Here is a 60,948-nt window from a genome sequence, read left to right as displayed (position 1 = left end):
AAAAGTAAGAAATAGGGCGGCGCCTGTGGCTCAGTGAGTAGGGCGCCGGCCCCATATGCCGAGGGTGGTGGGTTCAAACCCAGCCCCGGCCAAACTGCAACAAAAAAATAGCCGGGCGTTGTGGCGGGCGCCTGTAGTCCCAGCTGCTTGGGCGGCTGAGGCAAGAGAATCGCGTAAGCCCAAGAGTTAGATGTTGCTGTGAGCCATGTGACGCCACGGCACTCTACCCGAGGGTGGTACAGTGAGACTCTGTCTCTACAAAAAAAAAAAAAAAAGTAAGAAAAACAGACACACAAGATATTATAAAAAGAGATATATTTACAAACCAAAAAGTTTCTAAAGTCTAGCTGGAAGGAGAGGAAGGAAGGAGGTAGAAGTGTGAGCAGTTCCCTTCAGAGCCCAACTTCACTCCTGTAGAAACCCAGAGAGCAAGCCCATGAGGTCAGCCTCTGTCCTGTGGCCTATCCCTGTCCCAGTCCAAGAAGCAATCTCTCTACTGGCCACAGCCCTCAGTCTTCTTGCCAGTCATTCTGTGCCCAGGCAGGCATGGGTGAAAAGTACTCAAAGCCTGGCCCTTTGTAGCGCAGGGCATGTAGGAACATCACAAGGTCTTGGGGCAAGGGATCCTGTCGCACCAGCTGGCACTCTGCACAGAGTGGGTCTGTCTCTTGATTCAAAACATCTGTTTTAGCTGCCTTGCCTGGTGCCAAGGTCATTGTGTCCACATCCTGAGGGGCTGTCTCAACTACGCCATCCATCTTCTGGTCAGCTGCAGCTAAATCTTCCAGGCCATCCTTGCCTATCTCTGACGAAGTGGCTGTGGAGTCTGTGAGTCCTGGGGATAGGTCACCCTCACAGAGATCTAGCACATCCAGGCTCTGTTTGGCCTGGTGCTCTGCCACCAGGTCTCGCAGCAGTTCCTCATCTGTCTTAGGAATGTGGCCACCCCGGCCTCGAGAAGGACCCCAGACAACTGAGTTGTAGATGGGGTCGTTGAGAATGGGGTGGCCCAGGAATTGCAGATGGACTCGGATCTGATGGGTGCGTCCGGTGAGTGGCCGGCATCGTACCACACTGGAGTGGCCATTGTAGCTTAGCCTCTGGAACACCGTTTCACAGGGCTTGCCGCAGGGATCTACACGGCATACCCCAACCTTATAAGACATCACTAAGATGGGTTCCTTGCAGGTCACTTCCTCGGTAGGGAACTCCCCTTCCACCCGGCACACGTATTCCTTTTCCAGCTACATAAGAGAGAAGAAGAAAGTTAATACAAAGCCTAAACTCACGAAGTCCTGCTGCACAAAGATAAGGAATGTCTTGGTGTAAGATAGAAGTGGATTTTGCCACCATTTCTCCATTCCAGTTCCACCATTTGCCAGTTTTATGACCCTGGGTACATTACTTAATCTCTTTAAATCTCATTAATTCACTTAGAAAATGTGAGATCAGAAAAGCATTTATCTCAAAGGGCTTTTATAAGCATCCAGTAAGTTGGGGTCCAATATATGTGGTATACATATAACATGCACTCAATAAATGTATCACAATCCAGATCCAGAATTGCAAGTCTCAAGACAACAATCATTATCATTAAACTCTTCTAACCAAGCTTCTTCCAACTTCATTCAGAATCTTTCCACAAAGGAGGTTCTCCCCACAATTATAAAAACCTTATTCAGCCTGGTCAGCACTTTAAAACTTCAAAACAGCTGGGCAGTGCCTGTGGCTCAGCGCCAGCCCCATATACTGAAGGTGGCAGGTTCGAACCTGGCCCCAGGCCAAACTGCAACAAAAAAAAATAGCCAGGCCTTGTGGCAGGCATCTGTAGTCCCAGTTACTCGAGAGGCTGAGGCAAGAGAATCGCCTAAGCCCAGGAGGTGGAGGTTGCTTTTTTTTTTTTTTTTTTTGGTTTTTGGCCGGGACTAGGTTTGAACCCGCCACCTCCAGCATATGGGACCGGTGCCCTACTCCTTGAGCCACACGCGCCACCCAATGTTTTCCAAACAATCTTTTTTTTTTGTGGTTTTTGGCTGGGGCTAGGTTTGAACCTGTCACCTCCAGCATATGGGACCGGCGCCCTACTCCTTGAGCCACAGGCGCCGCCCTGGAGATTGCTATGAGCTGTGATGCCATGGCACTCTACCAAGGGCGACAAAGTGAAACTCTTGTCTCAAAAAACAACAACAACAAAAAAAAACCACTTCAGAACAGCAAATTACCAAAGATAGGCAATGTATGCAATCTCTAAAGATCTTTTGAAATATATTAATATGAGATATAATAACTTGCATTTGGCCCTTTAGGTGTTGATCATCCTGAAAGAATTAAGTGGCTTGGGTGGCGCCTGTGGCTCAGTGAGTAGGGCGCCGGCCCCATATGCCAAGGGTAGCGGGTTCGGACCCAGCCCCGGCCAAGCTGCAACAGAAAAATAGCCGGGCGTTGTGGCGGGCGCCTGTAGTCCCAGCTGCTCAGGAGGCTGAGGCAAGAGAATCGCGTAAGCCCAAGAGTTAGAGGTTGCTGTGAGCCGTGTGACGTCACAGCACTCTACCCGAGGGCCGTACAGTGAGACTCTGTCTCTACAAAAAAAAAAAAGAATTAAGTGGCTTGCAGGAGAAAAAAGCCTGGCTCACCTGCCGATCCCGAACCTGCTCATGAATTCTCTCAGAGACTGCAGCTGTCTTGGCAAACATGAGCACCCCAGAGGTAAGGCGGTCAAGCCGATGCAATGGGTGTAGCTCCTTGAGTTGGTGCTCCTTGCCCAAGATGAATATGACCGTGTTGTGTCGGAAGCGGCCACAGGGGTGGACAGGAATGGAGGAAGGCTTGTCTACAACCACCATATCTTCATTTTCAGCTAGCAGGCGAATAGGCTCTGCTGTGACTGGTGGCTCGTGCCTATGCACTGTGTTCCGCAAAAAGTCATTGTCCTGTCAAAGACACGAGTAACAGCACATCTATAAGTGGGAAAAGCAGTGCGCGTACATTGGGCAAGGTGGCTGATGCCTATAATCCTAGCACTCTGGGAGGCAGAGGCAGGAGGATCACTTGAGCTTAGGAGTTCAAGACCAGCCCGAGTAAGAGGGAGACCATGTCTCTATGAAAAATAGAAAAATTAGTCAGGTTCTGTGGCAGTCTATAGTCCCAGCTACTCAGGAAGTGAGGCAGGATGACCACTTGAACCCATGAGTTTGAGGTTGCTCTGAGCTAGGCTGACAGCACAACACTCTAGCCTGGGTGACATAATTAGACCGTCTCAAAAAAAAAAAAAAAAAAAGTAGTGTATGGTCAGGTGTGGTGGCCTGTAATCCTAGCACTCTGAGAGGCTGAGGTGGATGGATGGCTTGAGCTCAGGAGCTAGAGACCAGCCTCACCAAGAGCAAGATCCCATCTCTACTAAAAACAGAAAAACTAGTTGGGTGTGGTAGCAGGTGCCTGTAGTCCCAGCTACTGGGGAAGCTGAGGCAAGAGGATTGCTCAAGCCCAAGAGTTTGAGGTTGCTGTGAGCTATGATGCCATCTCACTCTACCCAGGGTGACAGTGGCATTCTGTCTCGAAAAAAAAAAGTAATGTACATACTGTGATCTCATTTTGTACATATACAGAAACACAGGCTGATGATAGCTGGCATTGAACAAGTACCGGATGGATAAACACAAAAATGTTAGTGGTGAGGTTACAGCTTTGGTTTTCGTTATTTGTATTTTCTCTACGATAAAGTTACATATATATAAATATATGTATGTATGTATGTATATATATATACACATATATATATACACACACATACTTTTTTTTTTTGAGACAGCACCATGTTTTGTCACCTGGGCTAAAGTGCAGTAAAGTCATCATAGCTCACTGCAACCTCAAACTCCGGGTCTCAAGCAATCCTTCTGCTTCAGCCTCCCAAGTAGCTGGGACTATAGATGAAATTTTTCTGTTTTGTAGAGCCAGAGTCTTGCTCTTTTTCAGGATGGTCTCAAACTCCTGAGCTCAAGTAAGCCTCCTGCCTCAACCTCCCAAGTGTTAGGATTATAGGCATAAGCCACTGTGCCCAGCCATAAGGTTTTATATACAGGGCATCCATAAAGTTTGTGTACAATTTAAATAGTTTAATATTTTGGGGGTCATGGTGTATGGTACACCTCTTAGGGGGCAGGACAAAATTATAAGAGGGACTTTATCTAACAAATGCAATCAGTATAAAGTAATTCTTTGTACTCTCAATGATTTCCAAACAATAAAAAAAGTTTAATATTTTAAATTGCACATGAACTTCACGGACACCTTGTGTGTGTGTGTTTTCTTTTGAGACAGAATCTCACTCTGTTGCTCAGGCTAGAGTGCTATGGCATTAGCCTAGCTCACAGCAACCTCAATCTCCTGGGCTCAACCAATCCTCCTGCCTCAGCCTCCCAATTAGCTGGGACTACAGGCACCCATTACAGCCTGTGTAATTTTTCTATTTTTAGTAAAGATGGGGTTTCACTTTGCTCAGCCTGGTCTCGAACTCCTGAGCTCAAGTGATCCTCTCACTTTGGCCTCCCAGAGTGCTAAGATTACAGATGTGAGCCACCTTGCCTGGACATGAAGTTATATATTTTTTTAAAGTCCATTTTTCTAAGTAGAGGAAAAACCTCCAAAAATCATCACTTATCATGATCTAGAACAAACATCATTAAGCTGTAAGTTCAGAGATCTGGGTTCTAGACCTGGATTTGCCACAGGCTCACCACATGCTCTTAGGCAAGTCACTTAACTTCTCTGGACCTCTGTTTCTTGTAAAATGTGGGGGTTATGTGAATTTCAAAATTAGGGTAGGACAGAGGATTCAAACCACCCATTCCCCAAATGCTGAAATCACCTTGACTCCCCTCACAACCATGGTGAGCCAGTGTTACTGACAGGGGTGTGTAATACCTCTTAGCTGTGATAGAATTTTAAAGGGGTCAAAGCACTGGGTAGACAATTCTAAATCTACATCTGTGACAGATCTCACAATTCTATTACACATGAGGCTCTATGATAGTTTAAGTAGTATTGGTAAGAACCTAGGCTATGTTTAAGTGGTACTGTTGCCTTACTTTTGTGAGATTTTTCCTTAGTTTCCTCAGTTTCCCCACAGATAAAATGGGATGGCAAGACCTACTCCACAAAGTCGTCATTAGAATTAAAGGTTAAAGTACATAAAATGCTTAACTTTGTGCCCAGCACACAGTAGAGACATAAATGATAGTCCCTATTGTTACTGTTTGTTGAGAGATCTAAAATTCAGGGTAACAAGATCTGTCACAGAAGTAGATCAGTGCTCTTGCCATAGTGTATAAAAGGAACTATGAGAATCCCACTTTTGTCCCTTGCGAACAAGGAAGCCGCCTTGCTGGACGGTATAAATAGGATGACTTCTGAGGCATAGAGTGGCTGTCCACTTGTAGAGATGGGAAGCGGGGCCTAATTGTGCTTCAAGTGAAAGTGAGAATGCTTCAGATTTGCCATGATTTCACTTAAGTACCTATGCTCTACTAAGTGTGAAAATAACCCTTCCCTCTTCCTCGCCCGCTTCTGGCCAGCCCCAGCAGAACTCCACCTTGAGCACGATGCTGAGGTCCTGTACCGGCTCCTCGTTGAGACGCAGGCGGCCCGCCCGGACGGAGGCCTCGTAGTATGTCATTGGCTGGGCTCGGAACTCCGTGCTGAAGACGTGCAGCAAGCTGTGGCCCACCCAACGGCCTTTACAGTAGGTTCGGAAGTCAAAGTAATAGGGCCGCACCTTGCGAAGGCCGCCTTCGAAGTAGTAGCTAGTCTCTGCAAAGTGCTCATCACCAAAGCTCACTCCAGCCCTCCGCTTCTTCGGGGGCGGTACGATGCGCTCTCCGGCTGCGCCCCGCCGCTTCTTCCGCTTGCCTGGGCCCAGGATTGTGGCCGAAGCCTGCTCGCCGCCTCCCGGGGCCAGCTCCAACCCCGGGCCCGTCGGCTCGGAATGCCCTGAGAACTGCTCGCCCGTCTCCTCGCGACTAGCTTCTCCGTTTTGCTGAGCCGGAGCTCCCTGTCCGCCTGCTGCCTCAACACAAGTCGAGAGCGTTTCCGCCATCAGGCCCTTAAAGCCACCCCAGGTCCTGCATAAGCCGAAGTGCGGTAGTGGAGAGAACCACTGCCAAAAAACCCCAAGGCACTCTCTGCTGCCCAGCCTCATAACATCGCGGCTCTTACCATCTGAGGACGCGATCTGAGGACGTCACTCCGCAACAACCAATCAGTGAGGTCCATTCCCGAGGCAGGGGCGGGGGTGAGTGGGGCTGGGACGAACGAATGAATGAATGAGTTATTCGAGTTCGACAAGTTGAGTGAATCTGGGTTGAGAGGTTGTGCGGTTGTCTCACCAAAAGTGACTATGCAAACGTTCTACCAGCGAGATGAAAATTTATTTCATAAAGGAAATCTTTGAGATTACTCTGTATAAAAGGCACGAGTTGATCGTGTAGATTCCGTATAGGAATGTTTAAAGTCCCTAGGGTCTGAAGAAATGCTTGAAAGAAAGCTTTATTTAAAAGCGAACAAAAACCTCCAACAATCAGAATAAAGGCTAAACACTGCGAATATACGAAAAACCACTGCGGTGTCTTTTTTTTTTTTTTTCTTGCAGTTTTTGGCCGGGGCTGGGTTTGAACTTGCCACCTCTGGCATATGGGGCTGGCACTCTACTCCATTGAGCCACAGGCACTGTCCTGTGGTGTCTATTTTAAAAGGATGAATATTATGAATGTGGCTTATGTCTCAATGAAGCTGTTATATGTATATGTATTTAACACACACACAAAGAGCCTAGAAGCAATTTTTCACCTCCTCTCCTCCCTATCAGCAGAAGGATTAGAAGTCCCCCATTTGCTTGCCATATGTTCCCATCCTGAAATTAAAACTGCAAGTGGATCAGATAACTATACCTGCCACCGGTTCTTAAATGCAAAATACTGAAACCAACTCTGGTTAACTTCATCACAGAGGGAATTATGGAAAGGATATCAGTATCCTCATAGAATTCACAAGAGATCTAGAGAATAGGCTCAAATGAAGGGCCAAATCAAGGGAAGTCAGGCCTTCTGAGAACCAGCTACTTAATGCCAAAAGAAACCCAATTGGGATGCTATAACTTCAGAAACCATGTTGTGCCAAAGGACAACATCACTGCAGCCCTGCTACCCCTTGGAAATCCCTAAATCTCTACATCTCTGTGTCCCTCCGTCAAGTTCAGAGTCCTGCTGGGGAATCTTTCATCAGCCATCCTGGGTCAGTGGTTTGACCCCTCACTTCCAGGGTGCCTGTAGATAGAGGAATCTTTTTTTTTTAACAGGCCCTGGACAGGTTCAAACCCACCAGCCCTGGTGTATGTGGCCAGTGCCCTAACCACTGAGCTGTGGGCACTGAGCCTAGATAGAGGAATCTACCCTTAAGTTTCCAAAGTGGGACTCCTTCAGATAGTTAGGCATTTAGATGCTAGGCTGCAAAAAAAGGAACAAATAACCAGTCTAATTCGGGACACTGAGCATTAGCCTTCCATGGGCCTTTGTGATTTAAAATGCTTGTGTTGACTTAGTGCTTTCTTGTCACATGTTAGTACTCTGGAGAAGAGAAGGGAAATTTATTTATTAAATTATTTTATTTATTTATTTTTTGAGACAGAGTTTCATTTTGTCACCCTTGGTAGAATGCTGTGGCACCACAGCTCACAGCAGCCTCAAACTCTTGGGCTCAGCCAGATGTGGTAGCTCACACCTGTAATCTTAGCACTCTGGGAGCTAAGGCAGGTGGATTGCTTGAGCTCATGAGTTTGAGAATAACCTGAGCAAGAGTGAAATCCATCTCTATTAAAAATGGAAAAACAAGCGAGTGTCATGGCGGGTGCCTGTAATCTCAGGTACTCCTGAGGCTGAGGCAAGAGGATCTCTTGCACCCAGGAGATAGGTTAGTGTGAGCTATGATGATGCCAGGGCACTCTAGCCTTGAGCAACAGAGTGTGACTCCCTCTCAAAAAAAAAAAAAATCTTGACTTCTGGCAATCCTCTTGCTTCAGCTTCCCAAGTAGCTGGGGACTACAGGTGCCTGCCACAATGTCTGACTATTTTTAGAGATGGGATCTCACTCTTGCTCAGGCTGGTTTGAACTCCTGAGCTCAAGCAATCCACCTGCCTTGGCTTTCCAGAGTGCTAGGATTACATGGATGAGCCACTGTACCTGGCCTCAGGAAATTATTTTTAGCTAAATTCCTTCTGCAAGTCACCAGTCTTACCTAACTGAGGGACTTCAGATGACACCGTTATTCCAGAGCAGTCATAGCTATAGAACTCATTATGCTGAGAACCCTGATTCCTGATTCCTTTCTCAAAGAGCTAGAATTTTCCATTGAATGTGGGGTGCATAAGAATCAAACTCCTTCAAAGGAGAGACACCATCTCTCAATGGTCACCTTATTGAGCTATTCACAATGAGAGTAGCTCCTTATCCAAAAGAAAAGTATGTATTCTTAGCTACCCTCTATGCTTCATAGGATTGGAGTGGGAGAATTAAATGAGTTAATTCAACCAAAACATGTAGAATAGTACCTGGCAAAACTATGGAGATAAAGAACATCAAAATCTTGTTTCTACTCCCCTTCTGACCTACTGAATGGGAATCTGCATTTTAACATTATCCCTAGGTGATTTATCTGCGTATTAAATTTTGAGAAGCACTGGCATAGACCACATAGAGTGGATATTTCTCATACCCTATGGACATCCAGCATTTCTGAACACTCATCTTTTGAGTGGGCAATTGCTCATATTTCATTATTGCCTCCAAGAGGTGGAAGCCAGAGCCTTCCCAATTCTCTTGTAGCTTGGGCATAGGCATTTGAGCTGGACTTCATCTCTCAGACACAGACTGTAGTTCAGAGGCATACGGCAGTGGAAGATGGCACAGTGTGGCGTCTATTTCTGACAAGGTAGCCCTAGAGGCATCTGATTTGGGTGGCTAACAGTAAGGGAGGTTCTTGCATTCAGTGCTCAGTCAAGATGCCAGCTATAGTGGCACTGGCAGTGGGGTGTTCCCTGAGCTGTTCTTCAGTGAGGTTTAGACACTGGTGTAAGGCCTGATTCTTTGCTCATCTTGAGAGTCTATGAACTACTAAATATTCTTCAATCCTGTGGTGTATAGTAGGGTCACCATTAGCTACAGGTGGCCATTTAAGTTTAAATTAATTAAAATAAACAAAGCCACATTTCAAGTGCTTAATAGTTACATGAAGCTAGTGAGACAGGCCAGGTATGGAACATTTTGATCATCACAGAAAGTTCTATTGGACAGAGCTGTTTTAATTAATTTTATTTACTACTTAAACTGATTAGAATAGTTCTGTTGTTTCAACTAAGAAATCCAGGGCAGCGCCTGTGGCTCAGTAAGTAGGGTGCCAGCCCCATACACCGAGGGTGGCGGGTTCAAACCCGGCCCCGGCCAAACTGCAACAAAAAAAATAGCCGGGCGTTGTGGCGGGTGCCTGTAGTCCCAGCTGCTCAGGAGGCTGAGGCAAGAGAATCGCGTAAGCCCAAGAGTTAGAGGTTGCTGTGAGCCGTGTGACGCCAGGGCACTCTACCAAGGGCGGTACAATAAGACTCTGTCTCTACAAAAAAAAAAAAAAAAGAAAGAAATCCAACTACTTTACTATGATGAGGATTTAAGTCTTTATTTTAAGAACAATAGGAAATCAATCATCAAAGAATTTTTAAGGGTGTGTGTTTGGGGGACAGGGAGAGATCTGATTTCTATTCCAAAAGGATCACCCTGGCGTGGAGAAAGGACTGAAAAGAAAATCACAGATTTAGCTCTAGTTCAGTGTGGTACTTGACTATGAGGGTTCTAGTTCAAATATTCTCACACCAAACAAGTTTTGAACATATGCCAGACCTGGTTATGGAGATAGGAACGTAAGAAAGACATGGTTCCTGTTCTCAGTGAAGGCTCAGGCTGTTTGAGGAGAAATTAAAAAACACATTCATGGCCAGGCATAGTGGCTCTTGCCTGTAATCCTAGCATTCTGGGAGGCTGAGGCAGGTGGGTCGCCTGAGCTAAAGAGTTGGAGACTAGCCTGAGCAAGAGCGGGACCCCATCTCTAAAAAAATTAAAAAATAGCTGGGCGTTGTGGCAGGCACCTGTGGTCCTAGCTACTGGGGAGGCTGAGGCAAGGGGATCAGTTGAGCCCAAGAATTTGAGGGTGCTGTGAGCTATGATGCCATATCACTCTATCGAGGGAGGCAAAGTGAGACTCTGTCTTGAAAAATACGTATACATTAGTGCTGATCACACTGCAGTAAAGGAGAAACCTCAAGATAGAGGGCTGTGGACTGCTTACATCTTTTCCCAGTGTTAGCAGTCCTTAAGGAAGGAGCTTATTGTTTCAGCCTTCCAAATCCAGAATCTGGTCCGGATTTATTCAGTTCACACATTAATCAGACTCGAACAATATGGGTGAATTGGTAGGGTGCCAATTTGTTAATTTATAACCTAAGCTTAAATTATAAAATATAATTTTCCTGTGATTGGGGTATTTGTGACCACTGTAAAAGTAATCCTCAGCCAGGTGAGGTGGCTCATGCTTGTAATCCCAGCACTCTGGGAGGCTGGGATGGGTGGATTGCTTGAGCTCCGGAGTTCAACACCAGCCTGAGCAAGAGTGAGACCCCATCTGTAAAAATAGCCGTGTGATGTGGCAGGGGCCTGTAGTCTCAGCTACTGGGAGGCTGACACCAGAGAATCACTTGAGCCCAAGAGTTTGAGGTTGCTGGGGTCTATGATGCCATGGCACTCAACTCCAGAGTCTCACTCAACTGAGTGAGACTCTGTCTCAAAAAAAAAAAAAAAAAAGTAATCCTCGTCTTGGTATGAAGATTCCTGAGAGGCTGAATTTGAAATCCAGAGTTTTGTTTGGTGAGCATGAAATCAAGGGAAAGAGCTTAAGTGAGTGAATCGTGAGTCCATGGAGTACCTTGGTAAACCACTCATAAACCTAGGACAGTGTCCCCTTCTGTGAATCAGAATGGCCAGATCCATGTCTCTCTCCTTATGAATAAGCATTGCCAAAATCTTGCCTATTGTTTGCTCCTTGGATTTCTAACCTTTGTGTTTCCCACTTCCTTAGGTTTGCATATCCTGAGAATGATTATAAATGTGAGCAAATGTGGTTCACACCTATAATCCCAGCACTTTGGGAGGCTGAGGCAAAAGGATCACTTGAACCCAGAAGCTCAAGACCAGCCTGGGCAACAACATAGTGAGAACCTCTCACTACAAAAAAATAAAAACATTATCCTGGCATGGTGGTACATGGCTGAAGTCCCAGCTACTTGGGAGGCAGAGGCAGGAGGATTGCATGAGCTCAGGAGGTGGAGGCTGCAGTGACCTATGATGGGACTTCTGCACTCTAGTCAGCTAGATCCTGTCATAGGGGAAAAAAAAATGTGAGCAACAGAGTATCTTGTGGTATTCTCATGCAGTGGTAGTTATTACCACCACTGCTACATTGATTGGATTTGAACACATCTAGAGACCCTATCCTCAGTCAAGAAGTTACTTCTATGGAGGCGCCTGTGGCTCAGTGAGTAGGGCGCCGGCCCCATATGCCAAGAGTGGCGGGTTCAAACCCAGCCCCTGCCAAACTGCAACAAAAAAATAGCCAGGCATTGTGGCAGGCGCCTGTAGTCCCAGCTGCTCGGGAGGCTGAGGCAAGAGAATTGTGTAAGCCCAAGAGTTAGAGGTTGCTGTGAGCCGTGTGACGCCATGGCACTCTACCCGAGGGCGGTACAGTGAGACTCTGTCTCTACAAAAAAAAAAAAAAAAAAAAAGAAGTTACTTCTACTTGACATGGTTGGCTGATGTCTTTCATCACATGATTCTTGAGAAAAAATAATAGGCCCTGAAATTGGTGGTGGGACTGGGTTGTATCTCAATGAACATATTGATATCCCCTGAAGGATATCAAAGGTTATCTCCTTAAAAAAACAAACACCCCCAAACAGAGGCCAGGCAGTGGCTCATGCCTGTAACCCTAGCACTCTGGGAGGCCTAGGCGGGTGGAGGCAGTGGATCACTTGAGCTAACCAGTTCCAGACCAGCCTGAGAAAGGGCAAGACCCGGTCTCTAAAAATAGTCGGGTATCATAGTAGGGGGGGTTGGGGGGTGTGCCTGTAGTCCCAGCTACTCCAGAGGCTGAAGTAAGAGGATCACTTGAGCCTCAAAGTTTGAGGTTGCTGTGAGTTATGACATCACAGCAGCTGCTGAGGGTGACAAAGTGAGACTCTGTCTCAAAAAAAAAAAAAAGAAAAAAGAAAAAGGTTTCTAATGCAGACTTGTCATGGCTACTCTCTCCTTTTTGTACTCTGGCCACATTTCCATCATATTCTTTATAACTCTTTGATGTTATTTGTTGACTTGTCTGCCACCATAGTGGATGCCCTACTACTCTACTAAGGTGTAAGCATCGCTGGGACCCATACCAAGTCTTCATGTGTTTTGATTTTCACGCTTAACATAATGCCTACAACAAGGAGGAGTTTAGTATCCACTAACTGAATGAAATTAAGTTTTATAACTTGGTGAATGGGACGAGGGTCTCTGGTGAGAGTAAGAAAAGAAGCCATCAAAGTGCTCTAACTTGGATAGTGAAGGGGTGAAATTTTTAGAACACCAGCACAGAGAACTATCCAGGAGGTGAGCTTTCTCTGGAGACGAAGAAAAGCCAAAAGTCTTGGTAACTGGGCTGTCGGATCCAAGAAAAGGGAGCGTGAATGGAGGGCTAGAATCCAGGATCCACAAGGCGCCAACTGGCCCTTGAGAGGGGAGTGGCTGGGGCCAGGACGCGTGACTCCACGGTTTCCCGGCAACAACAGCCCCGCCCACCGCCTCCCAGCTCCTCCCTCCTCACTTCCTCACCCAGCGAGCTACACTCGGCCAATCGGCACACACAGCATAGGTGGGTCTGGCGGTAATTGGAGGACTCCTGGGTTTCGTCACTCGGAGACTCCCGCCCCTGTTTCTTCCTGGCTGCCAGCTGCAGAGCTGAGCCCCAGCGTTTGCGGGCTGTTCGGCAGGCTTTTACGGTAGGTGAGGAAGAGCAGGGGTGCCCAGCGCTTGGAATTCCCCGCTCTGCTCTAACTCCGGAATATCAGAGCGGCCTTGGGACCTGATTCATCCCGCCCAGCCAGTCCTTAAGACCGTAGCGACTGAGGCTTGGGGTCTGGACGAGGGTTTCCTGCACAGTTCTGGACTCCCTTGGGGGCGCAGGGACGCGGGGCTCCGGTGTGACCAAAGTTTTGGTTTGGGTGAGTTCAGACGACTTCGGATGGTATTTCATTTTAGTCTTTGACATCGACTCACTTAGGGCCGCTGTGACATATCTGTCCCTTTTACTTCCGGGCCTTGCGCTGGTGTGTTCTGTCTACTGGAATTATTGACATCTTGCCTCAGGCAGCCCCTCCGGCCCCTCTAGAAAGAAAGAGTCACTGTATACAATAAGCCTAGATAGTTATTAAGGCCCCCCAGGCTCTATGTATAGCCTTCTCACCCATCCCTGCTTGGGCTGTTTTCAGTATTCTGTATTTTCCAAACATGTAGAATGATACTGGGTAAAAGCATGGATTCTGGAGCAGCACAGGTCCGATTTAAAGTGCCCTTGAGTAAGTTGCCTTTCTGATCCTCAGTTTCTTCATCTGAAAAATGGTGAAAATACCTAACCTTCGGTGTTTCTGATTATTAAAATAAGAACATGAGGCCTATAGCCTAGCTTCTACCTACCAATGAGCACGTGATCCTTGCATTATGACAGTATTCTCTGACAGATGCTTTTCACCAAGCCGCGCTTTTACTATCCTCATACATATGGAACTGTGAAAGACCTTTTGTCTATGTCCTACTGAATACCGAGTTTAATTGGCTGAGGATATAAGGCTGTTGCATTTTGGAGATCTTTGGAGAAAAGTGCAGGCTGCCTTGTTTACACACTGGGAACGTCCTAGAAATTCCATTATTCGTGGGGGTTGTGAGGTGGGCTAAATATACATAGCATAAAGTCAACCATTTTAACCATTTTCCTGTGTATAGTTCAGTGGCATTCACAGTGTTGTTTAACAATAGCCACCATCCATCTCCAGAACTTTTTCATCTCTCCACCTGTAACTCTGTACCCATTAAACAATAACTCTCCATTTCCCCTCTCCCCAGTTCTATATTCTATATCTAGGAATTTGACTACTCTATGTACTTCATGTAAGTGAATTCATGCAATGTTTGTACTTTTGTGTCTGGCTTGTAGGAATTCCTTTTTTTTTTTTTTTGTAGAGACAGAGTCTCACTTTACTGCCCTCGGTAGAGTGCAGTGGCGTCACAGGGCTCACAGCCACGTCCAGCTCTTGGACTTATGTGATTCTCTTGCCTCAGCCTCCTGAGCAGCTGGAACTACAGGCGCCCGCCACAACGCCCGGCTATTTTTTTGTTGTTGCAGTTTGGCCGGGGCTGGGTTTGAACCCACCACCCTCGGCATATGGGGCCGGAGCCCTACTCACTGAGCCACAGGTGCCGCCCAGGAATTCCATTTTTAAAGACAAACTTTATTATGAAAACAACTTGAGTGCAGAACCAGAAGAGGAACTCAGTTGTCCTCCTGTCATCTTTTTTCTGTAACATATGAATCTGATAGAAAATATTAAGTTTTAAGAAACTTCTTAAAAGCCTATTACTTTTCTTCAGTAGGTAAATAAATATCTGGGGACTGCATACTTTTTCTGTATCCTTAAAGCTAGTCCTTACTCACTTCAGCTTCTGTTTTCTAGCTCAGATTCCAAATGAAAATGTTTGAGAGTGTTGACTCTACAACCACAAGATCTGGAGGGGATCTCTGGGCTGAAATCTGTGCCTGTCTGCCAAATCCTTACCAGGAAGATGGTGCCAACAATGCCTTCTCGGACTCGTTTGTGGATTCTTACCCTGGTAGTGAAGGCCAGAAGGAAGCAGCAGACTTTACTGTCCAGCCAGCTATAAAGCCCTGGGCTCCCTTGCAGGATTCAGAAATGTATTTAGCATCTCTAGGTAAGTTAGATGGCTCTCTTTCTCACGCCCCCCCTTTTTTTTTAAGTCAGAAGCTAGAGGTTTTAGGAAAGCTTGTTGAAGTATTGAAGTTCTGTTACACCAAACTTTTGATTTCCTATTGGCCTATATTTTTCCCTCATCACATGTGTCCATCAGATATAATTCTTTTCTTTTTTTTTTTTTTTGAGACAGAGTCTCACTATGTCACTCTTGGTAGAGTGCCATGGCGTTACTGCTCACAGCATCCTCAAACACTTGGGCTTAAGTGATTCTCTTGCCTCAGCCTCTTGAGTAGCTGGGACTACAGGTGCCCGCCACAATGCCCGGCTATTTTTTGGTTGCAGTTGTCATTGTTGTTTAGCAGGCATGGGTTGGGCTTGAACCCGCCAGCTTCGGTGTATGTGGCTGATGCCCTACTCACTGAGTTATGGTCATGGAACCTTTTTTTTTTTGTTTGTTTTGAGATAGAGTCTCTCCCTTTCTCTGTTGCTTGGCTAGACTGCCATGACATCAGCCTCAATCACAGCAACCTCAAGCTCCTGGATTCAAAGGATCCTCCTGTCTCAGCCTCTTGAGTAGCTGGAACTACAGGCACCTGCCACCATGCCTAGTTAATATTTTTGTTTTTAGTAATGATGGGGTCTTGTTCTTGCTCAGACTCATTTTGAACTTCTGAGCTCAAGCAATCCTCGTGCCTTAGCTTCCCAGAATGCTAGGAAGTATTACAGGCATGAGCCACCTTGCCCAGCCATCAGATATAATTCTAGGGGTGTTTCAGATTAGTTGTTAGGAAAACGACCCCTCTGTCCTTGAACATCCCTTACATCTAAATTCTGTTTTATTTCTTTGCATTCTATAGAACCATCTGGACTACTACTAGTTGCCTGTATATCCACATAACTTAAGTGATAAACCTATGTCATCCTGCAAGAAAAGGTCATGGCCCTGGCACTGCCTGGGGATTTTGATGCTAGAGTTTGAAAAACTATTATATTAAATAGATTGATTGTCGGGAATGAGCGTATATTGACGTAAGATTCATCTGTCTCTTGTAGCCACTTTATTTATTTATTTAGACACAGGCTTTCACTCTGTTGCCCAGACAATCACAGTTCACTGCAACCTCAAACTGTTGGGGCAGTGTGGGCAAAAAGTAGGCAGGTTTGGTGGCACATGCCTGTAGTCCCAGGTACTTAAGAGGCTGAGGCAGGAAGATCACTTGAACCCAGGAGTTTGAGGTTGCTATAAGCTAGGCTAATGCCACGACACGCAAGCCTGGGCTACAGAGACTTTGTTACAAACAAACAAAGAGAGAGAGAAAATAATTAAGATTTTGTTCTGTGAGGAAGTACGAGCCATTTCTGTTACCTATGGCGGGGATTGGGAGTCAGGTTTAGATATGTGTTAATGCCCATTTCTGCTTGTACCGTGAGATCACATCTGGTCAGGGACTCAGCATGCTCAGAGAGGAAAAGACCTTTTCCAGCCAAAAAGAGTATCTTCAATCTTGACAACCAAGCCAGATAATATGAAGATTGTTTTTATTGCCAAATAAACCTTGATTAAAGGAGAATCCATGATAAGAGCAACAATTAAAAACAGCCAGTAAAATGTGTGATAAGCATAACCCTTTTTGGATTCTCAAGGAGAAAACAAAACCTCACAGATGTTTATCACCTATAGATTTTTTACGTGGTTGAGCTTTTGGTGGTAACTTACAAAAGGTGTTTTGATCAGTGGATGTTAGCTGATATGACTTTTTTAGAAATGAAAGCAAGATTTCAAATCATAGTTTTAATTGGTTCTAAGTTTAATGTTCACCCCCTCCACAAAAGTCATCATTTACTGATGTATTTTTAGTTGAAGGGAAGACTAAATTAAAGCAAAAGGTAAATGGTGATGTCTTTTCTTCTATTCTTCAAAAGGGAAATCTGTTCAACAATTATACTTAAAATGCGAAGAAGAGTAATTAAGCATCTATTATCAAGAAGCCATATGGACCGCTCTCAGGGGATTACAGATGTTTGTTTTTATTAGTCTCCAACATCCAGGTCACAAATTTTGCAACTTTAAAGTATGTTGGGAGATTATTATTTTTTTAATCGAGAATTTAATCACACATAGAGATCTTAAAGGTCTCTTAGTATTGAGTTTTCATCAAGTCAATTTTAGTGTCTAATGAACCTTTAGATCATTTTCTCTAGTTCTTTCTCATGAGGTTTAGAAACTACTTCATGTCACTGTAACAGAAAGAAAAACTGTTTACTCCTCAGAGAGATTATTTTCAAGAAGTTGACAAAAGGCAATAGTGTACACATGTCAAGCTAGAGAAAACAAGCATTCCTTAGAGAGATACCTGCTGGGCTTATGTGATTTGAAAGAAAACATGCCATTGATTTATTTATGAGAACCTATGGCTTTTCCCTTTTCTGGGGTTCAACATTTATTTGATACAATTCAAGACATTGTGAAGAAGAAAGAAGAATGTTCAATCTTCTTTTATCTGTACTTTAAAAATGAGTTCTTCTGCAGGGAATGTGGATACACTCATCAGTGAGAGAATTTTTAAGTGGCATTTTGCATTTTAGATTTAAAATTTTGTATCATGCTTTTCTTGTTAAGTTTCACTTCTCTCTCTGTAGAGAAGAAACTGAGAAGAATCAGAGGTTTAAATCAGGAAGTGACTTCCAAGGACATGCTTCAAACCCTGGCCCAAGCTAAGAAGGAATGCTGGGATCGCTTCCTTCAGGAGAAGTTAGCCTCAGAGTTCTTTGTGGATGGACTTGATTCTGATGAGAGGTAATTGATTCCCAGTTCCAGCTGACAGTCTATTTCATGGACAGCACTTCTCTTTCTTTTTTTTTGAGACAGAGTCTCACATTGTCACCCTCGGTAGAGTGCCATGGCATCATAGCTCACATCAACCTCAAACTCTGGGGCACAAGCAATTCTCTTGCCTCAGCCTCCCAAGTAGCTGGGACTATAGGTGCTTGCCACAACACCTGACTATTTTTAGAGACAGTGTCTCGCTCTTGCTCAGGCTGATCTTGAACCTGTGAGCTCAGGGTAATCCACCCACCTCGGCCTCCCAGAGTACTAGGATTACAGGCATAAGCCCCCACACCTGGCCTGAGAACATTTCTCTTTCTCTAAAGAATTTAGGAATAGTGACATCTGAGTCTTGATATTAGTTGACACTAGCATCAGCTCTTCTGAGCGGAAATCAGCCTTTATAAGGTTGTTCTTTTTGTCCTTAGTCCAGCAGCAGACTTTTGAGAATGAGTTTTTTTTTTTTTTTTAGATAGAGTCTTGCTCTATTGCCCAGGCTAGAGTATAGTAGAATGATCATAGCTCACTGCAACCTCAAATTATTGGGTTTCAGTGATCCTTCTGCCTCAGCCTCCTAAGTAGCTGGGACTACAGGCATGTGCCACCACATTTAGCTGATTTTTTAATTTTTTATAGTGATGGAGTCTCACTATGTTGCCTAGGATGTTCTTGAACTGTTGACCTCAAGTGATCCTTCCACTTCAGCCTCCCAAAGTACTAGTATTACAGGTGTGAGCTATCTTGAGTTTTTTTTTTTTTTTATTTGTTTGTTTGTTTATTTGTTTGCCAAAAGGCAAATAGCCCAGCTATATCTTGATCTCAGATTGAATAGAGTTGAGGATGAACCATTGCCTTCATTTTTAAGTGTTCAGTACACTTGAGAAAGTAGTAATCAATCAACAACTGCAAGTATGTCTTTTTACCTCTGAATTTCCACTGCATTACAGAGTTTCTGTCACATTTTTGCCTCTCAATAAGATTATGTAGACTAAATGAATGAATTTATTAAGCATCTGCTGTGTGATAGCAATGTGCTGGGTGACATGAGGAGGAAGTAAGTATTAGATCCATTTTTTTTGTCTTTGGAACTAGCTGGGGACAGATGACAAATATATAAAGACATACCTAGCAATATCAGGTAGTAGAAGAGCCAGGGCGGCGCCTGTGGCTCAAAGGAGTAGGCCACCGGCCCCATATGCTGAAGGTGGCAGGTTCAAGCCCAGCCCCTGCCAAAAACTGTGAAATAAAATAAAATAAAATAAGAGAAGACCCAGCTGAGTGGAAATGACTGAATATGCTTTGGGACCGAAGAGACCGTTGAGCTCCCTGCTGGCTCTGGTGTTTTGCCAGGGAAGGAGGCAGGACTTGAATAGAACTTGAAGGTGGTTTGGATGCAGAAAGTGGAGAGAGCATTTTGCCACAATGACGATGGTGCTCAATTCTTGGGAGATTGACTCTTCTACTTAGCGGTTGTTTGTTCCTGGGTGAGTAACCTGTAGGTGGCTCAGTTTCCCTTTTTGTGAAATGGGAGTAGTAGTTTTACTCTAAGTTATCAAGAAATTAAATGAGTTACTATTTGTAACAGGTATAGAATAGTTATCTGGTATTATGTATGTTAGCTATTATTAATTTTCTTCTTCCTAACAGAATTTTAAAGTTTAGGAAGAAATTGTTCAAAACTGTCTGAGCAAAGTGGCTCACACCTGTAATCTTAGCACTCTGGGATGCCAAGGTGGGAGGATTGCTTGAGGCCAGGAGTTTAAGAACTGAGCAAGAGAGAGACCCCCTCTCTAGAAAAAAAAAAATGGGAAAATTACCCAGGCATGTTAGGCACCTATAGTCCCAGCTACTCAGGAGGCTGAGGCAGGAAGATCACTTAAGTCTAAGAGTTTGAGGTGAAGTATGATGGCATCACTGCTCTTCAGCCTGGGTGACAGATCAAGACTTGGTCTAAAAAAAAAGAGAGAAGAAATTATTCAAAATAAAACTTGGGGAATAAAAAGCTGAATTTTATAACAAAAGGTCTTAGGGAAACAAGGGGGAATAAAAAGCTGAATTTTATAACAAAAGGTCTTAGGGAAACAAGATTTAACCTAAGTTTGCAACATATCATTAACATTGGTTTTGAGAGTCCCATCATATCAGATGAAGATGCTGTTGCTGAAATCACAGACAGCAAGTGAATAAAACATCATACCTACATTTTGCTTTTTAATTTGCAAAGTACTTTCACTTACATTATCTAAAATACTGGATCAGTATGACCCTGATCCTTTAGAAATCAGTGTAGCATCTAAGGTCAAGCCAACTGCTCTCCGGAGGAGTCAGAAAATAATGTAAATTTTGCTGTTTTCTTTTTCTAAAGGGCTCAACCTAATTGAGCCTTTTTGCACATTTTATTTTTTTTTTGTTTTGCAGTTTTTTGGGGTTTTTTTTGGCTGTGGACGGGTTTGAACTTGCCACCTCCAGTATATGGGGCTGGCGCCATACTTCTTTGAGCCACAGGCGCCGCCCTAATTTTATTTTTTAATTTTTATTTTTTTAAAGAGAGACAAGGGTCTCATTTGGTTCCCCAGGCTGAAGTGCAGTAGACAATCACAGTTTAACTGATCCTTTTGAAGCCTCAGCCTCTAGAGTAGCCATGAGTATAAGTGCACGCCACCATCTCCAGCTAATTTTTCTATTTTTTGTAGAGGTGAGGTCTCTCTCTGTTGCCCAGGCTGGCCTCGAACTCCTGGCCTCAAGTGATCCTCTGCCTTGGCCTCAGAAAGTGCTGGGAATACAGGTGTGAGCCACTGCACCCAGCCAGTGATTTGATACTTATGTATATTCTCTTTCCCCTTGAATGTTTCCTTCCTCTTCAGTTCTGAGAAAGAAAATTTCTCTTGTGTAATTCTCAAGTAGAAATTTTCTGTCTCTGAATGCCACGGCACTCTACCAGGGCAATAAAGTGAGGCTCTGTCTCTACAAAAGAAAAAGAAAAAAAAGAAAAGTGTGGTAGATGAAGATTAAATGGCAGGTCACACCTGGTTCCCCTGTGCTGTGGGTACTGGGACCAATCAGATGCTTCTGCTGCCCTTTGATGTTTGAGTTTTTTTCCCGGTCCTACATCTGTGGGAACACTTCTAACATTGTTTAGAGCCTCACAAGGAAATAGTAGCTATGTGTTTGTTTTCAAACGTCCAAGTTTATGTTTTACACAGAGGCCATTTTGCAGTGGATTTATGTGGGTTTTCACACATGTGAGGGCCAGACAGGTGGTCCTCCTTGTGGTATGCTTATGGCAAGAGAGTGACGCTCTGAGAAATCCAACTGTCCAAAACATAATTCCTCCATACGTTGACATGTGTCTGAAATCTGGTGTTCTGGCTTTATTTCTTAGATTAAGACTTCGTGCTATTGAAGAACATGGAATGGAGTTTACATTATCTCTAGTCATTTATATTTCTGTGAATGTCTAACAGCTTTAGGGTAGAGGACCTTGGATACTTTTTATTTTAATACCAATCAAATAATTTAAAATGGTTGCCAAGGACTTGGGAAGGACACAAGTTGAAATCACTTTTGCCCAAAGGCATAATGGCCAGAAAAATGACAATTTACTAAAAAAAAAATACATGTATGATATAGTATATTGTACAAAATAGGATTCTTTTTTTTTTTTTGAGACAGAGTCTCACTATGTTGCCCTTGGTAGAGTGCTCTGGTGTCATAGCTCACAGAAACCTCAAACTCTTGGGCTTAAGCAATTCTCTTGCCCCAGCCTCCCATGTAACTGGGACTACAGGCACCTGCCACAACACCTGGCTTTTTTTTTTTTTTTTTGTAGAGTCTCACTTTATGGCCCTTGGTAGAGTGCCGTGGCATCACACAGCTCACAGCAACCTCCAACTCCTGGGCTTAAGCGATTCTCTTGCCTCAGCCTCCCGAGTAGCTGGGACTATAGGCACCGGCCACAACGCCCTGCTATCACCTGGCTTTTTTTTTTGTTGTTGCAGTTGTCATCGTCTAGCAGGCCCAGGCTGGGTTCCAACCCACCAGTCCCGGTGTATGTGGCCCATGCCCTAACCAGTAAGCTATGGGCGCCGAGTCAAAATAGGATTTTTTTATTTTTTTTTTTTGAGACAGAGACTCAAGCTGTTGCCCTGCATAGAGTGCCGTGGCATCATAGCTCATAGCAACCTCTTACTTGGGCTCAAGTAGTTTTCTTGCCTCAGCTTTTCTATTTTTAGTAGAGATGGGGTCTCACTTTTTGCTCAGGCTGGTCTTGAACTCATGAGCTCGAGCAATCCACCCACCTCAGCCTCCCAGGATTACAGGCATGAGTCACCGCATCCAGCCCAAAATAGGATTTTCATTAAGCTATCACAGGAATAATTTAAGCTCCTGGCTTCCTAGGATTAATTGTCTATTTTGTCTTTCAATCAAACCTCAAAACACATATCTACTTTATAATTAGAAGTTTTAATTTTACTTAGATTTTGAATCATGAGGAATAAACAATGGTTTAAATAGATTAGATTTCCCTAAATTGTAGATATGAAATAGTATTTTTGAATTAACAGCATTTTTTTTCCAGATTTATATGAGGGTATATATGATTAGATTTACATTATTTGTATTTGTGAGGTAAAGTATGAATAGTAGTTGAGTCCTAAACCCAGAAGGATACTGGATGTTTAAGGAAGGTGGGAGAGGGACTATGAGCTTGACACCTCCCCCATCCCTATCCATCCAAACAAAAAGAGAGCCCTCTGGTATTGTGACTATTCTCATGTGGGGAACATTTGCTGCTGGGATGTTTTTATGTGGGGGACTTGCTATAGGATGAAATAAACAAATCCACAAAAAATAAAAAAAAATCACACTGGGCGGTGCCTGTGGCTCAAGGAGTAGGGCTCCGGTCCCATATGCCGGAGGTGGCGGGTTCAAACCCAGCCCCGGCCAAAAAACCACAACAAAAAAAAAAAAAAAAAAAAAATCACACTGAGTACAAGTAAGTGCTGCAAGTATAATTGAGCCCCACACTGCCTCAGGTATAGGAGGCTTAAGATGTTCACATTTTTGCCTTTCTAATAATTTGGCATTTATTTGAGTGTCTCCTCCGTATAATAATATCTCTCCTCTCCAGTTTTGAGGAAAATAGATAGGACTGAGGCATAAAATCTTCAGCTATTTTTATTAAGCCTTCAGAAGCTCTGCATTTGAAGGGAGCCTGGTTCTGCTCTGAGCCAAAGTACCCACTAGGGGGTAAATTATGCCTCCAAGCTGCCAGGATGCACAGCTGTCAGAGGAGTATCCTTGTACTCCCCATGTTAGCAGTGAAAAACAACTGTAGGAAGAAATTGGTGGTGGGCGGGAAGGCAGTATTTGAGTAACTGAGACAACCATTAAGTAATTAATCAGTGAGGTCTGATATAGCCACCCTTTTCTTCTGCTCTCTTTTAGCACCTTGGAACATTTCAAGAGGTGGCTCCAGCCAGATAAAGTAGCCATCAGCACAGAGGAGGTCCAGTATCTGATTCCTCCAGAGTCACAGGTTGAGAAGCTAGACACCCGGGACAAGCCTGCTGCCCAGGATGAGCCAGCAGCAGCAGAACAATAAATATGCATACTTTGAGCAGCTGTCTCAGGTCCAGAGGAAACAGCGGAGAGCTCCTCAGAGCAGAAATCTAGGGAGGGGAAAAGCCCAAACTTTCACTCCACAAAGAAAACAGCTGGAAGCAGCTGAGGACTGACTTGGGGCTGGGATGTGTCACTGTCTTGGATGAAGTACTGACCCAGCATGTGCAGGGTCAAAATACTGCTTTCCTCTGTGTATAACATCTTCACTGAGCTCTGTTGCTGCAAGGTAGGAGTCTCCTAAAGAGCTAGCGAAGGACCATGTATGAAAGTACCTAGAGAAACTGAGGCCCCTGACATGTAATGTATAAGTTAGGTAAGCCATATTTTTCCTTGTCCCACCATTCCCATGGTAAATTGTCAGGGGTGAGTGGTGCCAAGAAGAGTGAAGTCTGCTTTCTTGAATCCAAGTCCCATGAGGAGCTTCTCTAATGTATCTATAGTAAACATAGGGACTCTAGGGAAAGAGGCTGGGCTTCTCCTTTCTCACATTTATTCCTTGAGGAGAAAATGGGTAAAAGAAGTACGAAAATGTGGGTGTTTATGTCTGTGTGTGTGTGTATATATATATATATATATATATATTTTTTTTTTTTTTTTTTTTGTAGAGACAGAGTCTCACTTTATCGCCCTCGGTAGAGTGCCATGGCATCTCACAGCTCACAGCAACCTCCAACTCCTGGGCTGAAGCGATTCTCTTGCCTCAGCCTCCCGAGTAGCTAGGACTACAGGTGCCCGCCACAACGCCCAGCTATTTTTTGGTTGCAGTTCAGCCGGGGCCGGGTTTGAACCCGCCACGCTCGGTATATGGTGCTGGCACCTTACCGACTGAGCCACAGGCGCCGCCCTTTTTTTTTTTTAATTTCATGCATGGCTTCTCCCCCAACTTCCTCATATACTCAAAAGGGGCCAGGTTCCAAGTCAGACTTGTAAATATTGTGTTAGTGTTTGACACTACTCCTGAATAGTTCCAAGCTTGTTCCTTGTGGGAGCTTTCCTGGCTGAGTCTGACTTTTGGTCCTTGTTTATTGCGTTATTGTTCAGAGTGTGTTGTGTATAAAACTTCTCATCAGAAATGCTGGGTGTGTGGTGCTGTTGATCTGATTTCTCCCTGATGGATGCACTTAGGCAGTGGGGAGGTAAACACAAATGCACGCTGACACATGGGAGCTAGTAACCATTACTCAATGGTAAACAGCTTCCTAGGTTTTTTTTTTTTTTTTTTTTTGAGACAGAGTATCATTTTGTCACCTTCAGTAGAGTGCTGTGGTGTCATAGCTCACAGCAACCTCAAACTCTTGGGCTTAAGTGATTTTCTTGCTTCAGCCTCCCAAGTAGCTGGGACTACAGGCGCCCACCACAATACCTGGTTATTTTTTGTTGTTATTGTAGTTGTCATTGTTGCTTTAGCAGGCCGGGGCTGGGTTCGAATCCACCATCCCCGGTGTATGTGGCCGGTGCCCTAACCATTGGGCTACAGGCACCAAGCCCAACTTCCTGTTTTTAACATGTGCCCTTTGACAGTCCAAACCTTGGTGTTCGGAGGGTAGGATTCTGAGGCCACATCTCCATAGAACTCCTTCCTGGGTAATAGCTTCCAAACTCCTAATCATGGGCAGAATGGCTATAAAAATCTCCAGAGAACATTTGTTCATTTCTAAATTAAGTGTTTGCCCTGCCCACAAGGGTAGGAACCAACTAGGGGATTCCATATACTTGCTTAATGTTATGAAGATTTTTGTTGTAATCTTTAGTACCTTTCCTCTTTTTTCTTTGACTAGTGGTGTTAGCTTTATTCTCACTGCCTTTTTTTTTTTTTTTTTTTTTTGTAGAGACAGAGTCTCACTTTATCGCCCTCGGTAGAGTGCCGTGGCCTCACACAGCTCACAGCAACCTCCAACTCCTGGGCTTAGGCGATTCTCCTGCCTCAGCCTCCCGAGTAGCTGGGACTACAGGCGCCCACCACAATGCCTGGCTATTTTTTTTGTTGTTGCAGTTTGGCTGGGGCTGGGTTTGAACCCGCCACCCTCGGTATATGGGGCCGGTGCCCTGCTCACTGAGCCACAGGCGCCGCCCCTATTCTCACTGCTTTTTATGAGTAGGCTACCTTTGACACAGAGAGTGGTCCTTGATGGCCCCTGATCACTTTGAGAAAGCTGGAACACTGATGGTGATCTGGCCCCTGGACCAAGCCTGGGAGCTGCCCTCTCTGCTTGGACTTCAGATGTCATCTGATGGCTTTCAGCTGAATGGATAAGTTGTATTTAAAAAAAAAAAGACTAAGAGTTTTCTTCTCCCTGCATGATAAACAAAAAATTATTCTCCAGGGGCGGTGCCTGTGGCTCAGTGAGCAGGGCGCCGGCCCCATATGCCGAGGGTGGCGGGTTCAAACCCAGCCCCGGCCAAACTGCAACAAAAAAATAGCTGGGCGTTGTGACAGGCACCTTTAGTCCCAGCTACTCGGGAGGCTGAGGCAGGAGAATCGCCTAAACCCAGGAGTTGGAGGTTGCTGTGAGCTGTGTGATGCCACGGCACTCTACCGAGGGCAATAAAGTGAAACTCTGTCTCTACAAAAAAAAAAAAAAAAAAAGAAGAAGAAAAAAAAATTATTCTATAGTAATAACAATTTAAGGAAAAAAGCAATGAGGTTTTAGAACTCAAAGAGCAGCTGGTCACAGGACAGTTGTTTCTATACCAGAAGATAGTGTTCTGTCATTCAAGCAAGATGCCAGCTTGTCTTTTACCTACCTCCTATTTTCTGCTTCAGAAACAAAAATTGCATTATGAGAGGGTAGAGAGTTGATTTAGAAGAACCAAAAAGAAGTTGTCGGACTGAAGGGCTTCTAGCCTCATATGAAAACCTGGATGAGATGTGAGAGGAAGGCCCCAGATCTTTAGTCACTTTCTCAATGAACCCTGCAATAGAGACGGGTCACCCTAGAGGGGAACCCAGTGAGTTGTAATTATCGTTCCTTAATTGGTATAGTGGTGGCAACTTAAGCAATGGCTCTAAAAAGGCGAAAATCTACTAAAACCAAATTTGATATTGTCTCCCAAAGCTAACTTAATATAGATCTATCTTAGTTATTGAAATGATGGTAAATTTGAAACCAAGAGTCTTGGGTGCTATCTTTGTCTTGTGGCTTACTAAGTAGTCATAAATAAGTCAATGACCTCTTTGTGTTCCAGTTCCCTTTTAGTAACTGGACTAACTAACCATAGAGAAATTAATACTGGCCCCAAATGCTGATCTGTTTCCTTTAACCCTGAAAACTCCAAGGAACTCCATTTATGACTCCTCGAAGCAGTACAATTTATGAGTTGGCAGATCCCTACTTATCACCCCTAACTTTCTTTCTCCCTAGGCCTTAATGAAATAGACAGAAAGAACAAATGGAGCAGTATCTGGTGCTAGGACTTAGAGCAAAGGGAGTGTAAAATAGTCATGACTCAGCACACCCAGAGAAGTTGGAAAGCTGAAGCCAGGGAGATAAGCAGTGACTGCTACTATTCCTTCCTGGCACTCGGGCTTGTCACCCAGGGCCTGCTGAGGTCATTGCTGGAATGGCACAGGCTTCTGTCCAGTACCTGCTCCAGAAATAGGCCTTGGATGAAGGCACAGCAAGTAAACATCCCACCAGCTGTTGCTGAGTTGCATCCCTCCCAGGCAGACCTACCCGCTAGGACCAATGCTGGAAAAGGAAGGAGGCCCCGTAGCTGCTCCCTGGCCCAGCCTTGGCGTGAATCCCCAAAGGCTGAGAATAGCTCTAGTCACATTAAACAGCCAATATTTTATTGAAAATCCTAAACTATCCCAACAAGCTTTGGCCCTACTTCAGTCATAAGAGCTAAGACAGGGCCCTGCCGTAGGGAGGGAGGGCTGTTTACTTGAGCCCAGGAGTACGTTATTTTAGGGACAGATTCATTCAGCTAACCATTATTTGTTGAGCTCCTGCCATGCTCCAGGCACTGTGTATGGTGTCAAATAAAGCCAAACCACACTTCCCACTGATGGAGGGGGAGATAGGGCCTACCTGATGAATGCTGTAGGGAGTGTAAGCATAGGGTGCTTTAAGAGTGCGTGGGAAAGAGATATGAGAGCCCTAGGCCAGTCAGGGTGGAGGTAGGAGAGAGGCTGTGCTGGAGTCAAGAAAAATGAGTAGGAGGGAAAAGAAATTGAGCAACAAGAGCATGGGGGCTAAGAAGAGTCCTAGAAGAGGAAAACAGTGGGTACAAAGGCTTAAAGGCAAAAGAAAATTTGGAAGATGGAAAGTGGTTGCAGTGTAGCTAAAACACAAAGAACAAAAGAGGAAGTGACCAGGTGCAGGTGGAAATTGATAAGGCCAGATGTGAAAGGCTTTATAAACCATGTTAAGGCATTTGGAATTGGGCGGTGCCTGTGGCTCAGTGAGTAGGGTGCCAGCCCCATATGCCAAGGGTGGCGGGTTCAAACCCAGCCCCGGCCAAACTGCAACAAAAAATAGCCGGGTGCCTGTAGTCCGAGCTGTTCGGGAGGCTGAGGCAAAAGAATCGCGTAAGCCCAAGAGTTAGAGGTTGCTGTGAGCCGTGTGACGCCACGGCACTCTACCCGGGGGCGGTACAGTGAGACTCTTGTCTCTACAAAAAAAAAAAAAAAAAAAATAGAATTTGGAATTTATTGTGGGGGAACAGGGAGCTAACAGGTGATTGTAAGAGGGCAAAACAAGATCAGATTTACATCTAGAAAAATGGTTATGGCTGCCATGGGCTTGACATGATTAAATTGATTGGAGGCAGACAAATTATTCAACACTTGGCAATGATATATCTGCATGAAATGATGCAAATGAAGGGCTCATGGCTTTTGTTTTTCTTTTTTACTTTTATTTATTTATTTTTTTTTGAGACAGAGTCTCACTTTGTTGCTCTTGGAGAGTGCTATGGCATCATAGCTCACAGCAGCCTCAAACTCTTGGGCTCAAGCAATCCTCTTGCCTCAGCCTCCCCAGTAGCTGGGATTACAGGTGCCTGCCATGACCCCAAGCCATTTTTAGAGACAGGGTCTAGCTCTTGCTTAGGCTGGTCTTGAAGTCATAAGCTCAAGCAATCTGTTTGCCTCCGCCTCCCAGAGTGCTAGGATTACAGGTGTAAGTCACTGCTCCCACCTGATTTTTTGTTATTTTTTCACTGTTATAGAAGAAATAGAATCATGTATGGCAGATTGAGTTGTTCAAAGATTGTATCACATCCCACACATTCATGTTACAGTGAGATATGGACATTCCTCCACTGAGATGTTGGGTTAATATTCTCCTTTTGAGCCTGAACAGACCTATGTAACTCCCTTGCTGATAGAGTACAGGGCAAATAAAGTGATAAAGTGACTTCTAAGCCAAGTCATTCCATCTGGCCTCTCTCTCCCTTTCTCTCAACATGTTCCTTGGCAGTTCTGAGTTAGCATGTTAAGAAGTCAGGCAGAGGGAGAAAGTGAGGCTCAGGGTGTCTCACCCCAGGCTCCAGATATATCAGTGCTTCAAATGATAACAGCCTCCAGCCTTCAAGCCACCCCGATACACCATGATCTAGGTTTCAGATTTTATGTTGATAATTTTAAGCATTTAATTTTGGAGTCCTCTCTCATTTGTGACAGTTTCTTTTTTTTTGAGACAGAGTCTCACTATGTCACCCTCAGTAGAGTACTGTGGCATCACAGCTCACAGCAACCTCAAATTCTTGGGCTTAAGCGATTCTTTTGCCACAGCTTCCCAAGTAGCTGGGGCTACAGGTGCCTGTCACAATGCCTGGCTATTTTTTTGTTGTTGCATATGTTGCTGTTGTTTAGTTGGCCTGGGCCGGGTTCTTTGAAACCCCCAGCCTGGGTGTATGTGGCTGGCGCTGTAACCACTGTGCAATGGGCGTTGAGCCCAGTTTTAATACTTATGCCTGCTACAGTATGGAGGGGACCAGCTGTGAGATAGTTCCAGTTGTCTAAGAAAGCTTTCCATCTTAGGCCGGACAGAAAGGTTTCTGCAAAGAAGGGTGGTAAGAAGAAGGGCCATTCTGCCATCAACGAGATGGTGACTTGAGAATACACCATCAACATTCACAAGTGCATCCATGGAGTGGGCTTCAAGAAGCGTGCCCCTGGGCACTCAACAAGATCCGGAAATTTTTCATGAAAGAGATGGGGACTCCAGATTTGCACATTGATACCAGGCTCAACAAAGCTGTCTGGGCCAAAGGCAAAAGGAATGTCCCATACCATATCCCTGTGGGTTGTCCAGAAAATGTAATGAGGATGAAGATACACCAAACAAGCTCTGTACTTTGGTTACCTATGTACCGGTTACCACTTTTAAAAGTCTACAGTCAACATGGATGAGAACTGGTGACTGTTAGATACATCAAATAAAAGTTATAAAACCACAAAAACAAAATAGAGAAATGATGATAACGAGGACTTTTTCCACTTAAGATGTAGAATGATGCAAGAAAATGTCCCTTCACGATAACAGTGTGAAAAGGCCAGATAACATACAAAATTGTAACTTTACTTGAGCCCTTCAGAAAGCCCTTCACAAGGCAAGTAAGTAAAGCCCTTCCACGGAGAGATAGCAACATAAGAACTGTTTCAACTTTGGTAAAGATGTGACCCTTATTACCATCCGGTAAGAAGAAACCAAGAAAAATGTTAACAAAATTTTAAAGGTTATATGTAGGCTAGTGTGTCAGTTTAGAATTGCTGAGCACTATTCCAGACACAAGGGAGTTTGCACTCAAAGACAACCTTTTCTCCCTGCAGGCTTCCCGTAGGGCTCATGAGAAAAAGTGGGAACAGGGCAGGAGACAGAGGGAGCTTTCCTCCTTGGCGACACAGGCATGCAGGAATTGATTAGGTGGCTGCTGGTGGAAGGCAAAAAGCCTCAACTCTTCCACAATCTTCTCCTTTAAGCGAAAGCTTCAGACCTCTGGGGCAGGGACAATAAATTCTTGCTGTGGGGGAGGAATAAATGCAAAACTCATCTGTCTCTGATGAAGGATAAAACTTTCTTGCCCTTCCTGAGGCCAAAGATCCACCGCTTCTAGAACAGAAGCAGAATCTCTCTACCTCAGGGGCAAAAGCAGGAAACTACCTCAGGCTGAAGATTCAAGCAAAGGTCTGCCCTGTTTGGGGAGAGGGCAAGAAACTCTGGCTCACCCCAAACAAACCACAGATATAATGCAGAGTTTGGCTACCATGGGGCGAAAAGGAGCAGAAACTGAGAAAGCCCCACTCTTGTAGCTCAGGAATAGGACTTGCTTAAGATTGAAGCTGGGGGGTGTGACTCATAATCCCAGTATTTTGGGAGGCCCAGGTGGGTGGTTTGCTTGAGGCCATGCATTCAAGACTAGCCTGGGCTATATAACTAGATAGCCCCCTCCCCTACCCTCTATCTGTACAAAAAAGTAAAAAATTAGCAGGGCGTGGTGATATGCACCTGTAGTCCCCCAGCACTTCTCAGGAAAGCTGAGGTGGGAGATTGCTTTAGCCTGGAGTTGGAGGTCACAGTGAGCTATAATTGCTCCCCTGCACCACTCCCCCACCTCCCCAGGAGACAGAGTGAGATTTTTGTCTCTAAAAGAAATAAAAAATAAAAGACAAACATGCTATCAGAGATGAACTGTTTCAACAAGCTGTTTGGTAGCTAGGAATAGCTAAAGAAAGAACCGGTGAACCTGAAGATAGATCAATAAAAATCATCTGAACTGAAAACGGAGTGGGGTAAAAAGAAAACAAAGCAAAACCAAGTTCCCAGGAGCTGTGGGACAATAAAAAAAAGCCGCAATACATGTAATTCCAGTCTCAAAAGGTGAAGAGAGAACAGAGCAGAAGAAATGTTGAAGAGATGGTGGTTATGTGATTGAAGTTTGGCAATGAAGCGAGAGAGAAGTGGATATGAGGAGCATTTGCTAGAAGAACCACTGGGAATTGGTAATAGGGTGGAAGGAAACGTGGCATCTGAGTGCCATCTTGGGATCTGCAGGAGCTCACACAAGGTAGTACTATGTGGTGAGCAAGTGACAGTGCTAGAGAGCCAGGTCTAGCTCTCTCCCCAGTGTGGCTGTGGATACAGCCCTGTTGCTATTCCACACTGCCTCCTACAGGCCAAGTGGAGCAACAGTGAGCCCCTGCTCCTTGATTCCCCCACCCTCCCGCCCCTAGACTTTCCTGAATCCTCAATGTACTGGCCCCTTGGGGTCCACAAATGACCTTCTGGATCCTTGAGTGCAGCATTTGGACTGAATCCAAAATTTGTTTCAAGGGGCGGCGCCTGTGGCTCAAAGAAATAGGGCACCGGCCCCATACGCTGGAGGTGGTGGGTTCAAACCCAGCCTCGGCCAAAAACTGCAAAATTTGTTTCATAAGTTTAGATTTAGGCTGGGCAAGTTGGCTCACACCTGTTATCCTAGCACTCTGGGAGGCTGAGGTGGGTGGATCACTTAAGCTCAGGAGTTTGAGACCAGCTTGAGCAAGTGTGAAAATGAAAAAATGAAAAACTGAGGCAAAGGGATCACTTGAGCCCAGGAATTTGAGGTTGCTGTGAGCTATGCCATGGCGCTCTACTGAGGGCAACAAAATGAGACTTTGTCTCAGAAAAAAAAGAAAAAGTAGATAATCTCTAGGACCAATTATTTTTTTTTTGCAGTTTTTGGCCGGGGCCAGGTTTGAACCCACCACCTCCAGTATATAAAGCTAGCGCCAACCTCCTTTGAGCCACAGGTACCGCCTGACCAATTTTGATTCTTCAATTTGATGTCCTTTTTTGGATGAGATTATCAACTATTAGTTCAGCATGCCAAGGTGCAGCATGGTCTTTGACACGGTGCCTGAGCAAGGGAGACAGGATGGAGAGTGTAGGTTGGATAAAAGTAGACTCAGGTGTCTGAACAATCATTTCAAAGGTTAAACTCGTTTATTGATAAACTTGACATGCTGCTGTTTTTTTTTTTTTTCTTTTCAGCTAACATTTTTACAATGATTTGGATGGGTGCAGAGAAGTCATCTTTATCAAAAATGAGAGAGATTGCTAATTGAATAACAGAATCCCTATTCTAAAATTTTTCTATAGATAGGAGTGATAGGATGAAGTATGAAACCTAATATGGATAAATTTGAGATCTTTCATGTAGGGTCAGAAATTAAGTACACAAGTAGAGAACAAAGTAGAATTATGTAATAATTTGTTCTAGTGACAGAAGTCAGACAGTCTAGGCTAAGCCATAAAGGGACATTGATTGAGGACAGAAATGGAGTTGGCCTCAAGTGCAGCAGAACCCAAGGACTCCTTCAGCCTCTTTTTCCTTCTATTCTTGACTCTTCTCTGTATATTGGTATAGCACAGAGAGCTCAGGGCTTACATCATTCCAGCTGAGTAACTCTGGAGGAAAGATAGCAGTTTCTAACTTCATATAATAAATCCCAGGGAAGCCTGGGCGCAGTGGCTCACACCTATAATCCTAGCACTCTGGGAGGCCAAGGTGGGTGGATTGCTTGACCTCAGGAGTCCAGAGACCAGCCTGAGCAAGGGCGAGAACCCCATCTCTACTAAAAACAGAAAAACTATCAAGGTATAGTGGTGAGTGCCTGTAGTCCCAGCTACTTGGGAGGCTGAGGCAAGAGGATTGCTCAAGTCCAGGAGTTTGAGGTTGCTGTGAGCTATGATGCCACGCACTCTACCCAGGGCAACAAAGTGGGACTCTGTCTCAAAAAAAAAAAGGTAAATAAATTTATTTATTTATAAACATGTTCACTGCTGGACTAATGACCATGGCTGGAGTAAGACCCATGGCTAGGGGTACACGATAATGTGGTTAACAATCCCACCAGAACCATGTAAAAATGGAAAGTGGAGGAAGGTTGTTGTTACCTGAAGAAAGGGAAAAAGGTCACTGAGAACCCAAAACAACAGATGTTCAGTGTCTTAACAGTTCAATTGAATCAGTGGTGTTATGTAGCTGCTAAAAGAAGATAAAATTCTAGGAATCAATGGTGGTAATATACTTGGGGCCATAGTAATGTAAAAATACACTCTGGTCTGGTAATCCCACCCTGAAAGCATCATCTGGGTCCTACACTGTAAGGGGAATATTGACAAATGGCAATGTTCCTTGGAGGAGAGATCCAGGGTAAGGAGGTTCAGAAGATTGCATCATTTGAAGGAAGGACAAGTAGATTGTTTTGCCTGGAAAAGGGAAAGTGTAATAGAGACCCAGTTGGTTTTTAAATATTTGGAGGAGTCTTGGGTAGAAAGCCGAGACACCAAAGTATAAGGAGAAACTAGGACTAGTGAGGAGAAGTTTCAGGGAGACCAATTACCTTTTAGTGTAAGGAGAACTTTCTAATAGCTGTTCAATAATGAACCAGCCCCATATACTGAGGGTGGCAGGTTCAAACCCGGCTCTGGCCAAAACTGCAACAAAAAAATAGCTGGATGCTGAGGCAAGAGAATCACCTAAGTCCAAGAACTGGAGGTTGCTGTGAGCTGTGATGCTATGGCACTCTACCGAGGGTAACAAAGTGACTCTGTCTCTAAAAAAATAAGATAATGAGCTCCCTGTCACTAGAGATGTTTAGGTAGATGTCAGGTTATAAAGGGGATTCCCGTGTTGAATAGAAAGTTGGATCAGGTCACCCCTAAGATCCCTTCCGGTTATGAAAGTCTGTGGTGGTCCACTGGACACCTCTGGGGGCTTGCTGCTAGTGAAGTCAGCCCTGGCCTCCTGCGTCTGGAAGGAAAAGCCGGTGAGTTCTCCTTTCCCCTGCCTCCCCTCCCTAGCTGATAACTCCTTCCCACAAACACATGATCACCTACCAACCAGCAGTCAGAGGCAGAGCCCTCTAACACTTATCTTAGCCCAGCCCTGTGAGACAGACTCTTGGGCTGGGAAGATCACCTAAAGGAAGCTCTTGTGCTATTTTGTCTCTTGTCTCTGAACACAGCCATGAGATAAAAGGCTGGACATAGGCAGTTTATTTTAGAGGGTAAGCAGGAGTGAGGGAGCAAGGAGGAATGTGACAGTGTCCTGTGTTGAGTAGGTCCACTGTGCGCCGTTAGGGCTTGGTCCCTGGGATCACTCTGAGGAGCCATAGAGTTTTCCCACTGAGTAATGGGGGAAAACTCATGTTGGATATAATCCACTGATGCCCATTCCTCATTGGTGAAGGTTTGCTCCTTGGAATTGTTAAGCCCCTGCCACGTCAAGGCTGCTCTGCAGGGTCTGAAAAAATCTCAGGCAGGGCAGCACCTGTGGCTCAAAGGAGTCGGGCACCAGCCCCATATACCAGAGGTGGCAGGTTCAATCCCAGCCCCAGCCGAAAACTGCAAAAAAAAAAAAAAAAAAAACTCAGGCAGAGAAGCAGAGAGGTGGAAAGCTCTGTGAGTACACAAGAATTGTCCACCATAGCTCCGAGTGCTCACAGAGGTGGGCCAGAACTGGCCTCATCCCTTGTCTACCCAGTCCAAGGTCCATCTTCCAGGGCAGTATAGGACCTTTGATTTTTCACATTCCAGCCTCTGTGGCCTAGTGTGGGGAGTGGTTCTCCCAGGTTGGCTAGTTCAGCCCAATGTCTGCTCACAGTTGTCTCGGGCTCAAGTATCCCTTCTGAGCCCAGCTTCCTCATCAGGCCCTCTGGCCTGAGGGCACTAGGGTTGTGGGCACTCCAGCCTGGCACCTCTTCAACTTTATAACCACGACCACCTGCAACATGTTGACATTAGAGACACTGATTGTACTGTCCCTTCTACATATGGTCAAAGTCAGGATAGGTCAAAGACTGGATGGACCCCAGTTTCATCTGCTGATAGCTGAATTATTTTCTAAAAAGAACATGCTAAAGAAGGACTAAGAATTCAAAGACCCTGAGAAACCTCACTCAAAGCCTTGAAGACGCTTGAAAGATGAGAAATAATGGCACAAATGTTGGAGGCAGGGTTCCTGGCCAGGCCCTGAAGACTGATCAAACGGGCCCAGCAGTCCTGATAGGTCTCCTCTGGTTGCCTTGGTCAGAGATCTGAATCCATCTTGTGCTTCCTCCCTCCCCTCTTAGCCTCTTACCCCCACATTCCTCTCTGGTACTCACTGTCCAGCCTGTTTCTTCTCTCCTCCATGTTAATTACCTCCAGGAGCTTTGTCATCTCTGATGTGCACACTCACTACTCCCTAAATTTTGCTTTTTTTTTTTTTTTTTTTAAATCATCCCTGTTCAGTGTTCTCTTGCTCATTTAACTCCTGGGAGAGGTGAAGCCGAGAGTATATATTTATGATGAATTTGGAGTAAAATGGAATCAAGAGCCTTCTAGGACAGGAGGAGTGTATGTGTGTGTGTGTGTAAGTTTAGGGCAAGACCCCCTCCTTAAGGTGGCAAATGTCACCATCCACAGAAAGAATCTGGGCAACAAATCAACTCAGACCCCACCTGGGACCTCAGAGAGGATGAGAAAAACAGCAACTTAACTGCACAGGGAAGTGTTCTGGAATGGAAGCAGGGGCAGTGGAGAGCTGACTTCTCTCACACCTCTCTGGTTCCTGCCTCGCTGGCCCTGTTCCTTACTCTCAGTCTGGCGTCTTGGTGCCTCCCTTTGTCTCTTATTTCTATTCCAGCCTCTGTTTTGCTTTATTCATCCCTCAGTCCTCCGTGGCCAAGGCTCTGTCCCCACCTCACTTTCCAGCATCTTTGTGTTCCTGGTGGCAGCCCTCAGTATGCCTGTTCTTTGGCTCTGCAAGGGTACACACCTCTAACTTTGTCAGATTTTCTGGGTGTCTGTCTCTCTGTATTCCCAGAGGTCCTGTAACTCCAAAACCCTGGGAGTGGCTTTTCTGCGAATGAAGCCTGGGACAGCCACCCAATGTGCTGAGGAGGTGGCTAAAGACATTTCCAGCCAAGCAGTTGTCATGGCAACAGCCAGGGCGGGCCAGGCGGTGGGGCTGGGGTGGGGGGGGGATGCGTAAAACCACGTGGGCCTGACCTTTCCATGGGTGTCAGGTTTGAGCGGGAGGTGGGGAAAATAGCCACAACTGCTTCCCTCTGGCCCAGCCCTCAGGGCTTGTGGGCTGGGCTGAAGGAGAGAGGGAGAAACTGAGAACTGGTACAGTTGGCAAGAGTGAAGAAGAGAGACAGGGCGTTAGCTGCAGCCACCTAGAGAAACCATGGAACAAGGACAGGAGCACAGGTCTGCACACACGTACACACGTTCCCAGGGTGGTCCCCCGCAGACTGGCATTGTGAACTGACCTGTGGAGAGCACTAGACGTCAGCCCCCCCATCCCCACCCCGGGCTCAGCTCGTGCTTCTCCAACCAGCAGCTTTGAGGGGAGGTTATTAAAGGTCAGCTCCCCACACTCAGAGCTCCCCTGGACTCCTTCGGATCAAATGTCACTTTTTCCATATTATAAAAGCCTTTATTGCTCTAAGGAAAATATGCTAAAATAAAATGAACCAAATGATTCTTTTAAAAATAGAAATATTATAAATGCAAAAGTCCAAAGGAAAACACTCAAAGTGAAAAGCATCTCAGTCCTCCCTCTGCTTCTGCCAGGTCTGAAAATTCTTCCACTGTTGCTTCCCATGCTACTAGCTGAGGGGACAGAGACGGGCCTGGGCTCCAGGGCCCCCTCTCTGGCAAGGGTTCAGGAAGGGAAGTCCGATTACTTGTTGCCCAAGTGTGAAGAGGACTTGGATCCACTGGTAAGGAGATTCCATTTCTCTCCATTGCTTCTCTCTCTTCTACTGGGACATACATTCAGGCAACAGCCAGAGATGCCACAGGTGCCCTGTGACCCCTTTAGGGAAGGGTGAGGGGTTCAGGGCAGCCTCAGCTTAGCTCTGTGGTGAACACAGCTCACCTGTGAATCCCATTTCCAGACTTTCAAATCATGGCCATGCAAGAGATCTCAATTTTTCTGAGGCACACTGCTATGGAAAATAAGATCACAGATTCACGATGAAAAATAAGGTCTTCTTTATTGCAGCTCAATTTACAATTGCCAAAATGTGGAAACAGCCTAAATGCCCACCAACCCAGGAATGGATTAACAAGCTGTGATATATGTATACCATGGAATACTATTCAGCCATTAAAAAAAATGGAGACTTTACATCCTTCGTATTAACCTGGATGGAAGTGGAAGACATTATTCTTAGTAAAGCATCACAAGAATGGAGAAGCATGAATCCTATGTACTCAATTTTGATATGAGGACAATTAATGACAATTAAGGTTATGGGGGAGAAACAGAAAGAGGGACGGAGGGAGGAGGGTGGGGCCTTGGTGTGTGTCACACTTTATGGGGGCAAGACATGATTGCAAGAGGGACTTTACCTAACAATTGCAATCAGTGTAACCTGGCTTATTGTACCCTCAATGAATCCCCAACAATAAAAAAAAAGAAAAAAAAAGAAAAATAAGGTCTTCTGTTTATTGGAGATCTACATTCAGGAAAGACATGACATGAAGGGTCGCTCACTAGTCAAGGTGTGGGTGACCTGACACATCAGCATTACAGACTTTTTTTTGTGAGGAGTCTCAGTTGCCCTCAGTAGAGTGCTGTGGCATCGTAGCTCACACAATCTCAAACTCTCTGGGCTCAAGCAATCCTCTTGCCTCAGCCTCCCTAGTTTTTGGGACTACAGGTGTCCACCACAATGCCCAGCTATTTTTAGAGACGGGGTCTTGCTGTTGCTCAGGTTGGTCTTGAACTCCTGAGCTCAGGCAATCCACCTGCCTTGGCCTCCCAGAGTGCTGGGATTACAGGCATGAGCCATTGTGCCTAGCAGTATTGCAGGGTTTTTGCTACATGGGAGCATCCCCTTCGTGCTGCTCAGGAAAAGAGGACACTGGCAAGACAGGGGTCAGCACACTCTGTGATCCTAGTTATAATGGCACGCTACAAAAAGGAAAGTTGGAATGAGTGTCGTTTATATATATTTAAAATGGTCACAGTATTACTGAACAGTGAGGATTTTTGAGACTAATCTTTCTCCAATTCATAGGTTACTGATATGTGTTATGCCGAGGGAGCTGGGCATCCTCACTCCTTAGTTCTGCCCCTACAGAACTATCAGTGAACCCCTCCTGCCTCTTCCCTGTGTTCTGGAAACCTTCATGTACCTGTGCCCTCCGGAGCAGTGGGCAGAGGACAAGGCAGCTATCAGTGCTCTGACACCCACACGTAGGGTCAGGCTCCCCACCTAGCCCTCAGGACACATGTGCTGTACCGTTTACTGCGTGGGACTCAGGAGTGGACTACAGCCTAGTGCTAAGCCCCTTCCTTTTTACTTCTGCCTAAACCTCTTCCCTCCAGCTCTGCCTTTTCTGTCAGTTTCTCAGCTCATCTCTGATCCCCTCCAGCTCAGCATCTGGGGCTGGAAAAGTTGCCCAAGGATTCTGATAAAGTCACAGAACATCTGCCTCACACCTGCAGTGGTGTAACCTGGACAATTGATCCTGGCAGGCTGTGACCCCTAGTGCTTCATTAGAATCCATCCCTTCTCTCTCCACGCATGCTCAGGGGCAGGCCTGCCATGTCTCCTGGATGTTCACTGGGCTAGGACAGGCCACCACTATTTCGTGTCTTCTTCCTCTGCTCACTCTATGCCCTTTGCCAAAAGCATCTTTTCTGGCTCAGTTCAAATGCTACTGTACAAGTGAAGCTTTCCTCAATCACCCTAGGTGATTCTGTGGCCCCACAGAACTTTTTTCTTATCATACTGTAACAGTTGTGTCTCTTCTTTCACATCTGCGTCTCCTGGGAGTTGCTCTGTGGAATGGACTGGGTCATATTGACCTGTGGGCCTCCACAGCCTGGCTTGGAGCTGCTCATTAAGTATCTGTTATTGCTGTTGGCCTTCACCGAGAGGCTTTTTGGTCTGAGATGGGAACTGGAGAAGGTCCCAGACTTCCCAGAGACAACAGGCATACCTGCATGACAATGAGTCGGGGGTATAATGTGTCACATATGCCCTCCTTGCCAGGTCAGAGCACCCTCCTGCTGCAGGTTCTATAGAGCCAGGCTAGTTGCAAGACAGGGGACTCCTCCCCTCTGAGAAAACCCTGGTACCTCACCTGGGATGGGGGATGGAAGAGCAACACCTGGCTGGTGCCTGAACCCTCATTCTCCAGCCCGGGGCAGCCAACCCCTGTAGCTGTTCCCTCATCCAGTGGCTTCACCAAGCCCCCCTTGCTGCGCCAGAGAGAGCTTGAAGAGCAGGCGGGCTCAGAGTGGGAGGAGAGGGCCAAGGACATCCTTCCTGCCTTCTCTCCTGCCCTTTCCTCCTGGCAGCTGCAGCTGTGCTGCGTGATGTGGAACTGAGCACAGTCTTAATTACCACTCAGCCCTGCTCATTAATGTCTCTGGAAGCCAGAGAAGCCCCGAGTTAGGAAGCCTCAGTCACAGCAGAGACCCAGGCCGCAGGCCTCTTGGGTGATCACTAGTCCCGCAGCTCCTGGATTGTGTCTATGCAACTTGGGTTCCCTTTTGGGGCCCCCAGAGGGAGATGCCCCTCCCTAGGATGGGGGAAGGGCTGAAGCTGGAGGTTGCCACTGCTGAGTTAATCTTCCTGATGCACAGCTCTGATCAAAAAAGCTGTAATGTTTCTCTTGCTGACTGCATAAAGCCTGGAGTCCTTGGCTTAGCAGTCAAGACCTTTTATGATCTGGTCCCACAGGACTTTCCTAATCTAATTTCTCCTTCCATTCTGGCACACATGGAGGGAAGGCTCGGCCTCCTCATGGGCTCTCACTTGTGTGTGCAGAGCACTGTAGGGACAGCATATGGTGAAACATGTGACACTCCACTGTGATCAGAGAAAGACGAACGAATGATTAAATAAACTACATGCACTCAAATCCAGCACACTTACCTGATGACTTACCTGCCTTCGGAGGAACTTAACCAAGGCGCCTGGTATGTTGTTCAGCCTGCATCATTATTATTACTATTTTCTGGTAGTGAAATGGAATAAAGAACCATGAAGTGCCTGAAGACTGAACAAAAGGAAGCTGAGTGGAGGTGGAGAGAAGGGTGGGCCCTGAAAATTATAAACCCATAGGCCCGATTTCAATACCTAGAAAAACTCCTTCATAAAAACCCACTTGTAAACACCTTGAAGAACAAATGAGACAACACACATGAAAGCACTTTTTGAACTGTAAAGGGCTTTAGAAATATAAGGTGTTATTCTGTAATATTTCTGCTCAGTGCAGACTTTAAAACAGATACTATGGGAAGGCTGGAGATATTTGATAATGGCTCATTACCCATAAGGTACTCATACAATTTGGGCTGTTTCATTTAATTAGTCATTACCTCTTGTGTACACTACTGCAGAAGCCTCCTAAATGGCCTCCCCACCTCTGCATTCTCTCCTGTTCCATTCATCATACACGCCACTGCTGGCTTAATCTTTCTGATGCACAGCTCTGATCAGATACTTATAATGTTTTTCTTGCTGACTGCTTAAAGCCTGAAGTCCCTGGCTTAGCAGTTAAGACCCTCAAAATCTGGTCCCACAGTGGTTTGCACCTGACTTCCCTCCTTCCATCCTGGCAGGCATAGGCTCAGGAAGATCAGTTCTCTAAAGTTAAGACCACGCAAATCCAAAGCAGCAGATCTTGGAGCCAACTCCTCAGATCTGGACACCTGACTCCAAGACCAACATCACTTTCTCACTTTGACGGTGCAATGGACTGAGTGTTTGTGTCCCTCCAGAATGTATATCTTGGAATGGTAATCCTGAAACGATAGTGTTTGGAGGTGGGACTTTGAGGAAGTAATTAGGTCATGAGAGTGGAGCCCTTACGAGCGGGATTATGACCTTACAAGAAGAGGCCAGAGACCTACCTGGCTCCCTCTGCCATGTGAGGATACAATAAGAAGTTAACACTATGAAATCCCAAAGAGGACCTTCCTCAGAACCTGGGCCTATGGCACCCTAACCTTAGACTTCCAACGGCCAGAAGTGTGAAAAATAAATGCTTGTTTAAGCCACCCAATTTATGGTATTTTGTTACAGCAGCCCAATCTGACTAAAACAGACGGACATTGCTGCAATGATCTTTCCATATAGAGCTTTTTCTCTTCTTTTTTTTTTTTTAGAGACAGAGTCTCACTGTACCGCCCTCGGGTAGAGTGCCGGGGCGTCACACGGCTCACAGCAACCTCTAACTCTTGGGCTTCCGCGATTCTCTTGCCTCAGCCTCCCGAGCAGCTGGGACTACAGGCACCCGCCACAACGCCCGGCTACTTTTCTGTTGCAGTTTGGCCGGGGCTGGGTCTGAACCCGCCACCCTCGGCATATGGGGCTGGCGCCCTTCTTACTGAGCCACAGGCACTGCCCAGCTTTTTCTCTTCTTTGAAAAAATTTCCTTGGGACAAATTCCCAGCAGTGGGATTACCAGGACAAAAGACATTGATATTTTAAATGGCTGTGTGAATTGACATAAAACTTCACAAAAAGCTAGGCTGATTTATATTTTAGTCAGTGATGTAAAATATATACAAGTTTCATCAGATTGTCTTCTCTCATAGTGGTAACTTTTTTTTTTTGCAGTTTTTTGGCCAGGGCTGGGTTTGAAGCCCCCACCTCCGGTATATGGGTGCCCTATTCCTTTGAGCCACAGGCGCTGCCCCCAGGGGTAACTTTTAAACAAATTGCTAATTGAATAAGATATTTGTTTCAGTTTGAATTTCTTTGACTATTAAGGTGGGATAGGTCCCATAAATTGGTATACTCTTTATATTTTGTCTTGTATGAATTATTGAAGTATTTGTGTTTCAGAAGCTGCTATTTTTAAAACATAAAATTATGACAGGGCAGTGCCTGTGGCTCAGTGAGTAGGGCGCCGACCCCATATACCAAGGGTGGCGGGTTCAAACCCGGTCCCAGCCAAACTGCAACAAAAAATAGCCAGGCGTTGTGGCGGGCGCCTGTGGTCCCAGCTGCTTGGGAGGCTGAGGCAAGAGAATCCCGTAAGCCCAAGAGCTGGAGGTTGCTGTGAGCTGTAACACCACGGCACTCTACCGAGGGCAATAAAGTGAGACTCTGTCTCTACAAAAAAAAAATAAAATAAATAAAAGACAATCTTGAAGGTTAGATATGGTGGACTTGATAAAATCAGAGCAGAGGTCCCTGTCGGACAATGTCAGATATATAAGCTATCTCTCAAGAAAGTCTTAAAAAATTTTCAGTTTAAACAACTTAAATACTGGTCTACATTTAAAAGGAGAACTTAGAAGGAAGACATCATCCTGGACTCAGTACTTTTCCAGACCTTGTCCATGTGTCCTAACACTAGTCCTAAACACTAATTATTTATTTCAAAGTCAATTTGGTGACTATATGATTGAATTGAAACAGCAATCCTTTTTAAAAATGCTATGTTAAAAATTATTTTATTTTATTTATTTATTTATTTATTTATTATTATTATTATTTTTTTTTGCAGTTTTTGGCTGGGGCTGGGTTTGAACCCACCACCTCCAGCATATGGGGCCGGCGCCCCACTCCTTTGAGCCACAGGCAACGCCCAACAATTATTTTATTTTTTGACCAAATAATATATACTCTTGGTATAAAAGTCAAAACATCTAAAAGGGTATACAGTGAAAAAATGTCTCCTACTTGGTCTTTCAGTCCCTTGCTTCCCTTTGTGAAGACAGACACTAGCATTACCAATTCTTTGTGTATCCTTCGAGGGCTATTCTGTGTACCTCTGAGCTTCTGTGTCTATATTACTAATAGAAGTGACAGAATATAATACTTACAAGCCAAAACTTTGCTGTTTTGGAGAACATTTCCATCAGTCCATAGAAAGCGTAAATATGTTTTTAAAAACCGTAGTGCCAGCTTGGTGCCTGTGGCTCAAGTGGCTAAGGTGCCAGCCACATACACCTGAGCTGGCGGGTTCAAATACAGCCCGGGCCGCCAAACAACAATGACAGCTGCAACCAAAAAATAGCCGGGTGTTGTGGTGGGTGCCCGTAGTCCCAGCTACTTGGGAGGCAGAGGCAGGAGAATCACTTGAGTCCAGGAGTTCGAGGTTGCTGTGAGCCATGATGCCAAGGCACTCTACCAAGGTTGACAGCTTGAGGCTCTGTCTCAAACAAACAAACAAACAAACAAAAACTGTTGTGCCTTATCACTGTGTTCTACTCTAAGACAACTCAATAAACAAAAATCCAATCCACACGTGGTGGGACACAATAATCAGAGGGAATTTACCTAACAAAGGCAATAAGTGTAACCTAATTATTTGTACCCTCAATGAATCCTAAACAATAAAAATTTTTTTTTTTTTATTGGGTGTTGTGGTGGATACCTGTAGTCCCAGCTACTTGGGAAGCTGAGGCAAGAGGATCTCTTTTGCCCAAGAGTTGGAGGTTGCTGTGAGCTGTGACGTCATAGTACTCTACTAAGGGTGACAAAGTGAGACTCTGTCTCAAAAAAAAACAAAAAACAAATTGATATCTAGTTCTTCAAGCATTGTAAAAAAATCCAATCCACATGTGCACAACAAATTTGCAAAGAGGCATTTACTTCAAAACTGAGCTTTTATTTCATAGAAATCCTTTAAATATTAAGCCACTTCACATATTTCAGTTTTGTTTCATTGAAATTATGCTTACATATTTATGGCTGAAACATTCTATGAAAAGCAAATACCATTTAAGTCGGAAATTATTTATTTATTTATTTATTTAGAGACTGAATCTCACTCTGCGGTTGAATGACATCATTCATATCTCACAGCAACCTCAAACTCGTGGGCTCAAGTGATCCTCTTGCCTCAGTCTCCTGAGTAGCTGGGACTACAGGCACCCACCATGACACCTGGCTGGTTTTCCTATTTTTTAGTAGACATGGGGTCTTGCTGTTTCTCAGGCTGGGGAAATTATTTATTAAGCAGGTCAAGGGGAAGAAAGTGTGATTATATACTTGAAGAAGTTTATCTTATATAATTCTTCTATTTTTAAGAAATCCACAAATATAATAATTCTTTTAGTTTTTTTTTTTGAGACAGAGTCTCACTATGTCGCCCTGGGTAGAGTGCTGTGGCGTCACAACTCACAGCAACTTCAAACTCTTGCCTTAAGTTTGCCTCAGCCTCCCAAGTAGCTGGGACTTCAGGCACCCACCACAAGGCCTGGCTATTTGTTGTTGTTGTTTAGCAGGCCCGGGTTGGGTTCGAACCCACCAGCCTCGGTGCATGTGGCAGGCACCCTAACCACTTGAGCTACGGGTGCTGAGTCCACAAATATAATAATTCTGTCTGTTAAGTTTCCATTTTATTTAACAAACACCAAAAGTGTGAAGTAGAAGTTATGAGACAGATGGAGTCCGGAGACATCTGAGCTACTCGGCAGGGCCCAGCCTACTATGATTCTATGTCCCAACATGGCACAAGATGTATGTCTCTATATAGACTAAACTTTCACCCTGAATCACACCAAAGGTTGGGGCATAACCTCCGAATATCCTCAACTTCTTTCAATTACATACCCCAGGACTGGCATCCAGGGGTTTATTGAAAACTGTCCCATGCTTTCAGCCTATGCCATCTTTTGGGGAGTAAGTCTCACATGTTTACCACCTGCTGTGCAAAGCAGCAGCTTTATTTTGGGGCAACCAATGCTATCGCTGTGGGATGAGTCCCACATTGTTCACCCCATTTGTACTTTGGATGATCTTTTAAACTTTGATCTTATCTCTCCTTGGCATTTATCTTCCCAAACGGGATCTTAGCCTTTATGCCTATTTCCTAATGGCATAGTTCAAATGTACCATAAAAGTCATTTAATTTGTTCATTTGTCCATGTTCATGAGTACTCTCATCTCTTCCATGTCTTTGCCTAAATGTTAACTTCTCAATATGACCTACTCCAAGTACTCTATTTATTTATTTATTTTTTTTGTGTTTTTTTTTGGCCGGGGCTGGGTTTGAACCCGCCACCTCCAGCATATGGGACTGGCGCCCTACTCCAACTACTCTATTTAAAATGGAAACTCCCTCTACCCCCTTATTCTCCTTATCATGCCCTGATATTCTCTATTACCTGACACCTTTAAACATAATACTTTTCTTATATATTATGTACATTCTTTATTGTGTATTCTATGCCCCGCTACAACCTAAGCTCCATTTTGTCTCTTTAATTTTGTGATGTGTTCCCAAGACTTTAGAGCAGCACTTGGGGCATGGCAGGATTTTCAGAGTCAAATAAGATAATGCCTGTACACAGCTTGGGTGGGCAGCGCCTGGTACCATTCTCATGATGAACTAACATCAGTTCCCTTCTTCATCTTAAATGTCCCTCTGCAGGAGAACATAAAATATGACATCTAATAGAATATTATAAATCATTAAAATGATAATTACAAAGAACGTGTAGCAGTATAGAAAGAGTTTATAACTAACATTAAGTAAAAAAAAAACAGACTACAAACTAGTCCATGATTACAACTGAGTAAAAACAATTCCAAATCTCTACAAAAAATGTGGAGACAAGATAGTGGGCTCACGGTGAGGAAATGTTAAGCAAGAATGAAAATTGGTGTGCCTAGAAACAGATTTCATTTTTTAAATTCACTTTATTTTTTTTATTATCGTTTCAGGTTAATTTGAGGGTACAAAGAATTAGGTCGCAATGTTTGCATTTGTTAGGTAGAGTCCCTCTTAAAATTGTGTCCCACCCCAAAGAGGTGCTTCATACACCCTAACATTGTGCCCTTCTCCCCACTCCCTCATTCCCTTGACCCTCACCTTGAGTTGATTTGAGTTAGAAACAGAATTCAAAAGGAGTTTCTCTTCAAAACATCTTCTTTGGGTACCACCTGATAGGCATCTTGCTACATCATCATAGTACCTGCAGTAAAATGGGTGCTATCAGAGAGAACTACCTTGAAATATTTACTTCCAATCCAATACTCTTCTCTTCCAGATGACTACAATTGCAAAGTAGAGCTTGCTTTGACATCTGATGGGAAGATGATGGTACCCCACCACCCTTCTCTGTACATTACATATGAACACACAAAACCTAACCTTCCACCAGAAGTTTCCCATTAGCTTGTGAACAAGGCCTGCACACTATAATCCACTCATACATACCTCTTCCATCACCAGGGCAACAGCCCTTCCCACACTTCCTTAGTCCTTCCAAGTTACCAGACGAAGGTCATTCTTTTCTCTGTTTGGGGTCCTCGGACCCTTTGCAGTCTCCACATTATGCCTGACAAAGACAAGCCCTGAGTGCAGGCAGAAGAGGCCCCACAGGCTGCAGCCCATGGGAAGGAATTTCATGTCATTTCTTCCCACACTCCTTCATTGCTCTGGCTCTGGCTTTGAGAGCCAGCCCTGGTTCCATCCAAGCCCTGGAGTTAATTATGGCTTTGCCTTTGCTATACTTACCTTCACCCTCAGACTTCCTTTCCTCCACGGTTTTGTTACTTAACTTTGTGATTTGGAGAAGTCAATCTTTCTTGCTTGTTTCCTCATCTATGAAAATGAAACAATGACATTTACTTTAGAGAGTGTTGGTGAAGGAGAAAAGAGACATGCGTGTGAAAGAACACGAGTGACCACAACTGTGGTAGTCAAATCTGAAGCTCACCCATGGGAGCAGCCAGAGCTTTACCTCTCTTCATTTATACATACTCTGCAAGTGCTCTGTGGTGAAGATTATAAGCTGCTCGATCGACTGCTGAGGCTAATTTCTGTTGAAAGGTTATTTTCCATTTTAGCCTATCAGATTTTCAAAATGACTGAAGTTAGGCCACTGGGAGTAGGAAAAATGGCTCTCTCATACACTAGTAGGAGCAGAATAAATGGGTATCATCTTATTTTTTTCTTTTTTTTGAGACAGAATCTCACTTTGTCACCCTTAGTAGAGTGCTGTGGCATCATAGTTTACAGCAACCTCAAACTCTTGGGCACAAATGATCCTCTTGCCTCAGCCTCCCAAGCAGCTAGGACTACAGGCGCCCGCCACAATGCCTGGCTATTTTTTGTTACAGTTATCATTGTTGGTTAGCTGGCCTGGGCTGGGTTTGAACCCTCCGCTTCAGTGTATGTGGCTGGTGCAGTAACCACTGTGCTACTGCTGAGCTGACACCCAGCTATTTTTTAGAGATAGGGGTCTTACTCTTGCTCAGGCCAGTCTTGAACTCCTGAGCTCAGGCAATACACCTACCTTGGCCTCCCAGATTGCTAGGGTTACAGGTGTGGGCCACTGAACTTGGCCCTGGTGTCTTAGTCCATTTTAAAAGAATACTTGAAATGGGCGGCTCCTGTGGCTCAAGGAGTAGGGCGCTGGCCCCATATACTGGGGGTGGCAGGTTCAAACCTGGCCCTGGCCAAAACTGCAAAACCCCCCCCTGAAACTGGGTAATTTATAAAGAAGAGGAATTTATTTCTTACAGTTCTGAAGGTGGAGAAGTCCAAGGTCAAGGAGTCACTGGTGGGGACTCTCTGTGATGTCCTGAGGCAGCACAGGGCATCACATGGTGAGGGGGCTGAACACGCTGGCTCAGGTTTCTCTTCCTGCTCTTTTTTTTTTTTTTAGAGACAGAGTCTCACTTTATCACCCTCAGTAGAGTGCTGTGACATCATAGCTCACAGCAACCTCCAACTCCTGGGCTTAGGCGATTCTCTTGTCTCAGCCTCCCATGTAGCTGGGACTACAGGTGCCCTCCACAATGGCTGGCTATTTTTTGTTGCACTTTGGCCGGGGCCAAGTTCAAACCCGCCACCCTTGCTATATGGGGCCAGCATCCTACCCACTGAACCACAGGTGCTGCCCTCTCTTCTTGTTCTTATAAAGCCACCAGTTCCTTTCTCAAAATAACTCACTAATTCATTAACCCATTAATCCTTGATCCAATCTTAAAGTCCTCATCCTTCTTTCTTTCTTTTCTTTTTGAGTGCTGTGGCATCACAGCTCACAGCAACTTCAAACTCTTGGGCTTAAGCAATTCTCTTGCCTCAGCCTCCCAAGTAGCTGGGACTACAGGCGCCTGCCACAGTGCCCACTATTTTTTGTTGTTGTTGTTGCAGTTGTTATTTAGCAGGCCAGGGCCAAGTTTGAACATGCCACCCTTGGTGTGTGTGGCTGGCGCTGTAACCACTGTGTTACAGACGCTGAGCCAGTCCTCACCTTTCAATATTACCTCATTGGAGATTAAATTTCTTTTTCTTCTTTTTCCCTCAGGGGCAAATAATGATAGAAATTAAATGTTCCAATTTATTCCATCTTCGTAATTACAGACATTACTGGGCAGGGTGGGTAAACAAAGCAAATAAAGCAAACCTCCCACCCCATCATTTCATCAGATGCAGCCTTTTGGCATTTTTAGAATATGCAGGTTGACTTAATTCATTGATGTGGATTGAGCAGGCAGCAGCAAATCTTGGCAATTTAGGTTCTTCTTCCACAGCGGTTCCAAGTATCTTAATTCCTGAACTACACTGTGGTGTTCGCTGCAACGTTCTTGACGCTTTCCCATTTTAATCTGACACCTCTCTTAAAGGCAGGGAACTGCTAAAAAAGCTGTCTTCCTCTTTGCTAATCCAGGCCACCAGTAGCTTAACTCTTAATTCCTATATATATAAAAAAAAAAAAAAACTGTGCTCCTAAGCATTGTTTGAAAATGTTATGCCCAGATCCCTTTTCAGAGCATTATTTCCCTGAGAGAAAAAAAGAGGTCCCAACCAATTGCTTTCATCAACAATGATCCCAGTGCAGTGTACATATGTCCTTTGCAGCAAAAATCAAGAGGTCAGGCAACCTTGATCATCCTGACTAGTTGATCACTATCTACATACAAGGTATAGTTAAAGCTGATCCCGAACTAAATATTGCAATCATAACCGTAAGAAATTATTTCATTTTAGCACACTGAGTTCTTGCAAGATGCCAGAAAAACTGAGAAATGATCAAAGCAAAGAGTTCACCTTTTAAAACTTGAGGAAAACATCAAGAAGGAGGAAATAAAACTCTTCTTTCCTAAATTCCTCATCAAATCTGATGGCTATCTTCACAGCCCTAGTAAACAAAAATCCAAAATCCTCAATTTCCTGATTTAAGGAATCTGTTTTCAAGGTGACTGTCAAGGTCAAGAACAGTTTTCAGGCTTTTGTTTACCATGGTCCATGAACTCCAGTCCTTCAGTAGGAATCTCTTTCTCCTTTATTGCTTTCTGAACACACTGCTGATGATGCTTAAAGAGGTTGGTGCATGGATTCCCAGAGCCATCCCCCTTGAGAAACTTCTCAGCAAACTAGCGATTGAAGCAATGGTCATACTTGGGCTTCATGTCTGTGCAGGCCTCCCCTATGCTATTCATGGCTACCATAGTGGCTTTTTTTTTTTTTTTTTTTTGCATTTTTTCTTGGCCGGGGCCAGGTTTGAACCCACCACTCCGGTATATGGGGCTGGTGCTCTACTCCTTTGAGCCACAGGCACCGCCCCCCCTATTTTTTTTTTTTTTTTTTGAGGAGTGGGTTGTTCTGTTCCCCAGGCTGGAGTGCAGTGATGCGATCATAATAGCTTATTATAATCTTGACCTCCTGGGTTCAAGTGATATTCCCACTTCAGCATCCAGAGAAGCTAGGACTACTAGCCATCATGCCCAGCTGTTTAGGTCTTCTTCATTTTATATTTCACTTAAATATAAAGATTCAGGGTCTCACTATGTCACCCAGGTTGAAGTACAGTAGCTTGATCACAGCTTACTGCAAACCTTGTACTCCTGGACTCAAGTGATCCTCCAGCCTTAGACTCTCAAAATGCTGGGATTACAGGTATGAGCCACCATGCCCAGTCCAAGGGATTAAATTTCAATGTGAGTTTTTGAGGGGACAAATATTCACACCATAGCACCTAGTACAACAACTAGGACTATTCAGTATGTTTGCTTTAACCAGTTCTCCTTATAGGAGTCTGTTTGAAATATTCACAGATGGGGCAGCGCCTGTGGCTCGGTCGGTAGGGTGCCAGCCCCATGTACCGAGGGTGGCGGGTTCAAACCCGGCCCCGGCCAAACTGCAACCAAAAAATGGCCGGGCGCTGTGGCAGGCGCCTACAGTCCCAGCTACTCGGGAGGCTGAGGCAAGAGAATTGCTTGGCTCCAGGAGTTGGAGGTTGCTGTGAGCTGTGTGATGCCACGGCACTCTACCGAGGGCCATAAAGTGAAACTCTGTCTCTACAAAAAAAAAAGAAATATTCACAGATGTACATAAGGTCATTGGACAAAAAACACTGACTGCAGTATTATATATAATAGAAAAGTTATGGATATAATCTGAATGTCTAAATTTAGTTAAAGAAATTATGGGGTTTTGATGCTACCATGCTATGAAACACCATGCAACTGTCAAAAATAATAATGGAGATTACTTTGTACTGACATGGAAAGATTTTAGCAAAAACAGTAAGGTACAGAATTATTTTCAATTATCTAAAATGGTGCCTGGGATACGGTGGCTAATCAATAAATATTTGTTCAGTTGAAAGAGTATGAGCCCAGCTTGCTTTAAAAAAAAAATTACCAGTCACACATGGTGGCTCACACCTATAATCCTAGCACTTTGGGAGGCCAAGACAGGCCGATTGCTTGAGCTCAGGAGTTCAAGACCAGCCTAAGCAAAAGCAAGACCCTTTCTCTATTAAAAATAGAAAAACTAGCTGGGTATAGTGGCGAATGCTTGTAATTCCAGCTACTTGGGAAGGTATGAGGATTGCCGGAGTCTAAGAGTTCGAGGTTGCTGTGAGCTGTATGATGACATGGCACTCAACCCCAGTGTGACAGAGTGAGACTGTGTTTCAACAAAACAAAACAAAAACGACTAATTAAATTAAATTAAAAAATAAAAATAAGGGCAGCGCCTGTGGCTCAGTGAGCAGGGTGCTGGCTCCATATACCGAGGGCAGTGAGTTCAAACCCAGCCCCGGCCAAACTGCAACAAAAAAATAGCCGGGCGTTGTGGCGGGCACCTGTAGTCCCAGCTGCTTGGGAGGCTGAGGCAAGAGGATTGCGTAAGCCCAAAAGTTAGAGGTTGCTGTGAGCCGTGTGACATCATGGCACTCTACCCGAGGGCGGTACAGTGAGACTCTGTCTCTACAAAAAATAAATAAATAAATAAATAAAAATAAAAAGAACAAATCACTGATATATATAACATACATCAGTCTTAAAAATATTATGTTAAATGAAATAATTCAGACACAAAAGAGTATGTACTGTATCATTTCATTTATATGAAATTCTAGAACAGATAAAACTCAGCTGTAGTGACTGCAGATCAGAGGTTGCCTAGGGCTAACAGGGGTGGGGTTGGCTGCAAAAAGGCAGAAGGGAACTTTCTGGGATGATGGAAAAGCTCTGTTTTCATTGGGGTGGTGATTACATGGGTGTATACCTTTGGGAAAACTTACCAAGTTGCTCTTAAGGTACTTGCTATACATTAAAATGAATGTACTTAAAATGGATACGATTTATTGTATGTAAATTAAACCTCAATAAAGTTGGTTAAAAATTAAAAAAATTTTAAAGTCCACACTTCAGATTTGACTATTATAGATGTTTCAGTTATCTCTATCTCTTATCTGGATCAGGTGCTTCACTAAGTATCATAGTGAATCTGGAAATGGATCCTTGATGAAAATAAATTATTTTTTTCTGAGACAGAGTCTCACTCTGTGCCCTGAGTACAGTGGTTGGTTAATGATATTGACTTCCTTGGAGTGCTAGGATTGTAGGTGTAGTCCACTGCACATTTTTTTTATAATAAAAAAATTTCATTCAACGAATTTTTACTGAAGTAATGCTGGTTGTTTCCTTTCCTGGATGTAACTTGTGATTAGAAACAGGTAAGGAAAGTAAATCCAGAGAATTACTCAAGTTTTCTTACGGTGGAAAACCACCAGCTTGCAGCAGAAACTCCAAGTTTTTCTGAGTCACTGTGTGTCCTGCAATGGTGGGGATTATCATCCTTAAGCTTTGCTGAGTGGCATCTACATAGTGGTTTTATTCGAGGTACCCAGATATTTGAGAATAAACCAGAACTGTCAGATAGTTTAGCTTCCTGTCCATTAGAAATAAAATTTAAAAAGCAGATGTGCACCTAATTTAATGGAAAGACATCTCATGTTGATGGGTCAGAAGACCTAATATGGTTAGCATGCCAATACCCCCCAAATTGATCTACAGATTCAATGTAACCCATAGGAAAATAGCAGCTGGATTTTGTTGGCAGAAACTGTCAAGCTGACTCTAAAATTCATATTGAAATTCCAGGAGCCCATAAGCTAAAATAATCTTGAAAAAGAAGAGCAAAATTGGAGGGCTCACATTTCTAAATTTAAAAACTTCTTAGTAATCAAGATAGTGTGGTTCTGGAATAAGGACAGACATAGAGCGAAAGAATAGAATTGTGAATTCATAAATAAAACCTTACAATTATAATCAATTTTCTTTTTTTTTTTTGTAGAGACAGAGTCTAACTTTATGGCCCTCGGTAGAGTGCCATGGCATCACACAGCTCACAGCAACCTCCAACTCCTGGGCTTAAGCGATTCTCTTGCCTCAGCCTCCCAAGTAGGTGGGACTACAGGCACCCGCCACAACGCCCAGCTATTTTTTGGTTGCAGTTCAGCCGGGGCCGAGTTTGAACCCACCACCCTCGGTATATGGGGCCAGCGCCTTACCAAGTGAGCCACAGGCACCACCTAATCAATTGACTTTCAATAGAAGTGCCAAGACAATCAATGGCGAAAAACAGTCTTTTCTTTTTTTTTTTTTTTTTTGCAGTTTTTGGCCAGGGTCGGTTTGAACCTGCCACCTCTGGCATATGGAGCCAGCGCCCTACTCCTTGAGCCACAGGCACCACCCGAAAAACAGTCTTTTCAATACATGGCACTGGGACAACCGGATAGCCAACTGCAAAGGAATGAAGTTGGACCCCTACCTCACACCCTATATATCATATATTTCTTAGAAAAAAAATAGAAAAAAAAATATTTTTTGAGACAGAGTCTCACTTTGTCGCCCTCAGTAGAGTACGGTGGCATCATAGCTCACAGCAACTTCAAACTCTTGGGGTTTGAGCAATTCTCTTGTCTCAGCCTCCCAAGTTGCTGGGACTACAGGTGCCCACCACAATGCCCAGCTATTTTTTAGAGATGGGATCTCACACTTGCTCAGGCTGGTCTCGAACCCATGAGCTTTGTCAATCCACCTGCCTTGGCCTCCCAGAGTGCTAGGATTACAGGCGTAGGAAATATATATGAAAAGAAATAAAGTCCATGACCTTGGGGTTGGCAAAAGCACAAGTAACAAAAGAAAAAATAGATACACTGGACTTCATCAAAATTAAAAACTTTGGGTTTCAAAGGACATGACCAGGAAAGTGAAAAGACAACTTACAGAATGGGGTAACATATTTACAAGTCAGATATCTGATAAGGGACCTTTATCTAGAATCTATAAAGACTCTTACAACTCAATAATAAAATGACAAATACGAGCAGCCCTCAAGTTACAAGCATCCAACGGATGTACAACTTGCACTTACAAACCTAGGCTATTACAGGTAATAATTGGCAAATTTACTGGCTCCAACTTACATACAGATTCAACTTAAGAACATACTAAAGAACCTGTTTCATTCATAACCTGGGGACTGACTGTAACCCAATTAAAAAATGGGCAAAGTATTCAAATAAATATTTCTCTAAAAAATATATAAAAATGGTACTAGCCATCAGGGAAATGCAAATCAAAACCACAATTAGATACCACTTAATACTCACTAGAGGGCTGGGCTCGGATGCAAGTTTGAAACCAGCCTGAGCAAGAGCAAGACCACATCTCTAAAAATAGCTGGGCATCGTGGTGGGCACCTGTAGTTGCAGCTATCTAGGAGACTAAGGCAAGAGGATCACTTGAGTCCAAGAGCTATGATGCCATGGCACTCTACTGAGGGGGACAAAGTGAGACTCTGTCTCAAATTAAAAAAAAAAAATACTCACTTTTTAGCTATTACTAAAAAGATGGATAACAATAAATGTTGGCTAGGATGTGGAAAGATTGGAACCTTCATACATTGCTAGTGGGAATTTACAGTGAAGCAGCCACTTTGGAAAACAGCCTGGCTGGGCGGTGCCTGTGGCTCAGGGAGTATGGCACCGGTTCCATATACCAAACCCGGCCTGGGCCAAAACTGCAACAACAACAAATTTTTGGGCAGTGCCTGTGGCTCAATGAGTAGGACGTTGGTCCCATATACCGAGGGTGGTGGGTTTGAACCCGGCCCCAGCCAAACTGCAACAAAAAATAACCAGGCATTGTGGTGGGCACCTATAGTCCCAGCTACTCAGGAGGCTGAGGCAAGAGAATCGCCTAAGCCCAAGAGCTGGAGGTTGCTGTGAGCTGTGATGCCACAGCACTCTACCGAGGGTGACAAAGTGAAACTCTGTCTCTAAAGAAAGAAAAAAAAAGGAAAACAGCCTGGCAGTTCCTCAAAAGGTTAAATTATATGACCCAGCAATTTCCTTACTACATATACACTCAAGAGAAATTTAAAAAATTAAAAACTATATTTATTTATTTATTCACCCTGTGTAGAGTGCCATGCATCATAGTACATAGCAACCTCAAACTCTTAGGCTCGATCAATCCTCTTACCTCAGCCTCCTGAGTAGCTGGGACTAAAGGTGGGCAACACCATGCCCAGCAAGTTGCTCTCTTGTCCAGGTTACAGTGCAGAGGCATCATCATAGCTCACTGCAACCTCAAACTGCTATTCTCAAGCGATCCTCCTGCCTCAGATTCCCGAATAGCTGGGAGTACAGGCACGAACTCTCGAGTCAGGCTAATTTTAAAATTTTTTGTAGATTCAGGTCTCACTATGTTGCCCAGTCTGGCCTTAAAGTCTCGAGCTCAAGCAATTCTCCTGCCTTGGCCTTATAAAGCATGGGAATTACAGGTGCACCCTGAATTTTACACTTTAGGTAAATTGTAAAAAAAATTGTGCAGATGTCCATTTTTATAAATCATTAAACATTTTCCTAATTAGAAAAGGGTTTATAAACATAGTTTATTTTTTGTATAAAAAATTACTTTTATTATAAGTCCACAGACCTGAATGCAAAATGATGCCATTTAAGCATTCACGTTGGTTGTTATTTGCTGAAATTATATCCATACAGGGCATTGCTACTGCTTCAAAGGCAGGTATAGAAAGGATTTCCAACGTGATAAACAACCCATGGACTGAAAAGCAGAAGAAAATATGCATAGAATTAGGTACAAAGTAAACGTAAATGTGTTTTCGTCAACGTTTTGTCTGTTCATATTGTTCTGAAATTAAAGAATAGGATCTAAACAATAAACACACACACAAAAACCCAAGAAGAATGATACAATGGGTAAAAACAGGAAGAATACATTTTTAAAAACACATTTACACACACACACACACACACACACAAGCTGGCAGCTGGTGCTACATCTAGAGACAACTGTTGTGGGAAGGGCTCCCCTCCCTTTCCTCCAAGGAAAGGACATTTCTTGATTTATGGTCTCCACTCCCCGGCCTAGGTATAGAGAGGGGAAGAGCAGCCACGTCCCCCAGCTTGTTGCTTCTTTCGGGGAGCGCCCCTGTGGGTCGGGGTAGGAGGTGACCAAGGGTAGAAGGACACTCCCAGGGGTGTGGCAGAGGGCGATCAGCCCCCCGGCAGCCTCAACAAGCAGCACTGCCACCTTGTGGCTTGGGATGGTCTCACCTCCGGGTAAGACCCCAGGAACTCTTGGGGGCGGGGCTCCTTCAGAAGAAATTATTTGGTTATTCAGTAGCATTCTTTTGAATATAATTTTTATTGTTTTTTTCTAACACAAAAGTAATTCGTGTTTATTTTCTAAAATTTAAAAAGTAGAAATAAGGAAAAAGAAAACAAAAATTACCTGTAAATCCAACCTCCAGAGATGACTAAAGTTGATAACTTGGGTGTATATGCTAAATGCTATATGTTCAAAAATAAAGTCTTTTCCTAAGTTTTTTCCTTTTTTAAACAAAAATGGAATTATACACAAGTACATATTGTTTTTTCATAAACTAGTGTATTGTTTATATTTTTCTACTTGTTAAACACTGAATATCCTTCTACTTGTTAAACATTGTTCTGTAATACTTATCATTAAGGAAATTTCAAAAATGTACAAAGTAGAGAGTCTAGCTTAATGAGATCTTATATACAAATCACCCAGACTCAACCAGTATCAAACACATGGCTGATCCCACAATACCATTTTTTTTTTTTTTGCAGTTTTTGGCGGGGGCCCTACTCTGTTGAGCCACAGGCGCTGCCCCCACAATACCATTTTTGATAGCTGTAGATGACAAAGTGGATGTGCAGTTTATGAGGAGTTTCACATATACAGTATGTTAACCAAGACTTTCCAGAAAAGCTGAATTAGAAGCTTAAAAAAAAAAAGTTTAAGGACATTCTCCCATATCACAGTGAGTTGAAATTGACAGGGAACACTTACTGTGATAAAAAAAATACTATATATTCAGAATGTTTAAAAGTAAATTTTTTTTTTTTTTTTTTTTGTAGAGACAGAGTCTCACTTCATGGCCCTCAGTAGAGTGCCGTGGCCTCACACAGCTCACAACAACCTCCAACTCCCGGGCTTAAGCGATTCTCTTGCCTCAGCCTCCCGAGCAACCGGGACTACAGGCGCCCGCCACAACGCCCAGCCATTTTTTGGTTGCAGCTTGGCCGGGGCCGGGTTTGAACCCGCCACCCTCGGTATATGGGGCCGGCGCCCTACCAACTGAGCCACAGGAGCCGCCCGTTTAAAAGTAAATTTTATTTTTATTAATCACAAATATACCTAAATACTTTACCTTTCTATTTTTTAGTTTTAAAAATTTCAAAAACACAGAAAAGTTGAAATAACACTATTACATACACCCCATGCCCTCCACCAAGCTTCAACATTTTAAACATTTTACTACTTTGTCCTCTTCTCTCCCAACCCCGTGTATATCAAGGTGTGTATACATTTTTTGTTGAACCTTTTGAAAGTAAATTGCAAACATCATTAGAAATAAAAAATCACAATGAGGCCAGAAGCTATGAAAACCTGTGGGATACTGCAAAAACAGTCTGAAGAGGGAAATTCATTGTCTTAAATGCCCACATCCAAAAATCAAAAAGAGTGCAAATCAACAATCTAATGAATCATTTCAAAAAACTGGAAAAAGAACAGCAATCCAATCACAAAGCCAGCAAAAGAAAACAAATAACGAAAACCAGATCAGAACTAAATGAAATTGAGAATAAAATAACCATTCGGAGATTAATGAAGTAAAAACTTGGTTCTTTGAAAAGATAAACAAGGGCGGCGCCTGTGGCTCAGTGAGTAGGGTGCTGGCCCCATATACCGAGGATGGCGGGTTCAAACCCGGCCCAGGCCAAACTGCACCAAAAATAAATAGCCGGGCATTGTGGCGGGCGCCTGTAGTCCCAGCTGCTCAGGAGGCTGAGGCAAGAGAATCACGTAAGCCCAAGAGTTAGAGGTTGCTGTGAGCCGTGTGACGCCACGCACTCTACCCGAGGGCGGTACAGTGAGACTCTGTATCTACAAAAAAAAAAAAAAAGAAAGAAAAGATAAACAAAATTGATAAACACATAGATTAACCAGAAACAGAAAATAAGATCTCTAATAAGCTCAATTAGAAATAAAAAAGGGGAAATAACAATAGATACCTGGAAATACAAAATATTATCATTGAATATTACAAAAACCTCTATGCCGAGAAATTTATAAATGTGGAGGAAATGGACAAATTCCTGGAATCACATTACCTCCCTGGACTCAACTAGTTAGAAATTGAACTCTTGAACAGACCGGTATTAAGTACCAAAATTGAAACAACAACAACAACAAAGCCTCTAACAACAACCACGAAATCTCCCAGATCAGATGAGTTCACACCAGAATCTACCAGAACTCTACCAAACCTTCAATGAAGAGCTTGTATCTACCTATATTGCAGAATCTAATCCAAGACATTGAGAAGAAAGGAACCCTTTCTAACTCCATCTATGAAGCAAATGTCATCCTGATACATAGTACCTAAACCAGGAAAGGACGCAACGAAAAGGAAACTATAGACAGATATGATTAATGAATATTGATGCAAAAATACTTAATAAAATCTTAGCAAACAGAATTCAGCTACTCATTAAAAAATAATACATTGCAACCAGGTAGGCTTCAACCTAAGGATGCAAGGCTGGTTCAACATATGCAAATCGATAAATGTAATTCACCACATAAATAGAAGTAAGAACAAAGACCATATAATCCTCTCAATAGATGCAAAAAAAGCATTTGACAAAATTCAGCATCTTTTTTTTTTGTTGGAGATTCATTGAGGGTACAAGAAACCAGGTTACACTGATTGCATTTGTTAGGTAAAGTCCCTCTTACAATTGTGTCCTGCCCCCAAAACGTGTGGCACACACCAAGGTCCACTCCCCTCCCTCCTTCTCTCTCTCTCTTCTCTTCCTTTCTCCACCCTTCCCTCCTCTCCTTTCTCTCTCTGCTTTCCCCTTCCCCCACCCCCAATGTGTCCTTAATTGTCCTCATATCAAAATTGAGTACATAGGATTCATGTTTCTCTATTCTTGTGAAGCTTTACTAAGAATAATGTGTTCCACTTTCATCCAGGTTAATACAAAGGATGTAAAGTCTCCATTTTTTTAATGGCTGACTAGTATTCCATGGTATACATATACCGCAGCTTATTAATCCATTCCTGGGTTGGTGGGCATTTAGGCTTTTTCTACATTTTGGTGACTGTAAATTGAGCTGCAGTAAATTCAGCATCCTTTTTTGATAAGAACACTTAAGAAAATTGGCATAGATAGGATATTTCTTCTTTTATTTTTTTAGAGACAGAGTTCCACTCTGTCGCCCTCCATAGAGTGCTATGGCATCACTGTTCACAGTAACTTCCAGCTCTTGGGCTTAGGTGATTCTCTTGCCTCATCCTCCCAGTAGCTGGGACTACAGGCGCCCACCACAACGCCCAGCTATTTTTTGTTGCAGTTTGGCTGGGGCTGGGTTTGAACCCACCACCCTTGGTATATGGCGCCCTACTCACTGAGCCACAGGCGCCGCCTTATAGGATATTTCTTAAACTGATAGAAGTCATTTATGACAAACCCATACCAACACTATATTGAATGAAGTAAAAGTGAAAGCATTCCTGCTTAGAACTAGAACTAGACAAGGATGTCCACTATCACCACTACTACTCAACATATTGGTAGAAGTCCTAACCAAAACAATCAGACAAGGATATCAAGGGCATCCAAATGGGGGCAGAGGAGGTCAAACTATTGCTCTTTGATGATGATATGATCTTATACCTAGAAAACCCCAAGGACTCAACCACTTGACTCCCGGAATTGGTAAAGAAATACAGTAATATCTCAGGATATAAAATCAACGTACACAAATCAATAGCCTTCCTATACACCAACAATGGTCAAGTTGAGAATCAAATGAAAGATACAACACCCTTCACAGTAGCATCAAAGAAAATGAAATACCTCGGAATACATTTAACAAAAAATGTGAAGAATCTCTACAGAGAGAACTACAAAATATGGAGAAAAGAAACTTCAGAGGATGTAAACAGATGGAAAAGCATATCATGCTCAAAACTTAGAAGAATCAACATTGTTAAAATGTCTATACTACCCAAAGCAATCCACAGATTCAATGCAATCCCCATTAAAATACCAGAGTCATACTTTGCTGATCAACATATTTTGATGCTTTGTATGGAATCAGAAAAAGCCTTGAGTAGCCAGAACAATTCCATGAAGTAAGAACAAATCTGGAGACATTACTTTACCAGACTTCAAGTTATACTACAAGTCTATAGTGATTAAAATCAACATTGTATTGGCATAAAAATAGAGATATAGGTATATGGAACAGAACAGAGAATCTAGAGATGAATCTAGCCTCGTATTGACATCTGATCTTTGACAGACCAAACAAAAGCATAAACTGGGGAAAAGAATCTCTATTCAACAAATGGTACTGGTTAGCCACATGTAAAAGACTGAAACAGGACCTGCACCTCTCATCACTCACATAAGTCAACTCACAATGGATACAAGATTTAAACTAAGACATGAAACTATAAAAGTTCTGGAAGAAAATATAGAAAAAACTCTTAATGATACTGGCCTAGAGAAAGAATTTATGAAGAAGACCCCAAAGGCAATCACATGAACAACAAAAATAAATAAATGGGACCTGATCAAGTTAAAAAGTTTCTGCACAGC

The 60,948-nt window shown here is 43.9% G+C and overlaps 2 protein-coding genes and 1 pseudogene across 5 annotated transcripts; 1 reads left to right on the top strand and 2 right to left on the bottom strand.

The window, feature by feature from the left end:
• Window positions 1-296: 296 nt before the first annotated feature.
• Window positions 297-6,529, bottom strand: RPUSD2 (RNA pseudouridine synthase domain containing 2). Of its 2 annotated transcripts, XM_053595873.1 has the most exons (3): window positions 5,588-6,527; window positions 2,634-2,930; window positions 297-1,244 (listed from the first exon to the last, which is right to left on the bottom strand). In XM_053595873.1, exons 1-3 carry the CDS (start codon window positions 6,191-6,193, stop codon window positions 510-512), a joined length of 1,638 nt encoding a protein of 545 aa, XP_053451848.1. In that variant the 5' UTR covers window positions 6,194-6,527; the 3' UTR covers window positions 297-509. The 2 variants fall into 2 exon arrangements, with proteins under 2 accessions (XP_053451848.1, XP_053451849.1); XM_053595874.1 differs by lacking the exon at window positions 2,634-2,930 and having other exon boundaries at window positions 5,588-6,529.
• A 6,468-nt stretch (window positions 6,530-12,997) lies between these two features.
• CCDC32 (coiled-coil domain containing 32) lies at window positions 12,998-24,635 on the top strand. 3 transcript variants are annotated; one of them, XM_053595899.1, is made up of 4 exons: window positions 12,998-13,124; window positions 14,858-15,108; window positions 17,751-17,907; window positions 23,386-24,635. In XM_053595899.1, exons 2-4 carry the CDS (start codon window positions 14,865-14,867, stop codon window positions 23,540-23,542), a joined length of 558 nt encoding a protein of 185 aa, XP_053451874.1. In that variant the 5' UTR covers window positions 12,998-13,124; window positions 14,858-14,864; the 3' UTR covers window positions 23,543-24,635. The 3 variants fall into 3 exon arrangements, with proteins under 3 accessions (XP_053451874.1, XP_053451873.1, XP_053451872.1); XM_053595898.1 differs by having other exon boundaries at window positions 13,054-13,124; window positions 14,853-15,108; XM_053595897.1 differs by lacking the exon at window positions 12,998-13,124 and adding an exon at window positions 13,141-13,346 and having other exon boundaries at window positions 14,853-15,108.
• Window positions 24,636-49,486: 24,851 nt separating this feature from the next.
• LOC128589035 (TP53-regulated inhibitor of apoptosis 1-like) lies at window positions 49,487-49,918 on the bottom strand (annotated as a pseudogene).
• Between the last annotated feature and the right edge of the window lie 11,030 nt (window positions 49,919-60,948).

The sequence above is a fragment of the Nycticebus coucang genome, chromosome 6 (genome assembly GCF_027406575.1).
Source record: "Nycticebus coucang isolate mNycCou1 chromosome 6, mNycCou1.pri, whole genome shotgun sequence".
NCBI lineage: Eukaryota > Metazoa > Chordata > Mammalia > Primates > Lorisidae > Nycticebus > Nycticebus coucang.
The sequence above is the reverse complement of the archived record's forward strand: the minus strand, read 5'-3'. Positions and strand labels throughout refer to the sequence as shown.

Bases quoted from the DNA above. Each gene is read 5' to 3' on its own strand.
- RPUSD2 (XM_053595873.1), bottom strand. From the start codon at position 6,193: ATGAGGCTGGGCAGCAGAGAGTGCCTTGGGGTTTTTTGGCAGTGGTTC. The intron at 2,931-5,587 runs GTGGAGTTCTGC...TGTCTTTGACAG, and splicing joins ACCTCAGCATCGTGCTCAAG to GACAATGACTTTTTGCGGAA. The intron at 1,245-2,633 runs GTGAGCCAGGCT...TCTCTTATGTAG, and splicing joins AGCAGGTTCGGGATCGGCAG to CTGGAAAAGGAATACGTGTG.
- CCDC32 (XM_053595899.1), top strand. From the start codon at position 14,865: ATGAAAATGTTTGAGAGTGTTGACTCTACAACCACAAGATCTGGAGGG. The intron at 15,109-17,750 runs GTAAGTTAGATG...CTCTCTCTGTAG, and splicing joins AATGTATTTAGCATCTCTAG to AGAAGAAACTGAGAAGAATC. The intron at 17,908-23,385 runs GTAATTGATTCC...GCTCTCTTTTAG, and splicing joins GGACTTGATTCTGATGAGAG to CACCTTGGAACATTTCAAGA.